This window comes from Cornus florida, unplaced genomic scaffold, assembly GCF_030987335.1.
Source record: "Cornus florida cultivar Cherokee Brave unplaced genomic scaffold, ASM3098733v1 CherokeeBrave_3.0.0_Hap2_Chr08, whole genome shotgun sequence".
NCBI classification, from domain to species: Eukaryota; Viridiplantae; Streptophyta; class Magnoliopsida; order Cornales; family Cornaceae; genus Cornus; species Cornus florida.
In genome coordinates, this window is record NW_026775578.1 from 7,722,082 (window position 1) to 7,793,661 (window position 71,580).

At 35.6% G+C, this 71,580-nt stretch overlaps 8 protein-coding genes across 8 annotated transcripts; 4 read left to right on the plus strand and 4 right to left on the minus strand.

Annotated features, from left to right (window-relative positions):
• Positions 1-10,016: 10,016 nt before the first annotated feature.
• Positions 10,017-12,550, minus strand: LOC132269181 (uncharacterized). The gene is made up of 2 exons (XM_059770271.1): positions 11,216-12,550; positions 10,017-11,113 (listed from the first exon to the last, which is right to left on the minus strand). The coding sequence occupies exons 1-2, from the start codon at positions 12,548-12,550 to the stop codon at positions 10,298-10,300; spliced, it is 2,151 nt and encodes a 716-aa protein (XP_059626254.1). The 3' UTR covers positions 10,017-10,297.
• A 1,511-nt stretch (positions 12,551-14,061) lies between these two features.
• LOC132269182 (serine/threonine-protein kinase OXI1-like) lies at positions 14,062-15,772 on the plus strand. Its single transcript, XM_059770272.1, has 2 exons — positions 14,062-14,731; positions 14,837-15,772. The coding sequence occupies exons 1-2, from the start codon at positions 14,346-14,348 to the stop codon at positions 15,711-15,713; spliced, it is 1,263 nt and encodes a 420-aa protein (XP_059626255.1). The 5' UTR covers positions 14,062-14,345; the 3' UTR covers positions 15,714-15,772.
• Positions 15,773-20,837: 5,065 nt separating this feature from the next.
• On the plus strand, positions 20,838-21,693 carry LOC132269183 (auxin-induced in root cultures protein 12). The gene has a single exon (XM_059770273.1). The coding sequence runs from the start codon at positions 20,896-20,898 to the stop codon at positions 21,613-21,615; it is 720 nt and encodes a 239-aa protein (XP_059626256.1). The 5' UTR covers positions 20,838-20,895; the 3' UTR covers positions 21,616-21,693.
• A 5,764-nt stretch (positions 21,694-27,457) lies between these two features.
• Positions 27,458-29,978, minus strand: LOC132269184 (cytochrome b561 and DOMON domain-containing protein At3g25290-like). Its single transcript, XM_059770274.1, has 3 exons — positions 29,169-29,978; positions 28,374-28,628; positions 27,458-27,972 (listed from the first exon to the last, which is right to left on the minus strand). Exons 1-3 carry the CDS (start codon positions 29,787-29,789, stop codon positions 27,661-27,663), a joined length of 1,188 nt encoding a protein of 395 aa, XP_059626257.1. The 5' UTR covers positions 29,790-29,978; the 3' UTR covers positions 27,458-27,660.
• A 2,840-nt stretch (positions 29,979-32,818) lies between these two features.
• LOC132269187 (ras-related protein RABA5c-like) lies at positions 32,819-35,969 on the minus strand. Its single transcript, XM_059770277.1, has 2 exons — positions 35,512-35,969; positions 32,819-33,366 (listed from the first exon to the last, which is right to left on the minus strand). The coding sequence occupies exons 1-2, from the start codon at positions 35,840-35,842 to the stop codon at positions 33,050-33,052; spliced, it is 648 nt and encodes a 215-aa protein (XP_059626260.1). The 5' UTR covers positions 35,843-35,969; the 3' UTR covers positions 32,819-33,049.
• A 3,178-nt stretch (positions 35,970-39,147) lies between these two features.
• Positions 39,148-40,100, plus strand: LOC132269186 (cysteine-rich repeat secretory protein 55). Its single transcript, XM_059770276.1, has one exon. The coding sequence runs from the start codon at positions 39,191-39,193 to the stop codon at positions 40,022-40,024; it is 834 nt and encodes a 277-aa protein (XP_059626259.1). The 5' UTR covers positions 39,148-39,190; the 3' UTR covers positions 40,025-40,100.
• A 77-nt stretch (positions 40,101-40,177) lies between these two features.
• LOC132269185 (asparagine--tRNA ligase, cytoplasmic 2-like) lies at positions 40,178-44,085 on the minus strand. Its single transcript, XM_059770275.1, has 8 exons — positions 43,186-44,085; positions 42,803-43,039; positions 41,792-42,379; positions 41,225-41,410; positions 41,058-41,122; positions 40,852-40,981; positions 40,660-40,718; positions 40,178-40,415 (listed from the first exon to the last, which is right to left on the minus strand). Exons 1-8 carry the CDS (start codon positions 43,621-43,623, stop codon positions 40,232-40,234), a joined length of 1,887 nt encoding a protein of 628 aa, XP_059626258.1. The 5' UTR covers positions 43,624-44,085; the 3' UTR covers positions 40,178-40,231.
• Positions 44,086-46,086: 2,001 nt separating this feature from the next.
• Positions 46,087-47,371, plus strand: LOC132268376 (EPIDERMAL PATTERNING FACTOR-like protein 9). Its single transcript, XM_059769231.1, has 3 exons — positions 46,087-46,271; positions 46,725-46,813; positions 46,930-47,371. Exons 1-3 carry the CDS (start codon positions 46,196-46,198, stop codon positions 47,110-47,112), a joined length of 348 nt encoding a protein of 115 aa, XP_059625214.1. The 5' UTR covers positions 46,087-46,195; the 3' UTR covers positions 47,113-47,371.
• The last annotated feature ends 24,209 nt before the right edge of the window (positions 47,372-71,580 follow it).

A 71,580-nucleotide genomic window follows, 5' to 3' on the forward strand; every position in this document is an offset into this window, starting at 1 on the left:
CTTTTTGTCTGCCTTGAATTTTACTGGTAAGATTTTCCCTTTCATTTTATCCTCGGCTAATGGCTCTGCATTTTAGTATTCTACAGATTCTAATATTACAGATATTTCTAGGTATACTACAATTTGGCTCAGGTTCTTTGTACCTGCAACAAGTAAAGCCTAATATCTTTGCAATTCAAGAGAAGGGTTTGAAATGCAACAGGTATACTGCGCCATAAGTTTGGTACCTTGATACCTTTAGTTATGGTCCACCTAAGTACTGCTCACCCTTTCGTGGAAGAATTTTATTTTGGACCGGTCGTCATTAACTTTTGTCCCCTCATCACAAAGGTACTTGTTTTTTTGTACTTGATGTGGTCATGGGCATATCATGTCCTGCAAGTGTTACTTCAGTAATGCATTAATATTTACAGCTCATTATGTTTCTCTTGTTCAAATATTAGAAAAAAAAAAACCTTAACCTTTGATACATACGTATACAAACTTATGTGTATGGTCTGATTTAATCCTTATAATTGATATTGATGGCAGGTAGTATGAAATGAAGGATGGGTCTTTTACAACTGGAGGGATGGAGAGGTAGATATTTGATATTTCAAAAAATCAGGTAGTTTTCCTGATTTTTTATCGACCTTATAATATAGATACATACATACATGTATGCAATATGGATATTTCTTTTCTTCCTAGAAGAGTTGTGTTTGCAAGGTATATTGTTATTTCATTAGTGTAAAATATTTGCTGGCTAGCACACAGGCACACGTATTGGTTGCAAAAGTTTTTTGCTTGACAATGCATTGGCACCGCCAAAGAGGGCATAACTTTCGTATCAGTGAATTCATTTTTCAGATCATGGTATACAAATAAATTTGAGCGTGAAATGATGAGCTGATTGGCTTGAACCGTAACAGAGTATTTGGGATTGTTGTCAAAATAAAATTATTCAGATTAAGACATTCATGTCAATGTGGGTTGTTTTCTGTTAAGTTGGTAGCAATTAGGGGCAATGATATTATGTCAATAATTTGCATGCTTTTCATCTTTAACGTGATTTTTGAATAGATGTGACTGCAGATCTTAAGTTTATATTTTGAAAAGCTTCTGTGGCTCATTAAAATTGCTTCTTATTTTATTTTTATCGTATCGGCTCACCCTCTTATTTAAAAGGTGAGAAAGTATTGTTAGGCTATGCCATTTTTTTTTCACGACAATTGCTTCCAGGGATATAATCCATAGTTTTCTTTTCACATCATGTATACCTGTCAAATAAGATTTTAGACAAATACTTCAGAAGATATATATATATATATATATATATATATATATATATATATATCTTCTGAAGTATTTGTCTAAAATCTTATTTGACAGGTATACATGATGTGAAAAGAAAACTATGGATTAGTTGAACTCCATTGTGTTGGTTCTGCAATCTTCTCTCTCTTCACAAAACAGTCGTTGAATTCTCTCTATGGAATGGCATAACTGGACAACCACAATTACCTCCACCGCCAATGCCCTTTGGCCACATGTACTTGCTAACCAACCTCCTTGATTTAAAGGACAAGGACAAACACTATATCTACAGTTGTTTCAAGTACATTGAATTGTTACCACAACCAGAATTATTCTACTGCAAACCAACCCCATGCCAACCAACCCAAATCGAACATGATCCAACGCCCGTCAAAACATTGTCTACCATTCGATTGCTTCTCCTTTTGTCTTGGCATCATTTTCATATTATACACACACAGTGTGTGTGTGGGTGGGTGAAGTTACAAGTGTGACCATCAAACCAGTCGAAAGATGCAAATGGATTTCTAGTGATAATTGAACGATTTGGCTTAATTCAAGGTGGAAAACTCAATCTACGTGATCAAAGATCACAGTGAAATAAAAATAAATTTTTTTAGCAGAATGCTTAACAGTAATAATTTTAAAGAACAATAAAATTAGAACAGATATACCACCGCTCTCAACGGCTTGAATGAGGACTTCAAAAGCTTTCTTTTGGATTTTTTTTCGTTTATTTTATTTTATTTTTTCTTGTCTACTTCTACATACTTGTGTTTGATTTTGATGGGAGTTTTCATTAAATTGGTCAAGATGGGTGGAATATATTCGTCATTGGGTTGGGGGTTTCAAAAGACTAGTTGGGCCTCAAGTTTGTCTTTTTGCACAGTACCAGCCAAGCACACGTGAAATGTTATATCTTTACAATTTGAGTGTGAATGTGTCACATAATTAGACCTAGTCTAACTTGGACAAATATGATTTTTTTTTTTTTTTTTGTAGAAGTTGAAATTTTATTACTATGATATAGTGATATTTTTTAAACTTTCAAAATAAAAAATTCAAAGATTTTATCAAAGAACGAGCACATGTAGCATGTAGTGGTATATATTGGAGGAATAAACTAGTGCAAAGGCGTCTGGAATCAGCCCACTATTGCGGTGACTATTTATTTGTGTAGGTGTTGATGATATGATATGTCAACCTCATTGTTACCTGATTTTTGCAAAACCCCAAATATGATTTTAATTTCATATTATACCCAACTATTATGTGTACCTCCCCGTTGCTGCCATTGCTTTCTTCCTAAATTAGTACTATCATTGCTTACATTTTCATGCATTTGAGTCCCAATTTTTATTATTATGTTGGGTTGGCTGTTGGGGACTTTATTGATAGCCATTAAGCTTGTTTTTTTATTTTTTATTTTATTTTATTTTATTTTTATTTTTATTATTATTATTTTTTTTTATAAAAAAAGAACTGTCATCAAGGTAAATTTGTGTAAGAGCTTATGGGCCTTTATTTTTAGGTAGGCACTTTATGTATTGTGATTTATGATTTAACATGCCTATCATTTTTATATTAAGATAACTCTTGACAACATTCCTAAAATCACAAATTATAATTATCCAAAAGGAAAAAAATGATGCAATGGATCAAATAGACACACACAGATACTTCAATTCTGTTTCAATTGATGGACGACAAAAAATCCAACTTCTAACCCTATTCATATCTCATGATTATAAATAATATACTATTACTAAAAATTAGATATTTCAAGTAAGATTTTAACCTTGACAATGACAATCAGATTATGTAAAATTCATTTACGGTTCTGTAACCATTAACTTAAAAAGATCAAAAAAATTTCACAGGCAGGAAAATGTGATAGATAAGCTGAAAAACAGCATAAAATAGTTGAGGAGGCCCCGGATGACATGGGCCAGGTCCGACTCGCAAAACACAACCTTCAGTCCGAACAGCTGGGTCAGCCCATAGAAAGACACTGCCATATGGGCCGAGCGGGAGTAAGCCCATCAAGGGTGACTAGGGCTTACAGAGGAATAGGCCCAGGTCCAGCAATCAGAAAATATCTTGCAAATATCTTGTAAATATCTTGTAAGGATCTATAAATAGGAGTTGGAATGAAGAGGAGAGGGATCTTTTCGGGTTGAGGTGTAAGAATTCTAGAGAGAGAAAGAATAGTAGGAGTTTCTTGTATCTTCAATTGGCGCTGTCTGTGGGAATCGCATGAAAGTTTGGTTGATCAATGAGGAGTATCGAATGGATTCAAACCAATTCGGTTGATCGAGACTCGATCTTGGGGATTTGAATCCAGATCTGAGCGATTGTGACCTACTCTGGAGGAATTACAATTCTTGAAGCTTTGGCAGGAGTGGCTTCGGATCTACGCAACCACGAGTTGTTCGATTGTGGCAGGATCTGACGGATTAAGAGTTCAGACAATTCAGATCTCGTAAACAGTGAGCATAATTCGGAGAATTAGAAGCCAGATCTAAAAATTCCTACTCACGAAGCTCAGATCTACTCGCGAACTTGAGATTAATGCCTTTACTCCGTTCGGGAATATTGATAGGTGAAAGCTCCAATCCGATGGAGGCTGTCCAGCAAACAAAGCTTGAAGAGTTGATGAACTTGATTGAAGCTCTCAGAAAAGAAAATGCAGAATTGAAAGCTGGACTGCAGCATCGGCAGATACCTGCGGTTTCGCATCCACTTCCGGTCGGAGAAGGAGGTGTTCCATCTAATATCGCGCATCAAGGCGATCAGGACGAGAACAATCAGTCAGCTCACCACCGTGATGAAAGGATGATGGACAATTTGCCGCCAAATGTTTGTCGAGTTGAAGATCACGAAGGATCGACTCACGTTGATCCGCAGCGGGAAAGGTTTGACCGAGAGGAAGTGATGGAGGTTGATCGCCGTCGGGTAGCGTCGCCTTGGCAAAGAGAGTTCATAGAGGAACGGTCGTTCGATCCGTCTTACCGGCCCTCCATGGTTACTGTCACTCATCACGGTTCGGAGGGCAGAACCGTAACTCACAGAGCTACCGCTGGACTCCAGAGAGAGAATGAAGCTCTCCGATCCGCAGCTCGGACGGTGGATTCACCATTCACCGACGTGATCTTGAATGCGCCGCATCCAAGGAAGTTTGCTATGCCAGTCTTTATTCTGTTTGACGGAACGACCGATCCGATCGATCATGTGTATCATATCCAGTTGAAAATGGCCCTGAATACGGAAAACGACTCTTTAATGTGCAAATGTTTCCCTACAAGCCTGGCCGGACCGGCGCTCAGCTGGTTTAAAAACTTGCCTAGGAGCTCCATTGGCAGTTTCAGAGACCTGTGCGATCGGTTCATAAGCCAGTATTATGGGAACAAACGCCCGCCGAAGGACATCTCGAGCCTATTCACGATGCGGCAGCACAAGGATGAACGTCTCCAGGCCTTTCTTACCAGGTTTAATCTCACTAAGAGTATGGTGATCGAATGCCACCCTTCTACGGCAGTTCAAGCCTTCAAGTTAGCCATGACACGCGGAACTCCCTTTCACACCAGTCTGGTAGTGAACACACCGGCTACCATGGATGAACTCAATGAGAGAGCCGATGGCTTTGTGCGCCTAGAAGAAGAGGAGGCAGCTAATGCTCGGACAACGTCGCTTGTGTCAACCGAGGAAAAGTCCAAGGCAAAGATCAGGCATAAGCAGGCTCAGCCGCAGCGTCAGACCACCTGGAAGGCCGAAAAAAGGTCCAGGGAGGAAGAGTTGATTACTCCGCTGAAGGTCACTCTGGCGAGGCTGTATCAGGAGAACAAAGACAAGTTTCATCCACCACTGCCAATTAGACAACCCCTCGAACAGAGGGATCAAACTAAACATTGTGCTTTTCATTCTGATTTCGGACATCAAACTAACGAATGCAGGAACTTGAGGAGGCAAGTGGAGATGTTGATAGCTAGAGGGGAGTTTGCGAGTTATGTTCAAGGCTCGGCGATGGAGCAGAATCGACCAGTGGAACAAATAAAAAGGAGTCATAAACAAAGCTCCCACAATTCGCAGCCAGTTCGTATAATCAATGCTATCCATGGTCGACCCGAGCCTAGTGAAGAGTCAGATGAGCTGCTACGGGTGCGCCTGCGGCAGGCGCAGATGAAGAAAAGGGTCGGCAATGTGACCACTCTACACCAGCAGAGCCCATCAATGCAGATAAAGTTCGACTGGACAGACCTGCAGCGTGTTCAACTGCCTCATGACGACCCGTTGGTAGTCAGTTTGACAGTGGCAGACTGCTTGGTGCGCAGAGTTCTGATCGATCCTGGGAGCAGTGCGAATGTTATGCCGAGGGACACATTTGACAGGCTCGACATTAAACCAGAGAGGCTCAAGCCCACCGGAAATCCCTTATTAGGGTTCGATGGGAAGAGGGTGGAACCCGTCGGGATGGTGGAAGTAGAGGTTCAAGCTGCAGAACGAGCTCTTATGGAAACTTTTGTGGTTGTGGAAATTCACCCCTCGTATAATCTCCTGATGGGAAGAGGGTGGATTCACAGAGTCCGAGGTGTACCCTCAACTCTGCATCAGGTCATGAGGTGCCTCGGGCCCGATGGAGATAAAGTAATAGACATTCGGGGGGATCAGGTCGCAGCCAAAGAGTGTTATTCCGTCACACTAAAGCATGCTGGGAAAGGAAAGGCGCCCGTCCGGTCGACAAGCCCCAGATAGCAATTACAGGAACCTCCACTCGAGCAGAATAGGGTGGAGGAGTCAGCAGACTTGACCGAGGAGCCCCTTCTGGATGTGCAGATCGATCAGTCCAGGCCAGAACGAACTACCAGAGTGGGTATAAGACTGACCAGAGAAGAGCAGCAAGAGCTAGTGGATTTCTTGTCCCACAATGTCGACGTATTTGCATGGAGTCACCTCGACATGCCTGGAATTAGTCCTTCCGTATCCTGTCATTCCCTGAATGTCAATCCTAATTTCAAACCAGTGAAACAGAAGCAGCGAAGATTTGCTCCAGAACGTAATCAGATCATAGCGGAAGAAGTCGATAGGCTGCTTGATGCGGGATTTATCAGAGAGGTGCACTACCCTGAGTGGTTGTCCAACGTCGTTGTGGTGCAGAAGAAAAATGGGAAATGGCGAGTATGCATTGATTTCACCAATTTGAACAAAGCCTGTCCGAAGGACAGCTTCCCGTTGCCTAAGATTGATCAAATGGTGGATGCCACCACTGGGTATGAGCGTTTAACCTTTCTGGACGCATATTCAGGTTATAATCAGATTCCTATGGACCCCGCAGATGAAGAAAAAACTTCTTTTGTCACCGAGCGAGGAACATACTGCTACAAAGTTATGCCTTTTGGATTAAAGAATGCGGGAGCAACTTATCAACGACTTGTTAGCAAAGTTTTTAAGAATCAAATGGGTAAGACTGTCGAAGCCTATATTGATGATATGGTGGTAAAGAGTAGGAAAAAGGATGATCATCTGAAGCATCTGCAAGAGGTATTTGATGTACTAAAGCGATATGGGATGAGGCTCAATCCGACCAAGTGCTCGTTCGGTGTGAGTTCCGGGCAGTTTCTGGGACACGTGGTCAACCGCAGGGGCATCGAAGTTAGCCCCGCTCAAGCAGAGGCTTTGATTAAGAATGCCGAGCCAAAGACGATCAGAGAGGTGCAAGCCCTAACAGGACGAATAGCTGCATTAAGTCGATTTATTTCAAAGTTGTCAGACCACTGCAAACCATTCTTTGACACGATTCGGAGCCATGGAAGGCAGGTCTGGGGGGATGAGCAACGACAGGCATTGACTCATTTGAAGCAATATATGCAGAATCCACCAGTCCTGTCAGCCCCAGAACCGGAAGAAAAGTTATTTCTATATCTTGGAGTATCTGGTGTCGCGACGAGTGCCGTTCTGATTCGTTGCAAGGAAGGGGTGCAATACCCGGTATTTTATGTAAGCAAAACACTGATGGAGGCAGAAAAAAGATACTCAAAGGCCGAACGGGTGGTACTTGCACTTGTAAATGCAAAAAGAAAGTTAAGGCATTATTTTGAATCCCACCCCATAGCTGTTCTAACAACTTTCCCAATCAGAACGCTCATGCACAAGCCAGAGCTCTCGGGCAGAATGACAAAGTGGGCCATAGAGTTGAGTTCATTTGACATAACGTACGAGCCGAGAACAGCTATTAAAGGGCAAGCGGTGGCCGATTTCCTACTAGAATGTGATGCCGAAGATACGGAAGAGGACCTTAGAAGCGGCTCTTGGAAACTTTTTGTGGATGGCTCCTCTAACCAGATGGGGGCTGGGATTGGGATCAAACTGCAAACCCCAGAGGGTACTTCCTTGAGCCAAGCACTCAGACTTGAGTTCCGAGCCACCAATAATGAAGCGGAATACGAGGCGTTGCTAAATGGATTAAAGTTGGCCAGAGAGCTACAGATCAAAAGTTTGACAGTGTATAGTGACTCGCAGCTGATTGTTCGGCAGGTAAATGGTGAGTACGCAACCAAGGATGACATGATGGGGGCATATCGTTCTGCCGTTCTGCGTAGAGCCAAGGACTTTGCAAAGATTGAATTCATACAGTTGCCGAGGGAACAGAATGCAGATGCAGACCGTTTAGCATGCAGTGCTTCGAGTTGCGGTGAAACATTGGCGAGGGTGATTCCAGTGGGAATAGTGACCCAGCCGTCCATTTTCGAAGAACCGATGGACTCGGACCCTTGGCAAGTCAACGTCATACCGTATGAACCGAGTTGGATTGACCCAATCATTACCTATATTCGAGATGGCGTTTTGCCTATGCAAAGGGATGAAGCTAGGAAACTCAAAAAGAATGCTGCCAAGTACGCCATCGTGCGGAACCAGCTGTACAGAAGGTCCTATTCTGGCCCGTACTTGAAATGTGTCACCCCCGCGGAGTCGCAGCAGGTATTGCGAGCTATTCATGAGGGTGTGTGTGGCAATCATTCTGGGGGAAGATCGTTAGCGCATAAAGCAATGACACAAGGGTATTTCTGGCCAAACATGTCAAGAGATGCGGAGGAGTTCTCTCGAAGGTGCGATAAGTGCCAACGATATGGACCAATGATCCACCAACCACCTGAGGAATTGCACGTAATGGCCTCGCCGTGGCCTTTCGCGCAATGGGGGATGGATGTGGTCGGTCCTCTGCCAACTGCAAGAGCTCAGAACAAGTATGTGTTACTGGCCACGGATTATTTCACTAAATGGGTGGAGGCAGAACCGTATCCTAGCGTGACTCAGACTCAGGTGAGACGATTTATCTGGAACAACATTATCTGCCGCTTCGGTGTTCCCAGAACAATAGTCATGGACAATGGCACAAACCTCGACAGCAGGCAAGTAAGAAAGCTGCTGGAGGAGTATGGAATCAACCAGAAGTTGGCTGCAGTAAGTCATCCTCAGGCTAACGGACAAGCAGAAATCACAAACAGAACCATTTTCGCCTGCATTAAGAAGAAGCTGGAAGATCATAAGGGGAAGTGGTTGGATGAACTCCCGAACGTTCTATGGGCTTACAGAACCACCCCAAGGCGGCCGACTGGGGAGAGCCCGTTCGCAATGGCGTATGGTACCGAAGCAGTTATACCGGTTGAGCATTTAGTCCCCACTATCAGAAGCTTAGCATGGAGTCGAGATCAGAACGACAAGATGTTAAGATTGAACCTCGACATGATAGACGAAAGGAGGGACGCAGCGGCTATAAGGCTAGCATCGTATCAGCAAGTGCTGGCGAATAGTCACAATAAGAGAGTAAAACACAGGGATTTTGCCCCGGGCGATCTGGTTCTGAAAAGAAAGGTGGGGATGGTCAAAAAAATGATGCCACCCTGGGAAGGCCCATACAGAATTGCAGAAGTCATTGGCAAAGGGGCATATACGTTGGAAACCATGGCGGGAAAGTTGGTCAGCAAGCCCTGGAACGCCACGTCTCTGAAGAGGTACTACCAATAGAAGCTAAGTTCTGGCTTTAATTGGATGTTATTTGTTGTCAATCAAATACGTATGAATGAGCAAGTTACTGGAATTTACAAAAAAAGAATTTTCTTTTCCAATGGTCTACTATAAAAATTTAAAACCAAGTGGCAAGTGGCATTCTAGCCGAGCGCCAGGCACTTAAGCAAGATAAGTGGCAGCTGGCACTATAAGCCGAATGCCAGACACTTGCTAAAAATTTAAAGCCAAGTGGCAAGTGGCATTCTAGCCGAGCGCCAGGCACTTAAGCAAGATAAGTGGCAGCTGGCACTATAAGCCGAACGCCAGACACTTGCTAAAAATTTAAAGCCAAGTGGCAAGTGGCATTCTAGCCGAGCGCCAGGCACTTAAGCAAGATAAGTGGCAGCTGGCACTATAAGCCGAACGCCAGACACTTGCTAAAAATTTAAAGCCAAGTGGCAAGTGGCATTCTAGCCGAGCGCCAGGCACTTAAGCAAGATAAGTGGCAGCTGGCACTATAAGCCGAACGCCAGACACTTGCTAAAAATTTAAAGCCAAGTGGCAAGTGGCATTCTAGCCGAGCGCCAGGCACTTAAGCAAGATAAGTGGCAGCTGGCACTATAAGCCGAACGCCAGACACTTGCTAAAAATTTAAAGCCAAGTGGCAAGTGGCATTCTAGCCGAGCGCCAGGCACTTAAGCAAGATAAGTGGCAGCTGGCACTATAAGCCGAACGCCAGACACTTGCTAAAAATTTAAAGCCAAGTGGCAAGTGGCATTCTAGCCGAGCGCCAGGCACTTGCCGTACAAACACACGGCGAAGCTAATATAAAAAGAAAAAGAGAGAAAAGATATGTATGTACTGAAGATAAGTTGAATAAAGCACAACACATAGGGAAAAAGAGTTCTGTCATTTCATTAATATTGAATATTGAGTTTACAAAAGAGAGATGTCCATCATTACAAGAAGATATGAACTAGAAGAATTCGAAGGAGCCCTAGCTAGACGCCTCAGTACCAACAGCATCCTGGTCTTGCCGACTCGCCTCCTCGGCCCCATCAGCCGCCTCACCCTCGTGAGGTGGGGAATCCAGGTGAATGACTGAATCGTTCGGCTGGGGTTCAGCGTCAGCAGTGGCTATAGAAGGAGCCACGGTTGACGATTGGGGAGCAGTCAGTGGCAGAGCAGTAGGAGGAGCGGTGATGATCCTTGAGGATGCGATGTCCTGGCACTCATCAAATATACGTTCAGCTTCGGTGGGTTCTGGGTCGACATAGACCCCCAGAGGCTCGATCCCCAGATCCTTGTCTACCTCATCCGGAGTGGAGCTGGTCTGTCCCTCATCCGGAACCCGGTCGGCGAAACCTTCCCGGAATCCTTGAGCATACCGAAGAGCACCGACCCTGGAAAACCGAGCGTGAAGGGCCAGCATCCCACCACCCACTCTGCTGATCGCGTCGATCAGAGCGGTACGCTCGTCGAGAGCTCTTTTTTCAAAAGCCATCCGAGCAGACTGTTCATCAGCTAGAAGGCGCTGGAGTTCTGCCTTCTCTTCTCTGATTGATTCCCGCTCAGTCTGCCAGACGCTCTTCTCAAGCTGGAGGGCGTCCTTCTCATCCTGAAGGGAATCATTCTCCTTCTTCAGGACATCTCTCTCTTGCTCGGCTTTGTCAAGCCGAACCAGCACCTCGGTATTCTTCATGGCAAGGAGGTCGTTTTCTTTATTAGCCACCTCCAGGCTGTCAGAATACTTTCGGGCCCTGGCGTTCCCCATCTCCACCTGCTTCTGCATGGCCATCATCCCGAACAATGTCTGCATAGGTGCACATTAAAAACGGTTAAACCAATAGTCAGAACGGGCGAAGGCAGGACCAAGTAATATGAGAGAATTCATGAGTTAGAAAATAAAAGTCACCTCCATAGCAGATTGGGGAAAGCGACTGAACACGTCCTTCTGGGAAAGACCCTTTGCCGCCTCAAGGTCCTTCGGAGTCCACATGCTCCTGTAGTAGGCCATAGCGGTCTGGCCATCCTTCAGCATGGTCTCGTTCGGTTTCACGAACGTCCCATCCGTTCGGGTGTACCGAGGGGCCCATGGCGGTAAGCTGGGGATAGAAGGGGGGCCCGAAGCAGAAGCAGAGCCACCAGCTGCGGGAGGCCCAGAGGGAGAAGGAGCTCTGATCGCTCGGTGCAGGAGAGTACCCGGCCCAGAGACCCGGGTCCTTCTAATGAGAGGCTCCTCCTCCGGATCGATTTCACTGTCAGGATGAGGCCTTTTGCCTCGCTCTTTGTCCCGACCACCCCCCGCAGCAGCAGGAGCTATGGTAGCTGGGGAGGGCGCGTTCTGGTTGGCAGCAGGGGCGCTGGCAACAGGGTTAGTAGCCACTGCGCTCGGGACAGTGTCAGATATGGTGGCTGAAGAAGAAGCCGACGCTGGAGAGGAGGTCGCCCCAGCAGCAGGAGTGGCTGGGGGAGTATTTTTCCTCCTGCCAAAAGAGGGAATCTGCAGTCTGCTCATGTTGTAGCCGAGTGATGAGAGCGCAAAGAGGTTGTCTGAAGTGAGGAGATCTGAGCAGGAAGGAATATCGTTCAGAACGTATCTCTTCAAGTAGTTACTCCTATCCCTGCAAACACTATAGCTCAAGTCATCACAAGGTATTCCCAAGGAGCGGCATAAGTAAGTGCAAAAACGAGGAACGCATGTTTCACAGGGGCAGTCATGTTTATGGGATTTGAATTTTTTATAGGAGGAGACAGAGCAGACACCAAAGGCGCTCGGGATTGGGTAATCCTCTGCAGCCGGCGAAGACCAAGCCCCACTAATGCCCACTATGCTATCCCTCCAACCCTTTTCAGATTTTATTGTGTCAGTGCATATGGACATCTTCTCGAACGGGTAGAGGTGGTAGAAGGGCTCGTTAGTACGGATCTTACTGACCTTATAGCACAGAAGGAGGTCTATGAGGTCGAGATCCAGATTTCTGTCACGCATCAATAAGAGCATAACAGATATGATCCTAAAGAAGTTGGGGTTGACCTGCAGAGGGGATATCCCCAATCTATTGAAAACATAACTAAAGAAAGGGTGCAGAGGGAACCTAACAACATTCAATTGAAGGTTCGTGAATAAGACTTCGCCGGGCAGGAGGCCGGCGCCGGTCGTAATGTTAACGTCTTGGGGGCAAACCCTAACTTCGATGTTGTCAGGAAGTCTAAGTCTCATACGAAGAACATCCAGATCTACAACCATGGTGGAGATGCTAGAAGAATCTAAAGAGGGAAAATGGAAGCCTGCCGAAAGTAAAAAGAACGAAACTAACCTCGGAGGACTGCAAGATCGCTGGAAGAATGACTCTCGAAGGATTTCACCGGAAAAGGCTTAGCACTGTTCTAGAAAGAGAGAGACTTGGCTGATGATGGAGACGGTAAAGAGAAGTGAAGTGGAATTCTAGAGCATTATAAAGGCGAGGGGGCCCGAGGGCCGAAGCGTCGGGAAGGCAAGAAATCCCTCGAGCCCCGGAACATTGATTCTGGATCTGACCGTCCGCTCCCCCACGTGGTTATCTCGAGCCGTCAGCGTCATGATGAGACGCCATCAATAATTACCCCTTATTAAATAAGGGGCAATTATGGGGGCAGTTGAGGAGGCCCCGGATGACATGGGCCAGGTCCGACTCGCAAAACACAACCTTCAGTCCGAACAGCTGGGTCAGCCCATAGAAAGACACTGCCATATGGGCCGAGCGGGAGTAAGCCCATCAAGGGTGACTAGGGCTTACAGAGGAATAGGCCCAGGTCCAGCAATCAGAAAATATCTTGCAAATATCTTGTAAATATCTTGTAAGGATCTATAAATAGGAGTTGGAATGAAGAGGAGAGGGATCTTTTCGGGTTGAGGTGTAAGAATTCTAGAGAGAGAAAGAATAGTAGGAGTTTCTTGCATCTTCAATAGTGCTTCTTTGTTTGTACAAGAAGTGTGATCTTATATTACGGATGGTTCCTTTACGATTCGAATGTGGGATAAGATTTTCCTTATAACAGATTTTCTAAGTTAATTATTCTAATGTTATCATCGGTGGAAAGTATAATGTCGCAATATAAAAAGTAATATTTGAATAATGTTAAGCATCATAAAAAATAAAAAAAAATAAAAAAAAAGAAAAAAAAAAAAAAACGAAAAAGTACAGAGCATATCTGTCCCCTAACATTGGACTTGTGAAAACAAAAATAAATTCAACTTAAGGATGAGATCCATGTTGATATCCTAATTCCAATGATTCAATAAAAATGCCTATGTTATATCATCAAACATATCACTGAGAAGAATCTGGCAACTGACTGAGAAGGATCATCAAACATATCACATAAGTAAAATGCATATATTTTAATGATTCTTATTTATTTTTCTCTTTTAAATCACTCGGTTCTATAATACGTATAATTTTAATTAGAAATACAATTTAAAAGTGAGACTTTAAAGATTTACCTACCAAATCTAGTGAAGGCCGCTTATGAAGACTAATGATTATTATCTTTACTTGTCAGCTCTTAATTAGTCATAATTCCAGATGATCAATTTAGGAGTAACATTAAAGTATTTCTACTCAAGTGCAAAAACTACAAGTCATTGGTTGTTTTATTTTTTTTAATATTTTTTTTTAACAAAAAGTCATTCGTTGTTGGAGAGTCAATTATTTTACGGGTTCTACCTTCTAGAAGCACACCGCGCTCTATCTATTTATACTGCAACTTCGTTTGCGCCATCTCGTATTACTACGTATGCAAATACCTCACACACACACACACAGTAATATGAATACATTCAACTTCCTATCTCTCTCTCTCACATTTTGAATCCTTCCTCACCAAGAAAATGACGAGAATTTTCTGCGTAGTCTAGTCTACTCTGATAGACTCTCAACAACACATCATAAAAGCGTGTATGTGTATATAGTTGCACTCATTCTTTGGAGCCCTAAATCAATTAAACTACTTATAATTTCCGCACAATTGATATATATCTACAACACCTGCAATCCACCGCCATGGACGGCGGAGACAATCACATACTAGAGCTCGGTCGTCTGAAAGTCATCGCGGCTCTGGGGCGCGGAGCCAAAGGCGTTGTGTTTTTGGTTCGAGGCGAATCGAGGGACAGCGAATTCCTGGCTTTGAAAGCAATCTCCAAGGCTTCAATCGAGAAGAAGAAGAAGATGAACCAAACTACTACTACTTGTGATAGCGAATACAAGCGGATTTGCTTTGAACAACAAGTTTTAAGCCGTTTTCAACATCCACTATTACCGAGACTTCGAGGAGTTCTCGCCACCGATCACATCATCGGTTACGCAATTGATTACTGTCCTGGACGTGATCTCAATTATCTCAGAAAAAAACAGACTGAGAAAACCTTTTCTGATGACACCATCAGGTTAGTTTACTATCTATCTCTACACTACCAAACCAAACAACTTTTTCATTTCCATTTATTAATGAGTTTCTCTCTCTAAACTCGATCTCTACTTACTGATTTTAGGTTTTATGCTGCCGAATTGGTACTGGCATTGGAGTATTTGCACGGATTAGGGATTGTTTACAGAGATTTGAAGCCAGAAAACGTAATGATTCAAGAAAACGGACATCTAATGCTCGTGGATTTTGATCTCTCAACAAAACTCTCACCAAAATCTCCCGAAAATATTGTTCCGGTCGTTACGTCGGTCGACAAACCTGCGCCGATGAACAAGAGGCCATTCAAACCCTTCTACAGGTGTTGCAACTCTGGCATATTGCCGGAGGACTCGGTGTCTCCGCCGAAATCCGTTACTCACACGGTGAGTTCCGGGTCGGACTCGGCGGCTAAGTCGAACTCGTTCGTGGGGACGGAGGAGTACGTGGCACCCGAGATCATATTAGGTAACGGTCACGATTTCGGGGTGGACTGGTGGTGCTTAGGGGTTGTGCTGTACGAGATGCTGTATGGAATGACGCCGTTTCGGGGGTCAAATAGGAAGGAGACGTTTTACCGGATTCTGACGAAGTCGCCGGAACTAGTCGGAGATCCGACGCCGTTGAGAGAACTGATTGCAAAATTGCTGGAAAAGGATCCAAAGCAGAGAATATCACTGGAGGGAATAAAAGGCCATGATTTCTTCTGCGGGGTTGATTGGGATCTGATCCTGCAAATAGGGAGGCCACCATTTATACCTGTACGGGTTGAGGATGAGGACACAGAAGGAAATAAGGAGATTGATGTGGAGTCCTTTGTCCAAGGAATATTTGAACCTGGGAGGGTGGAAGCTAATAGCAGTAGAAGTTTGGAAAACAAAAATAATGAGAAGAACACAGATAATGGGGTGTGGATCGAAGGATTAGATCACCCTTGTAAAACTGACAAATTTTTTGTTTTTTGATCATTTATGTAACTATTTACATATTTATATAGAACAATAGATTACTCCTATATACTAAATGGTGATTTGTAGTTGCAATTATATTTTATATTGCATACATATATTGTTTATATTTTCTTTGTACTGACATTATTATACTCTATCATATTTAGGGGCCTTTTGGGCAATGATACCTTCTGGTTATCCTTATGGAAGGAACTTATGCTCTTTATGTTCTGTATAACTTCTCCAAGCCATCATATGCTTTATTCTTGCTACTTTGAAGATAACTGCAACAATTCATTTCAAATCTTAGATTTAAAGCTTTCCCCATGTCAAAAATCTATAATTTTTTATCACTTCCATTATATAAATTTTAGTTCCAGGTTTCTAGTTTTTATTTTTTATTTTTATTTTTGGCCGTAAGGTTTTTAAGGTTCAAAGTTAATCTACTCCCATCTGTAACATATTTTCACTCATCATTTCATATTTGAAATCAAATAACATGAGAATGACTATTTCGTTTTATTCTTATTTCTATTTTATTTTTACTTGCATTTCATTTATCTACTCCCAAATGTAATGCAAATTTTTCTCTTCTTTACCAAGAGACAACTGAATTAGGTGAGCCTTAATCCAAAACTATATATATATATATTTTTCTCAGGTGAGTCATTAAAAGGCTAGCTCACACAATTTAAAACATGGACAATGATAGTTACCTTATTTTGACTTTGATTTCCGATGAGGTTTGGAAAATAAGAAAAAGAGTAATGATACTCCTACTACAACTTTAACACATTTTCTCCCTATCACACAATCGGCGTCGGAGAGTTGTGGCTTAAGATTTTTGCAAGAAAACGATTCCACCGATTTTTCCTAGGATAAAATAAGTCACATTTTTCATTCAAAGGTAGGTGTCACAGCCCGTAACAGTAGGCCTCAACCAATAAATAGAGTTGGAAAAATCCGAAATTGGGTGGTGAACACTCCCCATCCAAAGTCCAATTTACATCATGTCTATCAAGAACATCCCACTCCACTAATGGTTGGTGGTCTTAGGATATTAGACCGTTACCTTTTAAAAAGAGATCAACTGTTCAAATTTCAGTAGAGGCATGTGTGTGTGAGAAAAGCAATTATAAAAAAAGAGAGGGCAACCAACTCCCCAATTTAATTAGTTTAGACACTAAATTGTTGTTCGATAGAATTTAATAATGTAATGGGTGAGCGTTTGTCCATTTACCCAATTCAATGTGAGACAAATATCCCCTTGTAACATTTTTCCCCATCTGGACTCGCAACGTTCTCATTCATCCGAACGCCTTCCGGGTTGGACACTTGGTGTGATACTAGATCAAGAACTGAGTCTGACTCTGATACCAATTATAATGTGTGAGTGCTTACCCATTTATTCAAAAATTCAAATTGTTAGATAGTACTGTATATCGACCCATTTATACATAATCACTCTTCTATCCAAATCTAATATGAGACAAATATCCTTGTAATAAATAGTTGCCACATTTATGACCGTCCAAAACAATAAAAGTGTTTAATTAAAAGGTAAAAAAATATTATGATGAGAGTGTAGTCGTAACAAGCTGATGCCCTTATTCATTGAATGATATGGATAAATGAAGTACAGTACTTGGTAACAAATGTAGTTTCAATAAAATTCTTGGGAGTACTAAATAAACTCCTAGTGAATAATCTTGTGCACGTTGTACTTGTGAAATAATTGAAGCACCTCGTAGTCACATCCAATAAGCATTAGAGTTGCAACTGTTAGTTACAACAGCATTTAAACTCCAACGCTCCAATAAATTTAAATCTACTTTGCTTATTCCAATGCCACATCATTTTTCCTTTTCTTCTCAACTTTATGTCTCTCCACTCTCTTTTAATCAACCCAATCTTCTTTTTGCTCTTCCGTAACAGAATATCCACAATAAGATGCTTCATTAATCACATTTTCCTTTTATTTTATTTATTATTTTATCATAAATATTTGGATTTATTGATAATAAACAATAGTGTATCCATGCCGAACAGACTCAAAAGATTTAAAATTTTAATAGGTCAATGGTTAAATTATACCGACACCAACAGTGTCTTTTCCCCACAAGACAAACAGTCTTCCTTCTAGACCTACACTTTTTTACTCAAACTTTATTTTATTATTTATTTATTTTTAATTTTTTTTTTGGGGGTAATTAACATGTTCCCATACATCTTAAGCCTATAATTACGCTTTGACTTTAAAGCCTACTTTAATAAAGTAGAAATGCGTCACATTCCACTATATTAAAAATGTCACTCCCAACAAACTTTTTTAAGCTTTCCAACATTTCACGTCCAACTATTTCAGGGACACGTGTGATGTTTTCTTCCTACATATATATTAGGTTTTGAATTTCAGAACGCACTTATAAATGCTATGGTACAACTATAGAAACCGACTTTACATTAATTTTTTTTTGCAATGCCCATTATAAACGACACTATTATTATTTTTTTAATAGTGTTTTTGTTTTGGTTCTCACCTCCAACTGTTTAGGACAGTGACTGGTTTCAAGAAAAATTCACATGCTTTCTAGTTACATTTATCTAGTAATTAATAAAGGACTGTTGTTATACAATCCAAAACAAATTAACTATGGCCACTAAATCCTCCAAATCATCTTAAAAATAAATTACAAAGAGAATATTTTATAGAAAAAAATGAATTTTATTTATTAATCAATAACCAAATACCAGCAGCACTAGCCTATATAGAGAGAAACGGATCCAATTTTATGTACTCATTTTTGCAATATATTTTTGGTGAGTTTAAAACAACTTTAATTTATTTGGACCAAAAAAAAGGTTTAAATGAGTTCGATTTCTATAAAACGATTTGCTACCAGACTACTTGTTTCACTGGGGACGTAGAGGCCTGTATATTTTTGGGCCTCGATATGGCAACTTTGGCCCATACTCTCTATTCTTCAAAAGCCCACTGGAATGCTTTTGTAATTTTGTATGAACCATTCATTGGATTGGGCCGAGAAGAAGGCAAGGAGGTGGATATTCACTTGCCCAACATCATGATTTAAACAGGGGAGGAGACATGTCAAAGTTGGAGAAAAGTGAGAATTAAAAATATATAATATCTATACAAAACACGGATTACATGTTTATAATATTAACCTACTCAATTTTGAAAAAATAATAATATTAACTCACTCAGTTACTTACCATTAGCCGAAAAATATTAATTCATTAAATTAGTGAAATAATATGCTAAGATTAAATTAAAGCTATATAGTTGATAATGGTTAGCAAATGTTAAATATACAAAATTTTGACTAATAGGTCTGTGGCGTAGCGGTACCAGGCCCTTACTTTCTAAAGGGAGGTCAATCGATATCATAGATTTTATTTTTATATAACATTAAAATTTCATAGAAACTAATGAAACTAGGAAAATATATATCTGAAGTGAAAACATAGTTATATATAAATATTAGTAGTAGTAATATATAAAAATTATATGTTGTATACACAAATAGTACTTGAGCCCACCAAAATAATCCAAGTAAATCATCATATATAATCTTATGTTTGAAAGTGTGTTAAGAAATTAATTGCGGTCACTAATTATATTTGATTTAAACCAAACACACTTAGTGCGGGAGAAAATTCCTTTTGGTAACCAAACATTAGTAATGGAAATACTTGATTTCTTGGCATTCAATTCTATGGACATCTCAGTTGTAGTTCCATTATGGCCTTCTATCTATATCCAGGCCTACATTTATTGGACTAATTGTGTGTTTGGTGTTTTTGGATGCACACTACTTTACTTTGTCCAAGGCACATTATCATATTATACACAATACAATGTGAACCGTATCCTTTTGTGTGTAATATTGACCAAAACATCTATCTAACCTTGTCACTATCAACCAGAAAATTGAACCTAGTAGTTGGGGAGGATGGCATGGAATGAAATGGAATAGAATGAATTATAAAGTCTATTGAGCAAATCATATTTTATGTTCAACTAACTTTAAAATCCGTTTTATAAAACTATATTTTCACAACCGTGGTTTGTGAAGAAGTTTATAGTATTTATATATGTGGATGTCTTTCAATTTTGTAAACATTTATTAAAAATTGTAAACAAAAAAATGTGCAAAACAAACTCCCAATGCCATTATCAAGGGTTCGAGATTGGTAGTTGAAAAGTAAAGAGAAAAGACAATGTCTACCTGAACAATCATCGTGGCAAACACAATTGGAAAATTAATAAATTTCATTGTTTTGGACAATGGTGGGATATGTTGAAAGCCCCCAAACACACTTTTATTTTTTGAGCTGAGAATTTCAGTGTGGAAAATGAATGCGATTGGAGAATCTTAACCACTTTAATTTGACTCAACTTTTTTCTAGTTCACACTTGGAGATGTCACTAACTCAATTTTTGTCAATGGTTTGCTTAACACATTGGTGAATGTGAGGTTAGACTTTTTGATAGACTAGATTTGATTTCTAAATATGGTGGCCTTACTACGGCATGCAATTTTTTAAGAGTAGAAAGTCTCATTCATGTATCTCTCCCTTGAGCGGATTCAATGAAATATTAAATAAATATTTTCATTCAGTTTTTAAATATTTTTCACAGTTAAACTTAAAAACTCATCCATAATTAAAAATAGTAGTAGAAATTAACCATCTCTGTCCCACATTGTCATTTTTACGTTTTTATTCTTCCTATAAAATTATAATGATATTTGTATACATAGTTGTGACACTCACATGCATTAATATTATAATTTCTAATATTAAAGAAATGATGAACAACAGTAATTAAATGAAAATGAAAGTTAAAACTGACCTTAATTCATTGTCGCCATGAGTGACTCAATCATTGCTCCTCCTATCCGCTGCAAATCAGGCAAGTAGCTTTTCATTCACCCCTTGTGCGTGACCCTCGCTCTTTCAAATCCCAAAAATCAGGACGACACGTCATACTCTGAAATCCCGTTTCCACGTGTCATCCCTTCGTTGGCTTAGCATATCACAGGTCCACACAGTCACACCTACCCTAGTTCGCTCGCTCACCTTCCATTTCCAAGCTCTCTTCCTATAAATATAACTCCAGACGAGACGCGTTTATGTCACACCCCTGCTCATTTTAGCCAAATCCTGCCCTAAAATGTCCCCTCTTCCATCCTCGCTTCTGATTCTAGGGTTTGCATTCCTCTTTTTGCTCATCTCTCCCTCACATTCACTCAACTGTACTTCACAGAATTTTACAAACAACATTGTCTACGCAAACTGTACAGATCTGCCGTATCTCAGCTCGTATCTCCACTGGACCTACAACTCCTCCAAATCCTCTCTTTCCATTGCATTCGTCGCACCTCCGGCCAAATCCACCGGCTGGATCGCATGGGCGATTAACCCCACCGGCACCGGAATGATTGGAGCGCAGGCACTGGTGGCGCTCAAGGAATCGAACGGCTCGATGGTGGTGAAGACCTACAACATCAGCTCCTACCAACCGATCGTCGAGTCGAATATTTCGTTCCACGTAGCCAACAAAACCGCCGAGTACTCCGGCGGCCTCATGAAGATCTTCGCGGTACTGACGGTGGCGAATAACGCGACTGTGAACCAGGTGTGGCAGGTCGGCAGTTCGGTCACCGGCGGCATTCCGGACAAGCACGCGTTCACGCCGGCAAATCTGATGGCAAAGGGAACCCTAGTATTGATGGCGGCGCAGACCAATTCAACCACTAACAGTACTACTCCTACTCCTGCTCCTCCAAGTGGTAGTCCTGCTGCTCCAAGTGAGAATGTTAGTGCAAGGATTAGATATAGCAATGTTGCTTTTTATATATTTTTATTATTTGTTGGAGTTTTTTGTTTTTAGAGCATTGCTATGAATTTTCATGACTCGCCACTGTAATAATCATTAATTTAAAGGATTAGAGTGAGAATTTTATCTAAATTGCTGTGATTTGAATATTATATATATATATAATTGTGGTGTGTGTAACTCTATTGTCTATATATCGCATCTACTTTATAGGTTTTAAGAGAAAATTTTAACAAATTTTAAAAATATATTATTCTACTTTTTCTGGTTTCATCCACATTTTGAGGCTGAGTAAAAATCAACATTTTTGGAGTTTATCATATATTTTGGTCCTAATAGATAACAATGAAAAGTCTAGAAATTATCTTTTATTATTTTCAATTTTTATTGTATGGTACAATAAGATTGTTTTATTATAACTGGGATATCATGAATTTGAAATCAGAAGGAAACAATGAACATACTATATTCTCTAAATTCGCAATGATAGAACTACATACATTGAACTTGGATTAATTTTCGGTCAACAATTTTTGATACGGTAAACATAACATTAGATGTTGGCGTGTCGGTTTTGTGTTTGGAATTTAGGTTTTAGACGTGGCATGTTTGTATAATTATTTTTGTGATGGGAATTAGTAAAAATTTGTAAGAGATATGTAATTATTGTATTATCTCCTTAAAAAATTACAAAATTTTTTCAAATTTAAATATATATATATAATCAATTTTAAAATTTTAAAAATATTTTATGAAAAGATAAAAAATATATTATTTAAACGTGATAAGTAACAAGTATTTTGAAATAATAAAAATAAATAACAATTATTATGGAACTTTGTAATGCTTTGATTGTTTTTGAAATATACCTAATGTTTGTTCTTCCGATGCAACTTTTGAGCTGGATAAATTTCAACCACTTAAGTTTTTATAGCATGTGTAGTAAAAGATAGTGTAGAAGATATGGGCCATGAGGTTCCTACTTTTTGTGAGCGTAGGACATTCATATTGATGTCATGTCTGTGTCTATGCTTCTTCCTTTTTCATATTCCTCACAATGCTAACTTTCTCATCAATTATGCTTTACATGCCCACGTGCAATGTGTTTTAATCTTTAAACCAATCCTGTGCTATGCTCTACTATCACAAATAAATATATAAGAGATGTCCAAAGTGACCGTGCTCAGCATTGTCGCGTCTATATATATATATATATATATATATATAATAAAGCGAGCAAAATCGAAATGAGAGCGCATCTTGTTTAAAGAAAGTTTTTTCTAAACATCTACAAGTATTAATCTTATAACTATTAAATGTTATTAAAAAGTCTACTTAAAATGTTGTCATAATAAAATTATTATAATATTATCCCTTGTATCCACTTACACGAAATAATCCACTAGGTTCAGATTTTTGAATGCTATATTTATTATTTCATTACACATATACATATATGGAAATTAATTGAATCCATGTGCTCTTCGCTTATTTGGGTGTATTCACATGCTATTGGATACCTTCCAGGGTTTCATCATGTAAGGGTCCAATAAATCTGAGCTTCAATTTTATGTATATTGAAATCATAAATGAAGTTGACCTACTAAAACACGTATTCCCATAAATATGATAGTGAATCTTATGGAAATTAAAATATTAAAGTATTTTAGATCAATAATTCTCTAATTAATGTATATTTCCTCAGATACAATCTTCTCATTCTAGGATGCTGAAAACAATAGATTAGATACTAAATTATATATATATATATATATTTAATACCAGTCAATGTCACTGCACTCGAGGTCTCCTTCAAGAGTAAAAAAACATAAAAGAAAATGGAGGTCTCTCTTTAATGTATTATTGATTATCAATTTGAAGTTTATATTGAATCAAATAATGACGGGCAGCACCCGGTAATAACTTATATGAGTATTGAGTAGGTTAAATATGTGAAGTTTTAGTTTAACAGAACCTGGGCTAAACAACAATTCATGCTTTTGGACCCAGATTGCCGATGAATGGATGATAAATAGTTTAGTTATTTGTAATGAAATAGGGCTGGTCTAATATGTCTACTGATATTTACCATTTTTTGCAAAACTATTGTCCTTAAAACTTGAGCTTTTGCATTTTTAAGTTTGAGATTGAATTTCAAAATAAGTCATGAATAAATATTTATGGAAAAATGATCAAGAATACTTGGTGACGGAGTAGAATGAGCCTAGGGTATTGAAAAATTAAAGAATCACGTATCTATAATTAAAGAAACTCCGTTCTAAAGGCAACAATTATAAATCAAGGGTTGGACAGAATTATTTTGACCTAATAGTCCGTCGAATTTGGTCAAATTAACAAGGAAAAAAAACAAACGTAGAAACTTTAGTAATATTGTACGACGGAACATTAAACTGTTTATATTTATCCAATCATCACCATCACACACCATTTGTTTTGGTAGATACTGCATAAGTTTGGTTGACACAAAAGCATGATATCAATATAGAGGTTCAAAAATCTCATTGTCTCAAAAAACAATAACAAGTTGCTCTCCCACAATTATATTCTCAACAAACCGTCGCATGCCGTTGTCACAAAAATATAATTGTTTCCTTATATATGTGGCCATTATGAAAATGTCAAAAAAACAGCCAGTTAGCCGACACTCAAATGCATGCCACTGCCACACGAACATAATTGTTTCCTTATATATGTGGCCATTATAAAAAATAAAAAAAAAAAAGAAAAAGAAAAAAGAGTTTACAATATTTCTGGGTGATAAAGCAATGGAGTGTCATTATTTATTTATTTATTATGTAGTCAAATAAAAAGTTTTCATAACTGTTCATTGAGGTGACAAGAGCAACAATAGGACATGGATCATTTTTTCGGGCCTTCTTACCTTCCAAATTTTCTTTGGACCATCATCAAATGGCATTATCTAACTATGTGACAACATATGTGTCGTTCAATTGAGACTACACAATTATGTGCATCTTTGTGGGTCCAAAAACTTAAAACAACTGCCCTCACGGGACACTCCACAAGTTAGATCGGAGTGGGCTCAGAGTTCTTAACTGTAACATCATTTTTAAATTTTTTTATTGTTTTTAACCTGGCAAAATAATCAACATCTATATGGACAAAAACAAAGAACCATTAAAAAATCAAAGAAAACACAAGTATGCGCTAAAAGACCTAAAACTCTCCAAAACAAGACTAATACTCAGTACGGTCAATAAAAGTCTACAGCTTTAAAAGGTATCAGTGATAGAGAGAGCGCTATCACTCACAAGATTCACCTTATTGTGATTACAATGCAGCAAAGTTGGGCTAAAACATGGGATCTGATCAAGCCCATTTGACAGCCCCATCCACACAACCAGAATAGCCGGATCCCGAAGCTTACGTCTCTTCAAAGTTCTTTAAAATCTTGTAACTCAGTTAATCAAAGAAGTTACGACCTTAAGATTGAATACCTTTTTTTTTTTTGGCAAACCCAAATAGTAACATAAATATCACTAGTTTAATTAAAAACACAATTTAAGTCGGGTGGTGGAGCTAGGATTTGAATTCAAGGGGGCGTGGTGGGAATTTAAAAAAAAAATAAGAATAAGAAGAAGAAAAAGGAAAAGAAAAATGAATTTTAAAGAAAATAAATTAAAGCATGATTAAATAAGGAAAATTTGACATTTTTAAAAAGGTAATTACAGAAATTTAAAGAGTAAAAGAGAAAATAATTTTAAAAAATTAGGAACTAATAATTTTAGAAGGGACATAATATACAAATTTATATATATATATATATATATATATATATACATATATATGTATATAATAAAATAAAAATCATATATATACCAGACTAGGCCAGAAAGGATATGCCCTGATTTAAGTCACATTTTGTGTAGCAATTGCATTGATTATATATAACTCAAAAGTTAGGACCAGCCGCACTAACACCAACACCAGTTTCAATGAATTAGGTAAAGCCTTAAAAATAAAATTGAAAGTAAGTCTGATTATTCTTTTTCTTGTTTCACAGTGGTTCAACCAATATAATATAGAGTGTGTAATATATACATACTTGTATGTATATATGTATGGATATTTGGATGACATTAAGAGATATACTACGAGTTGCTGTCTGTGGTTGAACCATATTGCAGTGGTCCAAAGGAAAGTGTAGAGTCCAAACTTGATGGAACCATCAATGGTGATCTGGGAGTGACGTAGTTATGAGGTCAAATTAAATATAGTGGGCTAAAAGATTTATTATTTAGTCACCCTAGCATCATTGTGACATGTCTACCGTGATTGCTAGGCATGGACGTTATAGTAGCGGGACCACACGCTTAAATAAATCAACGGTGGAGGACGTACCAAATAATCACGAGGCATACATAGTTTTAAATATTTAATATGTTTCCATGTCTAGTGGAATTCACGAATTAGCCGGCTTATCTGTAAAGTTGTGGACTCTATCACACTAACACGAAGACTCGTGGGTCAACGGTCATAATCAACACTCTCTTTACAAAAAAGGAAGCACATTATCTTTATGTCATTTTTAACCCTAGGGCTACACCTTCCTAGGAGAATCCTACCTGCTTTAATCCTTCATTATATCATTAACACCGTCTAATAATTCCAAAATGGCGTGTTTTGTGTGTGTGTGTGTGGAGGGAGTGCTCAATATTTTGTTCATATTTCACACATAAAACATGTATATTGGTTTTTGGTTGTTAATTGGTGAAAAAAGAAAAAGAAAAAAAAGACTATGATAACGGGTATAAACAGATGTGTGGAGTGTTGTAGCGTTAATTTTTTTTTTTTTTATGTTACTTTATGATTTTTTTTTTGTTTTTTTGAAAGGTAACGTTACTTTATAGATTGGATTGTTATTTTTGATTTTTTGAAAGGTAAGTTGAGATTATGTTCACCTTTTCATAAAAAAATTACTAATCTTTTCATAGATGGAGAAGACTAGCTAACAACTGCCCATTTAAAGGGAAATTAGCATGATCTTGCATGTAATGAGGAAAAGATAAAAAATAATAAAATAAGACAAAGCTACAAGTTGTTGTAGCAACAAAAGCAATAATAATTAAAGTGATTTATGAATGGGTTGGAAGAACCTATTTGAGAGACAGACAAAACTCGGTTTGCGTGATTTTGGTTTGGTGAATAATAATAGTTCAGCAAAGAGAGACTTTAGGGGTAGTATTTTTTAATACATTTGAAAACAAATTTATAAACAGTTGATCAATGTTGGTGGAAAACTTTCACCAGTATGTTGACACTTTGTTTTAGAATTGACGGTGTGTGATGAAGTCCGTCAAGCTTGCTCAACAAGCACTAACACAGGTCGATTATTGATATAAACAATATGATCGATTTGTCCCACAATTAAAGTTTTTTTTGTCATGGTAAGGTTAGGTATGTTGATTTTGACAACATCCACAATCGATGCCGTTGTGTGTTGCACACGAGGCTTCGCTAATTCCAGAATCACATTTGAGTCAAGATAAAGACATCAACAAATTCATTTATTCTGTCCTCATTAAATATATATTCCATTCGGAGAATTAAATTTAACCACGGCTTTGATGTTAACCAGCACCAAACCCTACCTACCTACTTCTGAGTTGAAGGTACTCCCCTCTTCCCGTGCATGTACACTTTTAAGAGTCTCGTGCATTGAACTAATTTTATTTTATTTTTTTTTCCTCATTTTATTGAGTTAGTTAATTTGGCTTAGAGAGACTGCCTAAAAATTTATTTGCTAATGTAATAAGCTCAGCAATGTAATGTATAAACAAATACGAAAAGAGAATAGAGGAAGAAAGGGAATGGAAACGTTTACAGGAAGACAGTAGAAGAACACACTGAAGAATTTCTGATAGATCCCTATAGATGTTATATATATACTACTACTAAAGAGATGAACAGTGTGTGTAACCAAGCCATTATACAAAAAATGAACAACAAAGGAGGGAAGGAAAACAAGTCCTCTCAAATAGACAAAAGAAGTGGCATCTCAAACGCCCGAAGAAGGGGAGGGAATGATACAGAATCTGCACGAGCCAGAGACTCCTTTCACGGGGCAAGGGGCTCTTGCCTGCCTGGTCCATTGTTGAACCCGTCGTACGGCTTCGTGGACTTGCTGGACTTCCTCCTTAAAACTACAATCCAAGTGATTGCTTCCAACAACAGAGCCATCCCGCCTAACACACTGATCACAACTATGTATGCCGATTTCCATTTCTGTGCAGGATCCAAGATGCCTAGTCCTTTAAACACGTTGATGATGCCTAGGACTAAGATGGCGTATCCCATACCGTGGTGGTAGATATTCCAGTAAAATCGAAACTTGTGATCCTTCTTTGGTCTCAAGAACAACGCAAATATCTATAGAGTTATAGAGAAAAAGCATCATAAGAAAATAAATTTCAAAAACCAGTTTCGATTGCATCATTTTTTGTATGAATGAATGCAGCATCAGAGGAAACACTCACTTATAAGTAGAGATAAAAAAAAAGGAGCCCCAATAACAGGAATATGACTGGCTCACAATTTAAGCTCGACATAACTTTGAATGCGTAATAATTTTATACCAACAAACTAACTTCATTTCTTGAACAATTTGAAAATTTTAACACAAGCTAATATCAAAGTTTTGATATTTGAATTTCATTCTAGTTAAAAGACAGCAGGATACATAATAATACACAGGATCATTTGAAACTCTACAAAAGAAATTTTCTCAAATAAGATCAAGTGATAAAAACTAAATTGGCAGAGGAAATTACCTGAACAGTTGCAAGAGCGAAGAGTGCAATCCCGAGATTGCGATGATCAGTGTATTGGATCCCCTTTGATTCACTTCCGAGCTTAAGTCCAGTTCCCCAACCAGCAACACCAATTACATAGGCAGAAAACTGGCAGGAAACATGAAGATAAAACCATGCTGGATCAGCAGACGGGAAAGCTCTCACATATCTCGCGATCATGGCTCCTACCGGAAACATAATTCCCCAACTCACAGCATTCAATATTCCATGAATCTGACAAAAACAATCAGATTGAATGATTAGCAAACATATGAAAAAACCATGTGTACATCTAATACATCATTCTATTATCAATCAACCGATGAAGTAGTTTGATGATAAAACTGTACTAATCCATTTTTTAAAATCATCAATCCATAAGGAAAAAAAAAAAAACCATCAAGTCCAATTTTCAAAACTCAGCAACCCACCCATAAAGTGTCTCTGAAGATTCCTCTCAATAATTAAACAAATATATAATCTATCTTAATCTAGTTGTAATTTGAACCAGAAATGTACTCCTTGAAAAGTAAAAAAAAAAAACCAGCCAAACAGAAAGAGACGAAATTATGAATCCTCTGTAATTCAGAGATTCCCTCATTTCCAAAAACGGATATATATACACATACATATATATACATTTCAGCGAATTTTGTATAAATGTTATCGATAATAAAATAAAAAAATACTAAAAAAAAAAAAATGCTAGACGGAAAGCAAAAATGAAAAAGATCTAAAAATCGTAACTTAGCCCAACAAGTAGAAGAATCTTACATTTCTCCTCTTAATCCTTGAGTCTCCTCCTCCGGTGCCACCGGTGCTCTGTCCTCCCAACAAATCTAGGGTTCCTTTCGAATTCAGATTCGCCGGCTGAAACTCATGCCTTGCCGGAAAATTAGAGGCCACAGACGGCCCCACCTGCCACACCTGGTTCACCGGCGTCGCCGCCCCACCCGGCAACGCCACCGTCGCAAAAATCCTCATCAAGCCGTCCGAATAATCGGCACTCATGTCCGTCACATCAAACGACAGCTTGGACTCCACAATCGATTGGTACGAGCTTATATTGTAGGTAAACACCCCCATCGAACCGTTGGATTGCTTGAACGCGATGAGCGACTGAGCCCCCACCATTCCGGTGCCGGTAGGGTTTATGGCCCAGGCGATCCAGCCGTCGGATTTGGCAGGAGGCGCGACGAAGGCGATGGAAAGTGTGGACTTTTGGGAGTCGTAGGTCCAGTGGAGGTAGGAGCTGAGTTGTGGTAGGTCGTTGCAGTACTGGTAGAGCTTATTGTTAGTGAATTTCTGCGAGGTACAGGTTTGAGAATGTGAAGGTGAGATTAGAAAGAACAGCAATAGAGTTAAGGTTAGAGCTGAGAATCGCAGAGACGCCATTGAAGACGAGTTGGTTGAGCTCTTTGTGTGCCTCAGAGAAAGAGAGGAGTGAATTTAACGACGAAGATTGGCGAGCGTTTCGCTTTAGTTGGAGGACGTGTAGATATTGAGATTCCTTTATATTTGTCTAATATACATAGACTATATATATCTAGAGAGAGAGAGAGAGAAAGAGAGAGAGTGGAAAGGTAAAGATGTGGGGGAGACGACTTGGTGTGGGAGTTTTCCATTTTACTAAGGTGGGAGTGAGCAGATCAGGCCATCATTGATCGACACGTGGCACAAACAATGTGCACGCCACGTTGGCGTGGCATGCAATGACAGGGACTGGCTTGTAGTTATTGGTGTGAGGTCACGTGGCGTGTGACATGCCGAAAATCTCTCATGGGTTAACCAAATGAGCTGGTGTTGGGCTTTCGAGGCTCAGGCTGCTATCACGATCATCATAAGATAAGCTTGGATTTGGGCCTTTGGGGTTTTCATTCCTCGGCTATTTCCCGGAATAAGCATTTAATCCATTTTCTACTTTTGTTGTTATTATTATTATTATTTTCACTATTTCTACTGCTCATAAAGTAACAAAAATATATAAACAAAGGTACACAATACCTACGTTATTTTTACTGCCAAAAACAAACACCTACGCTATGTTTTTTAGGTCCTAACATTCTAAAATTTTTAAAACTATATATGTTATACTCATGGTTGGATTGTCAAATAATTACACGGTAATATAAGTACTGTTAAGCCATCTAATAACATGGACAGATAGGGATTCGCTAACCTATTAAAAAAAGAAGGTTGAAAAAAAAAAAAAAAAAAAGAACAAAGAGAAAGAAAGAACTAACATATAAGGCTTCATTTGGCTCCTTCTGAGGGTCAGAATGGGACAAGATCGGTATTTATGCGTAAATTCTAAGGGTTCCTTTGGGATGGAAACTAAAAGTGATAAGTAAAAAGTAAGTAAAGGGAATGGAACCAAAATAAAAATTTCACAATGAACATTTCTCAACAAATCAAATTTTTTCTAATTATTTTTACAAAAAAATTATGAGAAATTTAGGTGGTTATGAAAAATTTATTTTCTTAAAAAATTTTCTATTCCTGCAAATCTAAAACTGTTTATTATTATTATTATTATTATTATTATTATTATTATTTATCTAATCAAACAGAGCTAAAAGATCTTATACACGTGTTCATAATAGTCACACAAATCAAACTTCTAATTTTTTATTTCTTACAAAGTTATTTTCAAAACTAATCTTATAGAATGGTCGAAAAAGATGTTAACAAGTATGGTTGGCGAATAAAAAAGGGAATACATATAAGTAGACTTAGTACCCTTAAATAACAAAATAGTCTAATTTTAAAGTTTATTTTTCAATTTAATTGAATTAAACAAAATAATTACAAATACAACAATAAGTATTGTCAAGGTCCAAAACACCCTCCAAACTCTTGTTCTAAAATACCAAAATATCCTTAGAGTTATATAATTTCAAAATAACAAAAGTCAATTAAGAAACTTTCGAATCTTGACTGTAGATCCTGTGTTTGGAAGGAGCCTGAGTGAAGAAAATCAAATCCATTACAACAAGCATGACAAATGATTTAACGAGTATCTTACAAATCCAAATTTATTTTACACGGCATTTTCTCCCTCTTTATTTGTACTATTTACATGTTTATACATATAACTTTGAATTTCCTTTTATAGGTGGAATAATATTTTCTTGTTCTGAAGCAAGAAAGACGCTTTGTTTATAAATATAATATTTTAAGATGTATTTGTTGTATGTCTAGAGAAATTGTAGAAGGTTGCAAATGAATTGTTTGATTAAATACTCAATTGAAGAAATAAAACATTTTTTTGAAGACACAAAATACTATTCTCTGATAAATTTGAGATCAACCCTAGATGTTTAGGGATCAAGTTGTGATACTTGTTCTTAATTTTCAGATAGATTTTCACTATTCAACGAGGCTTTCTCTCTCTTTAATTAGATCCGTCTTATTTCAAATTTTTCTGAATTTTTTTATTTTTCTGAGTTATATATGTGATCATACTGGGTATAGATTAATTGACCCAAGAATCAAAATTTTTAGTTTATCCTTTATATTTTTGATAAGAAATCATTGTAGATAAAAAAAATGAATCTTTAAGTCACTATACAAGAGATCTGAGGAAGACGAGAAAGACAAGCCAATTAAAGTTTGTATAATAATCCTCTGGTCATGGCGGTCTCCCTCATCAACGTGGTTGTTCAGAAAAGTTATCAAAACCAAACGAGAGGTAAGAGAGAGAGACGATGAAGATAGAGGAATGGAACCCGATCTAATTGAAGAGAGAAAGAAACGTCGTTTTGGAAAGAAAAAAAAAAATGGTAAGAGGGATGATGTGTCCATGCCACATAAGAATTGGATTAAAATAGGCTTCAAAATTCTTATAAAATTATACGGATATTTTAGTATTTCAGAATAAGAGTTTAAAAGATATTTTGGACTTTAACAATAATTGTTGACGTATTTGTAATTATTTTGTTTAATTTAATCAAATTGAAAAATAAACTTTAAATTTAGACTATTTTGTTATTTAAGACTACCAAGTATACTTATACGTAGTTTTTTCATAAAAAAAGTCTTATTTCCAGAGCATAACTAGCTTCAAAACAAATCACACAAATCAAACTTTTAATTTTTTATTTCTTACAAAGTTATTTTCAAAACTAATCTTATAGAATGGTCGAAAAAGATGTTAACAAGTATGGTTGGGGAATAAAAAAATCTTATTTCCAGAGCAAAACTAGCTTCAGACAGATGCCTTTGGTGGGGGGGCTTGGCGTAAAGAAAAGGATAATACAAGTGTACGCCCACTATACAACAACTCAAAGACGAAAATAAACTCCTCATGCTAGCTCCAGCATAAAGAAATGTAATTCATAGAAAATTTTCCATATAATGAATGCAAAATCATGGGAAAGAGTTCAACTAACACGCATGAAATCAATTACTAGTTTAATCCCGGATGCTAAAAATATTATCATAAATTATCCAGTAATCCATGATAATCTCAATGTAACATTAATATTCATTTAAAATAATAGAAAATCTCTTGTTTTCACAGTTCAATCCCCCAATGCTAAATTTCTGAGGAAAAACAACAAAATCAACCAATTCACTTCGCCACATAATGAGGCACTGAGCTGGTGATTACCTTGAGACACAGAAGGAACAAAATCATAGATAATGCAAAGAGATCATCTGGAACAACAAGGGAGAGTGCTCTGCTTTGATGAGTCGGCTCCATTTTTAACCAGGGTTACTCGATTGACAGATAATTCGGCCTTGTAGGAATCGGAGTTAAGTATTTTCCTGCTAACATTGTTGTATATCTCACGGATAACAATCTCAAAAGCTGCATTAACATTAGTTGAATCCAGGGCAGATGTCTCCATGAAGAATAATCCTTCTGCTTCTGCAAGGCTCTTGCCTTCCTCCATGCTAACTTCTCTAATATTCTCCAAATCACACTTGTTTCCTACCAGCATTCTTGCTACTGTTGTGTCAGAATGAGCTGCACAGTTATTTTGTACAAGTATTAAACACTTACTAATGTTGAACTTTGGATACAAAGCAATAATTGCAGAATATCTAGTAGCTGCATACAAAGAATAAAATAAGCACTACTCCTGGAGAGACGGATATAAATTAGCTGCATCACAAATAATTAAAATAACCACAACTCTTGGAAGATGTCTATGCATAAAATCACTTTTAAAAATACTGTCACATTGCATTTGTTATGAAATGTTTGAGAGTTTCTGCGGATCGATCAGTGGATGACGGACGAACCTGCTGAACATTTTTGCCCAACTTGCAATAGGGTATTCATTCAACTTGACAAAACATACCAAATCAAGCAAATATGAATGAAATAAAGAACACAGGGATAAGCTTGCTTAGGGATTGTTGGTGTGCTAATGTAAAATGAACAAATAATTTAGCTAGGGATGGCAATTTCCTCCGCCCCGCCCCGCCCCTACCCCTAATGGGGTGGATTTAGTGGCCCTTAAATGGGTTTGGGACGGGTATGGTAAAATAATTAAAAACCCAAGCGGGTTTGGGGCGGGGGCAAATTTAGTGATGACCTCGCCCCGATTATATATGTATCTTTTAATTATTATTTTATATATATATATAAAATATATATTTTATATTTTGAAGACTCTTGTGTCTTTATTAGAAGTGTCTGTTAATATATTAATATTCACTACTTAGTAATTTAAAAATTGGGCCAGCTTATTTATCAGCCCAATTGGAGCACATTGGGCTAGTTTTTTTTTACTACATAATAAAAGTGCCATAACCCCAGCCCACCCTCACCGCACGCCGCAATTAAACGGAGTACATGGGGTGGAGTCAGTATTTTGTCTACCGAAATAGGGGTGGAGATGATATAACAATTACAAACTTGTACCGGAGTAGGGGCGGAGTTGGTATGATAAATTTTCTAACGGGGCGGAGTAGGACTTAACCAACTCCGCCCCGTTGCCATCCCTTACTTTAGCAACCCTGACGCTCATGTTACCAACTTGTTTGATCCCTATTTTCCCAACTAAAACTATGAAGGAAAAATAGCTAATAGTATATACCCATACATACAAACTAAAATGCCCTTCAAAAACAGGCACTTAAAGAAGATAAGTGAACTGTATGGCCCTGGTAAAGGCCTGTGCTGTAGCATCTAATATGGTGCATTTAATTCGGGTGGTTTGGGTTCTGGTATGTTTTTAAGAATTGGGATTAGCACGACCCTCATATCTTAATATCAATCACTAACTAACAAGTGGATGCCAACTAAGTGCAGGTAGTTGGACAAGAAACTCTGGCATAATTTTTATTGCAAGCAAACAAGCTCTTACTGTACAATGCAACTAAAACTGCTGCTGTATGGCATAAAGTCACAGGCAATTTAAACTTTTAGCATGTAAAGTAAGAATTTTACTGTAATTCTGAAAAACACAACACTAAATCTGTTAACCAACACATTAAAAATATGTAAACATCATCAAAATTCCTTCTATAAGTGGTAAGAGCATCAATATAAATCATCAATGAAGCCAGGTAGCGAACATCTCAAGTTCTATAGATGAATCATATTGATAACCCTGGTTTTCTAATTACACAGAACAATTCTGGTATTTACAAAGCACAATTTTGTATCAAGTCAGAATCACATAGAACTCATGATGTGCCTGTGTTGTTCTGTCCAATATCCAAGGATAACATTCCAGTAACAAAATGGTATTTTCAATACGAAGGTAATGGATACAAGAATTACAACTCACACAACTGATATGGGGCATACAATTTGTGGCAGAAGAAATAAATGTAAAATGGTGGAAAATACAAGCATTAATATTCTACTATTAGCTTCAAGAATTGACAACATCCAATAAATCCCACAAAAGAAGATTCAAAGGAACAAATCCAATTTTTTTTTTTTTTTTTTGGAATGTAGCAAATCTAAAATATTCAGCTAAAAAAAGCCTACATAAAATTTTCGTTTCCATTCTACTCTAAGGCTATATTAAATCTGGAAACACTCACTAACAATAAAACCAAACAATCAAAAACTTGGGGCTTCTAAATTATCGGAAATACAACTAATAATATCAAACTAATTGTGGCATAAAAAAATAAGAAAAAAGGCACTTACTATCGAGCTCATCGAGCCACCGTTTAATGCTGTCGAAAGTGGTCCGGCGACTGATATCGTAGACGATGAGTGCCCCAACGGCGCCTCTGTAGTAGGCGGAAGTGACGGCTCTGAAGCGCTCCTGGCCGGCGGTGTCCCAGACCTGGGCCTTGACCTCCTTGCCGTCGATTTCTATGGCCTGGGTCTGAAATTCGACTCCAATGGTGGCCTTTGAGTTCTTGTCGAACTCATCTCTGGCAAAGCGTGAGAGTAAGTTGGATTTGCCAACTGCTGAGTCCCCAATTATCACTATCTTGAACAAGTACTCCTCCCCTTCTTCTTCATTGCCCATTTCTTTTTGAGCGGTTTAGAGAGAATGAGAGAAAGTGATAAGATATGGGTTTTCCTGGTGGAAGTGTGTAATATAAATGGTAATTTAAGAGAAATTTATGGATTGACAATGGCGAAAAGTGGTTTTATTTTTTTGTTTGCAGTGTAGTGAAGTTAGCAATGTCTAATTGCGTAATTGACGGCAAGTGAGTAATAATAGAAGGTTTCCGAGATTTCTAGGGATTAAAATATTTTTTTATTTTGAGGTGCTTGTCTTGTAGTGTGACTAGTAACTTTTTCTACGGTTGTGTCTGTCGCTTTTGGTCAGTAAAGATTTTTTAAAGGGACATATGTTTTATTTTTAAAAAATTATTAATTTGTTCTTTTAAGTTTCCAATATTCAAAGACATATATAAAAATATGTAAAATATATTATTTGAAAAAGAAAAGTAACAATTATTTTGTGACCAAAAAGAAAAACACGACATTTGTTTTTTAGGACAGAAGGAGTAGCAATTTATTTGAGAGACGAGAATAGAAATATTGAAATTTCAAACCTTTTTTTTATTATATTATTTATCTATTTGCTTTTTAAATAAATATAACTATTTTTTCAAAAGAAATTTACACAGCACTTATTAAAAAAATTCACTTAATTTTCTATTTTAAAAGACTAATTTGGTCATTTTCAATGAAATAATACACTTTGTGATTGTGTAATTTTTTTGAATATTTTTTTGTAATAGATTATTTACTTCGCGCGCGTGTGTAATTTTTCAACACAATTAACCTTACTTTTAACACTAGGTTTTAATGTGTTGAGCACACCTATGGCTATAGTATGGTGCAATGGTAATGCAAATCATTTATGTGAATGAATGATTTCAGGTGAAAAAAAAAATAATAATAATTCAAGCGAAGTGAAATAGGCTACACTTAAATTATCTTGAATTGCCTAAAATGAAGGGCCTAATGGTAATTTGAAAGGCCTTCTAAAGCATCCATATTTTTTCAAGGTAGAGACTGTATAATGTTTGTATCAAATACGTTTAGACCACTAACCTGTTGGTACTTCTATGTTATATCAGTAATTTCATTTTGGTTCATAATATTTTAAAAACTCTATATGTTTATAAATTTTTATATATATAAACATATAGTAGGTTTTTTTTAGAAGGTTAAGTAAATTCACATGCATGCCTCTACCTGGAACTCCCACCAGTTGGGTTATTGTCTATTTGATAAATATAATATGTTGTTCTTTATTGCCATATCTTATGGTAGCTGTATCATGTTTCTTTGAAATTTGGTGTATCAATCTATTCATATTGTGCTGTATCGGTGCTTCCTTAGTTCAAAGAATAAGTTGACATTCTTTGCTTCTTCAACAGGTACAGCACTGACAATAAAATCTAATGCCATTACCATTTTGCACAGCGTCATTATAGCATTATCACTCTATTTCTCGGCCATTTAAATCGTAGTTCACAATTACAGTATCGGTCACGATATCACTAACAGTCAGTGTAACAGACTCGGATAAATATTATTATACTTGTCGAACCGATTCATTTATAAATATGTGTAACGATATCAAACACTTAAAAAGAATTAAAGTGGATCATAATAACTCATAATACCGAAGCGTGCTTCATCAATAATCAAGCTAGGCATTATCAATAGAATTAAATTTGTCCCATACTCTGATAGGTGTAGCCAAATCAAGCGTAGGTGCCCGTCAATAAGTTTCTTGCCAAATGTCAAAAACTATATTAATGTTCCTGAATATAATAGTACAATATCCCGATCAACCCTTTTCAAATAATAATTCAGTACCTACATGTGACATGTCAACTTGTTCAAAGCATACTATTCATTGCAACTACTTTATAAAGTTGACATTTGTTATTAAAATCTTTTTTTTCTTTATAAATATATAAATTATAACATTCATCAATTATTATTATTATTTTTTTTTCCATTCATCAGTCAACAATATCTGCTGTGATGTCTTATGTCCTCCATGTCTCCAATAGTCCAATTAAGAAGTCACAATATTGACAAGAAGAAAACTTGTGGCTTTGCTTTGTCATATTGTCTTCCTCCTTTGAAATTGTGACTTCCTTTAGGCAAGTTCTATATATATATATTTAATTAAAGAATTTACATGATTAACAAGAGTGAAGGGTTTGAGAATCTTGGCCCACATAGCCACAATCAACTTCGTGTAAATTTGCAACTTAGATGTTTTGATTGGGGTAAAAATCACCTCCAGTGAAATAGTGTATCATTTACTCCATTTTGAAATAAGTGGTCTAGAAATGGTCACGTCACCAATGTTTGGGACAGTAGGAAAATATTGAGATGCACAATAGGAAAATGTTGGGATGCACCTTACGAAAATGTTAGGATGTACTTCTACTTACAAAAATGGAGAAAATGGACTACTGTAATAACTGGAGGTGATCCTTGTCCTTGATTGGGAGTAGTGAATGACCTAATTTTTTTCTATTTCAAATCTAAACTATGGATTGGACAATTCCAAATACAACATATTAAATTTCAAACTCATGCAATTATCATTTTCAACTAATTTGAAAACTATCCATAAAAGAGTAAAAAACGAAAAGAAAAGAATAGGGCAGCTTAGAAGATTGTTATCCTATTGGTGTTCCCAACATATATATTGCTCTGCACGAACGGATTGTAGTGGTGATATTCAACATCTATAGTGGGAGTGCTTGGCTGTCTTTGCTTTCAGTCCACTTCCAACTTATCTATATATCTTCATATTATTGTTTATTTCATTCTTGTAAATTAAGTTGAGGTCAATCAGTATTGGAAATTCTTCTTTCCACTAGCAGGATAATATATCTCTGGCCCTTTTCACAACCATATTAGGTGCCGTGAAGGAAGACCACTTAATGAGATAGGCACCACACCATAAGTGAACTGACCTCAAACACTACTGAAATAATATATACTATGTGTGTGTTCTAGAGATTGATAGTATACTACCTTGAAGTATGCTTCATTGATTTGCATATATACTATGAAGGAACAGTTAATGAATTCTTGAATGAATCTAGGGCTTATTAGCTGAAATTTTGTTCTCATAACCCATCAAACTTACCCTTTCCTAGTAAGTAAATCTCAGGACTCATTGATAACTAGCAAAATCTACAAGTTATGTAAATACTTTATTGTAAACCATTGTACCAACTTTTTATGAAGAAAAGCCTTTCCTTCCAGAAACAATGCTATTTTTTTCCACTCATGACCCAACATATTGGTGGGCTGCCCAATAAGTCAAGAATGTCTGCTGTGGTTTCCCCACATACTCTTCCACCAGCACTTTAAAACTACACTCATGTCATACAACAACTTCAACTTAGCTATAGAGATAACCATGGCTCTGCTACACCATTTCCTTCTCCTACTACTCTTGCTTCCCAATATCATTGCAGAATCTGAAGATCCTTCGGGCCAGTTTTGTAATACAAATACTAAAATAAATAGCACAAGTCGAGTATCAGCAAATATTGACCGCTTGTTGCCTCAGCTTGTTTCGGGTGCTATTCTGAATGGCTTCATTGCTACCTCCTATGGTAACGGTGAAGACCAAGTCTATGGCCTAGCACAATGCAGAGGAGATGTGAGCAGCAAAGACTGCTCGACCTGCATCCAAGATGCGGCAAAGGAGATTCGCAAACGCTGTCCAAACGAGGCTGATGCTAGGATTTGGTATGAATATTGCTTCCTAAGGTATAACACAAAGGATTTCTTTGGACAAGTTGACACATCTTTTGGTATTTTCTATTACAATGTTCAGAATGTAACCGATCCTGATCCTAAAACTTTCAACAAAGAACTAGGAGCTCTGATGGACAAGATTAGTTCACAGGCTGTTGAGCCCACGAACAAAGGGCTTGGGAAAGAAAAAACTAAATTGACACCTTTTATAACACTATATGCTTTGGTACAATGCACAAGGGACCTCTCAAAGCTATCTTGTGCTCAGTGCCTGGCCATAGCAGTTGGCAACATCCCAACTTTCTGTGATAACAAAAAGGGCTGTCGGGTTCTATATAGTAGTTGTTATCTCCGTTATGAACTCTATCCTTTTTACTTTCCTCTTGATTCACAAAACACATTGACAGATGCTTCAAAGGTTTATCATGTATCTGTTGTTTCCAAACCTTAGTTAGTTGGTCACATGTCAAAGAAGCACAAACTTCTGTGTAACATCATTTCAATTTGTATTTATAAGCTTTTGAATATCTTTACATGTACATGTGTAGCAATTTTGCATTCAGATCCACAAATATTAATCATCGCAGCACATAAAATAAAGCGTGTTATGTACACAACTCCAATATGTTATAGATGGATCATTTTGCCATAAAATTAGTTAATTGTTCGCCTTGCCTCGACTTCTAGGGAAAGGGACAGCATCCTTAATATCAATGAGGCCAGTGGCATAGAGAACCATTAGGTCAAATACAAGACTGAAGCCAGAGTGTTGGACAGTTCCTTGCCTTCGAAGATCCAAGTACCATTCATACTGCTCTCTGGGTAAGCCCAATTCCTTAATCCTGCAAGCATATACAACAGAAAACTTGTAAAACTTTTACTAAACCATTTCCATTAGAAATATGGAAAGAATTAGAAAACTAATGCCCCAAACAACTGCAACTGTTATCACCATCGAACTAGGACAAGATGACCCAAGATCAAGGAATAGAAAGAAATGGTGATCATCTCTAAAGTGACATCAGCATAATGTTTGGTAAAAGTGAACCTTCATCGTTCAATCAAAGATCAAAAATAGATCCTTACCTTGAACTTAATTTCTCAAAGCGTTCCTCATTTTGGCTACCTCTGATCAGTGTTCCACCCTGCAAACAGGTGTCCTCCAGCTTAGTGAGCATAATTTAATCTAGATAATAGTTGGAACTATAATAGGATTAAAGAATCCAGCACTAGTTGCTTAACAGGCCCTTTATTGCTCACAGAAACACTTCAGCTTACCTTTGGTGCAATCACATCAAATGCTGCAACTGTTTTTCCATCATCGTTCAGGCGAACATAGAATGGTTTCAGTTCTTTTGGGTAATTGTATATAATCACTGGACTTTGATATATCTCCTCTGCCAAATAACTGTCAACGACAAAGAAGCTAAGTCTACCCATTCCTCTCTGTTACAAAAGTTTACATTTATAAAACACTTGCGTACCTTTCATGTTCTTCAGTCAAAGATGCACCAAATTCAATTTTTGCTTCAAATTTCTTATTAGTTACCTAATCAGAAAACATCAATAATACATTTGAAATAAGAACAGCAATTGTGGATATATCAGTAAGAATAATATATCCAAGGAACATGCAGCACAATATTGTTACCTGTTTTAAAACCTCCACTGCTTCTGCATAGGAGATCTTTTTAAATGAACTTGATGTCATTGATTGAAGGCGATCCACAATGGTTTTGTCAATCCGTTTAGTGACAAATGTTAAATCTTCTGAACAATTTTCCAATGTCCATTTGCACAGAAACTTTAAAAGGTCATTCGCACAGTTCATGGCGTCCTAGACATGCACAAAGAATAATATAATTTTAGGAAAATTTATTTCACATGTAGAATATGAGGAACAAAGCAATGAGATTGTAGTTTTTAAGGCAAGGCACTTCAGAATATTACAAGTATGTTGGATATTTATGCCACTCCAAAGGAATTAAGGGTATTCCCACAATCAGAAAGTAGTGGCAAAAAGATGCCTCCAACTAGAAAATTATGCTGAAAACAGATTTCATGAAATTGAAAGGAACAACAGAGCATATAACATAAAAGAGCATAATGTGACAAAAAGAATCAGCTTCATTTGAAATTAGTATAAGTAAAGTTGGTTTATTGTATTACTGAGGAATTTTAAGAAAGCATTAGTACTGAACAAAGAAAAAGCTTCTACCTCTAACTCTGAGAAAGCCATTTCGAGTTCAATCATCCACATCTCTGCCAAACTTTTTTTGGATTCTGACATTTCTGCTCTAAATCTGGGCCCAAACGAGTACACATTTCCAAGGGCACATGCATAACTCTCAAGATGAAGGCGACCAGAAGCTGTTAAATAAGTCTGGCGAGAAAAGAAATCTTTAGAAAAGTCAACCTTTTCAGTTTTAAGTGAAGTTCCAGGCTTTGATTTTTCTCTTGCTTCCAACTGTGATGCTAGCTCGTTTGTTTTACGGAGATCCTGAATTGCAGCAGCTAGTGCTTCCTTATTGCTATCAGTTCTCTTGAGTTCTTCAACCAGTTTACTTTTCTCCTTGATAGAAGCCTTGACAACTTCAAGGTTGACAACTTCAGTTTCATTCATGACACTTTGCTCACTTTTTTTTATTTCTTTGGATAAAAGAGTGGTAACTTGGAACTTCTCACTAAACCCTTCAGAATCTGTTGTTGTGATGATGGGCACTTGCACATAAAGGAACCCATTGTTCTGGAAGAAAGCGTGAGTTGCTTGAGTCAGGGCATTGCGGATTCGCAGAACAGATGCCACCTGCAAATTTTAAAACACCTCAACGAAAGAGTAAAGTAACACAATAAGGGACCTAAGTAACATAATTAGAATCATTCTAGAACGTCAAACTTATACAAAAAGAAGTGAAAGTGCGTGATAGAATCATGTTAGTCCTAAGCTTTTATTGTTATTCTTCGTTATGATTGCAGGCTTGCAGCACAAAGTTGGACAGAACCCTGAAAATGATTAATGCAAGGATGATCTTTGTTAATGATTTGGTCATCTTGAAAAGCGAAAGTGATGGATTTTTGAAAACCAAAAAACTACAGCAAAAATGAAAATTTATCTCCCTTGGGGAAAGGGACATGTAAAAAAGTTTGTTGTCAAATATAAAAATGGGGGTATTGAAACTAATATGTAGAGCCTTGATGTAGAAAATAAAAATGGAGGTATTGAAATTACCGTCGTAGTTCTTGGACGAAAGTGAGAGAAATCCCTTAACATATCCAATGGTAATCTTTTCTTTGATAACGGATACTTATCCGGATCAACTATTCCAAGATGCAGAATTTTGTCTGCTTTGAGCTCAATAACATGTTTTCCCACTCCTGATGGTTGTTGCAAGGCACCTTCAACTAATATACAAGTTCCAGTAGGCATGATTTGGCTAGGAGGGACTATCGATGATTCAACAAGAACCTAAAAGAGTACAAATTATAAAACCAATCAACAAAAAAAATGACATATACAAGTAGGTCTGATTTTCATTAGGTGGCTTTAAAATTGAACATGAATTTATGATAAAATTCAAGATTTCTGATAGAAAAAGAGAGAATTGGATGTACCTGAAGACTTGAAACACAAGAACCATCACTAATTTGCAAGAAAGCATTAGAGGGTGTTGGGGGTCTATTAATCAGAGAATCCAACTTCTCACGGATCTGGACATGGCCTCCCCCAAAAACCTTCAATATGGAGCGAAGAAAGGGTATTCGAGATTGAAGAACTTCCACACAGGTCACATCATGTGGTTCGGCCATACCAACTTTTACATCCGAGGTCTGCACAGGTTGTTCTTTCTTCACCTCTTTGGAGGACTTAACCCATCCTCCAACCAAAATTGTCTCACCAACCAATCCGAATCCTCCATCGCTGCGACCCACTACAGTTTTCAAGATTACCCTTTTCGAGTACTTGAAAACGGTAACCGGCGATTCAGCAACTTGGGTTTGCTCTGAGGCCAATTTGGGGTAAGAAGAAACTTGGGTTTGCTCTGAAGCCATTTTGGGGTAAAAAGAGAGAGAGAAAGAGAAGTGAAAGTAAGGAGAAATTGCGGAAGAGTTTTGGAAGGTTTGTGGGAGGATTTGGGTTTTTATTTGGATGGATGGACATGGTGATGTATATAGCAGAGGAAGGATGCTTTACTTGGGAAGGTGATTGGGAGGATTGAGAGGAGGAAGATGAAAGAAGAGGGTGTGCAGAAGTTTGAGGGTGAAGGAAAGGGATTAGAGACGCAGAAATGGAGGCTAGGGTTTGGTATTCTTGTAGGTTGGGCTTTCGCGGGAATTCCACACTCCCAACTGTTTTCCAAATTTTGATTTTTTTTTTTCCTTAAAAAACAAATAATAATAATAATTAATCAATTAAGAATTGGATTGGTACAGAGAATAGGGTTTGGTATTTTTGGGATTGTTCGTAATATATCCAGGCTGGTGTTTGGGTCTCCTCAGTATCCTTATGATTTATCTTCTAGAGATGAGGCCTAGAAGCCCCAGTTCCACTGTTAAAAAAATAAAATAAAATAATAATAATAATAATAAAAAGACTATAATGGAGCCATTCGTCTTGCACATCATTTTCGTTTCACCCTCTCGTAGAAAAGGTGAGAAGGTAATACTACCTCTATTATATATTATTTTATTTTTAAATGTTTTAATTAGTTGTTTGTTTTGAAAAGTCAAAGCAAATAAATTTTTATCTTTTTATCATTATCATTTATATTTTTTAAAATTTTAAAACTTAATAATTAAACATATCTAAACTAAAAAGGACAAATTAATAATTTTAAAAAAGATAATACATTAATTGTATATTCTTTTGAAAATTTTAATTTCAAAACATGAATATCTAATACGAGACCGAGGAAGTTATACTTCTCCTTTCACAATTTTCATTTCCAACAAAGCATGTACGAATTTTAACTGACTAACTGTCCATTCTAATAAAGTAGATGGTATTTGTACGCAAAGAAATGATAGAATCAAGCTGTACCTCGTACCTTATTTTTCATTTTCTTCTCTGACAATTACACAAAAAAAGGGGGGAGACAGTTTTTCTTTTTCCTTGCAGATACTTTTTTTTTATAATTATCTATCCCACCTTTTTAAAATTTTGCAATATTAGTAAACCATAAGAAATTATAAACGTGTTTTTTTGACGACAGGCATTGAATTTCAGACTACTTCAAAACAATCTTGCTATAATTTTATCCTAGCCAACCTTATTTGCTAAGGAATTTGCAATTTCTTTGATTTTTTTCCTTAAAAATTATAAAGTTAGATTACTTCAGATTCTTAAAGGGGTCACTTACCAAAGACCTTTTATATTAATTGTAACTTCATTTATATTTATCCTTTTTTATGTTTTTTTGCATTATTGGATAGGAATCTTTCCAGCAATATACAATTTAATAGGGTTAAGTGCAAATAACTCTCATTTAAATATGATATAATACAAAAAAGTTCCTGTGTGATATAAAATACCTCCTCAAATGCTTCTGTCTGTATAAAAAGACTATAATACCCTCTTGCCAGTAAAATAAAATAATATTTAAAAAATAAAGTAAGGTACAATTACCATTTTAGATAAAGACACCCGGTTAAGTAGTCCAATAGAAAAAAAAAATTGTGTACAAAAATTTATATAATATTAAAAAAATAAAAAAATGAAGAAGACCCATTGTCAAACGGGTGAAACTCAACTGATAAAAAAAAGGCAAAATAGGAAGAGAAATGGGTAAATTAGGATTTTTAAATTTACTTTATGTCAATTTTGACCAAAAAGTAGTTAGAGGTACTTATGAACTTACAAATTTTTTAAATTTACACATTTTTTTAAATTTTATGAACTTAAATGCACATTCTCAAAAATGAGAAATTATTTGTGCACAAACCCTATATTGCTAGAGAGTTTTCTGCCGTTAACGTTATTTAATACTCACTAGTTACTACTAATTATGTTAAACTAAGACACTATTTCAATTGATTTTGCGTTTGGTTAGTACATTTATTATAACCAAAATTTGTACCATCCTTAATATTTTCCAAATATAAAGTAAATTTCTACAATCATCACACTTGTTTTATACCCCACGATGACAATAATGCAAGGTCCATTTATCAATTTATTTATATAAGAATCTAAAAGCGGTGAAAAAAAGATAAAAAAATACTACTATAAGAATCTGCAAGGCAATAATTAACCTTTTTTCTCTTTTTTGTGAAAAGACCAGGTGAAAAAACTCTGCACACGGAGAAGCATACGAATGATTCTTAGGCAGAAACCCTATTTTAACCTAGAAAAATATCAAAAATAAAACCACGTTGCTATGTAAAATGCAGACAACTTGGTGGTATTTTTGTAATTCTAAGAAAAATCCAAAAATACCATGAGTTGCTCAAATATGAAATTTGTCAGTTGGTGTGTTCTACTCAGCACGGGACATTTTGGCAGTCCAATTGTCCTTATTTGACCACAATCTCTCTCTCTCTCTCTCTCTCTCTCATCCTGACAATATATATAATATAATGAAACTATCATAATTTATCTCTTGCTTATCCCAATACTAAGCAAACAATGGCCAACATTAAAAACCCCAACTCACTACTCTTGCTACCCTTCACCCTAGTTTGTGCAGCATATGTTATTCAAGGTCATCATCACCATAACTACTTCATCATACAAATCATATATTTCTATCGTGTGTATATATATATACTTCTTGCTTCGTGTTTCGATTAATGTATAATCTTTGCTACTTTTTACAATGTATATCATTTTATTTTTCTACATTAAGCTAGAAATGGGTTGTTGTACTTGAATGAATTGAAAGTTCAGCTTGATATGGTTGTGTTGTATCAACTATTCTAGCCATGGACCTAGCTAGTATACCTAAATTCCATTTGGTTGCTGAGAAAACAGAGGTAATGAACAACTTGGATTTCACATTGGCCAAACATGGTGTTTGTGAGATTCCCAAGTTCTTTTTTTCCTCTCTCTCTCTCTCTATGTTCTCAACCACCAAATTCAGCTTTTATTTTATTCTTCATGCTACACTTAGATATTGAACTAATTCTATGCGCGCTCATATTCAACATAATTTCAGGTGTTGCAGGGTCTAAAAGTGTAGTAGTAGTTCCTCTTGATCAAATGGTCTATGACTCCTCTCTACCAGGGGGACAACTACATTTGCAGGTGAGAAACAAGAAGCATTTCTGTAAAGAATATTGGTCGATTTTTTTATTTTTATTTCATATGGTATTTTAACATTTTTCGTAACTTCATTTTCCAATCTTTATGGGGGCATATAGGGCAGTGGCAAAGATTGGATGAAGAGGAGTTCAAGAAGATCAATGATTGGATCAACAGCGCCAACGTGCACTTACAATGAATGCAGAGGGTGTAAGTATAAATGCAGAGCTGAGCAAGTTCCAGTGGAGGGGAACGACCTCATCAATAGCCCATACCACTACAAATGTGTTTGCCATAGGTAATTTTTCAGAGCTAGGGAAGTACAAGTTTGAGATAAGTGAATTTTGGTTCGGATTATGAAATTTTGGTGCAGAATCATAAACAACTCTATAGCTCTCTTCCTTCTGTTTTCCACATTATTTTGTTAGTACTAGTAGTAGCTAAATGAGTGTCCAAATTTGCTGTTTTAGTATCTTTCTGGTTTGAGAATGCTGGACTGTGTATTTGGGATATTTTCAGTTTTTTGTTAGTATTTGTTTCTGTATTTTGCTGCACAGATTCTTTTGACAAGCACAAGGCATTGTTTGTGGACACGTACTGTGTGTGTGGCCATTGAAACGCTACATGATTTTTTTTTTTTTTTTTTATTATTATTTTTTTTGAAAGTGTAGCACTGCAAGTGGCACATGGAAATGGTCCCCAACACTAAGCATATGCCATCATCAATTGGTCATATAGGGTAGCTTGTTTGAATTTATTCATTTGCACCGAGGGATACATGAATTTAGTTGGCACAAAAAGATATATAGAGAGATACAAGTAGGTAGGACCCATTTTCAGTGTACAAAAAGCAAAGCAAACCACTCCATACTCATGCTCAATTGATGCACATTTTTTTATTTTTTTATTTTTTCATAATTGATGCACTTCACCATCCACAAGTGTCTTCTTCTTTTTCTTTTTTTCTTTTTCCCTTTTTTTCTTTTTTCTTTTTTCTTGAGAATATTCTAATGTCTACATAAGGATCTAGGGCATACACACCCTTTTATGCCCATAAGTTGATGACACATTTGCCTTGTTCAATCATGGTCTGGACCTTCCTCCACTCAGCACTTGTTATAAAAGACGACTTTTTTCCCGATGATGTGACCCTATCCTCAACCTCCACAGATCAATAAAGTAAAAAGGCACATTTGGAAGTGCCATAAAATTCATATATTTCCCAACTTCTAACGTTACAAACATAAAAAGGAAAAAAAAAAAATTTGGGAATAGGAAAACAATGAAGTTGACTGGTTGCCAGAAATGCCACTATAATGGTGTAGGTCCATTCTGTGATGTAATAATAACAAGAGAATCAAACAAATTCAAAACAATTCAGGTTCATTTGAGTGTAAGAATATATATATATATATATATATATATATATATAGCCGCCCACTTAGTGACACTGACCTCGGCTCCTGTTATGAACATATTTAACCATATATAAATTAACTTACTAATTAATATATATAATGATTCAGGATATATAAAAGCATATATAAATTAACTTACTAATTAATATATATAATGATTCAGGAAATATATTAATCATATATAAATTAACTTACTAAATTACTGAATCATTATATATATTAATTAGTAAGTTAATTTATATATGCTTAAATATGTTCATAACAGGAGCCGAGGTCAGTGTGACTAAGTGGGCAGCCAGCCTTATTCCTCAAAGCATTCCTTAGCCATGCATAGGGTGATGAAATCATATTCCAGCTGAAGAGGCCAAATCATATGTCCAAAACTTTAATCTGAACCTCATTTACTTACCTTAAAAAAACCCGTAACCACATTTGATGGTTTATCTTGATCTCTTTGACAAAGAAATTGGATGAAAGATATTCTTTTTTAATTAATTAATTTAAGATATCCTCTACTTAAAATAAGATTAGCTGTAGATCTATTTCTATAAATTAAGAAAGATTTCAGATATATCCCATTAGATAAACCTAATCTTTGGACATCATTTTCTACATTATTAATTGTTGTTTTAATAATTAATGTTGGGGTACAGAAGCTTGCGTGTCTTGTTTCCAATTAATTGTTGTGATAGGTTGTCTTTAATACATTGGGCCACTTGTAGTGTCAAGTCTGTGTGTGTGTGTGTGTATATATATATATAGTTACAAAGCAAAGCATTTTATCAAACACTTTAGAGATGGAAGAGATTGTATAGAGATAGTGGCTCTGTACTCTGCAGTGGTCCCAATTTATGGATCGCAAAGAGAGAAGGTCAATTGGCTTTCATTACTTTATTTACATGCTTATACAAATTGTGTAAGTTGATCTCAAGGATTAAATATAAACATCATATCTTGTTGTTTGATTCAAACATCATATATAAATATAAACATCATATCTTGTTTGTTTGATTCAAACATCATATATATATGATGTTTATATATGATGTCAAACAAAAAAATATGATGTTTATATTTAATCCTTATATATATATATATAAACTCATATATATATATATGATGTTTGAATCAAACAACAAGATATGATGTTTATATTTATATATAAGATGTTTGAATCAAACAACAAGATATGATGTTTATATTTAATCCTTATATATATATATAAACTCACACACACAAGAAATTTATTTATGAAAGGAGTATATTCAATAATTAAAAGAGCTTCAGATTTTGTATCATCATAAACATCCACTACTTGTTAAAAGCTATGCATCAAGAAGCACTTCTTTAGGAGCTATAATGGTGCCAAACATGTTATTATTACTAAACTTTGACTTCCTTTAAATTAAGATATTACGTGTTGTCATAACCGTATCTTAATTTAATTCTTTTAACCTCGGCTTGTGAATGATCTCATCTTCACTCTTTTTTATTATAATTAATTGTTCACATTAAGGCTCGAATTTAGGGGGCAGAGTCAGAAAATTTAGGTTGGGGTCGGATTAATACTACATAACCAAAGTTATAAAATTTTATAAATCAATTATAATAAAATTTTGTTTAAATACTAATCATAGTAGACGAAAAACTGATATTAGAAAGAAGAATATAGAGAAAAAACGATGAGTTACAATTAAAAATAAAAGAGGTAAAGAAATAAGCATTATTAGAGAATTAATTTTCCTTCATCAATTTTTTAGTTTTTCAAAAATCAAATTTTTCAAAAAATTTGAGTACTTGATTCCACTTGGGAAAGCTATACCTAGATGAAAGATTAGAACAAAATAATGAATTTTAACTAAACCAAATAATTTTAATTTAAACAAGATACCAATAATGATTGTTATATAATTCTAGATATTTTTCTTGTAAATACCATTTTGCAAAAAAGTTTTTAAAAAAATGATTCATGCATTTTTATTAAATATGAGCGAAAATTAATGATTTTTATCCCTTTTTTTTTCTCTTGAATGAATATTTTAGATATTATAAATGTGTATATGTAAATAAAATAACAATGTATTTCAAAAACGACTACAATAATAATGTACTTAAATTTTTGTTTCTCAATATTGAACTTTTCCAATTTAAATTTTTTATGAAATTTAGGGATAATATTTACAAATTAATTAATATTTAATGAATATTAATAACATTTTCAAAAAGTTTAGGGAGGCTGCTCATAATGTCATGTTTGATGTGAGTGAATGAAATCAAATGAAGTGGGAATCGAATACTTTTGTTTTCATTCTTTAATTTGGTAATTAACTTTAAAGTTGGAATGATAATTCTTATCCATTCTCCAAGAATGGTGATTCCCACTCATTAATTCTACTTTCCAATTAAAGGAATGATCATTCCATTACCACTTTAAAAAAAAATAGATAAATAAAACATTCCATGAAACGTAAGCTACATATATACACACGCGCGTGTGTGTCTATATATTACAAAAATAAGATGTTTTTTTGTACAATCAAACATGTTCCATTCTCATTTTATTCTCTTATTCATTCAATTCTTACTTTATTTCGTTCAATCACACCAAATTAACTCTTCCTATTAACAATCACTAAGCCGCCATTAATATAGTATGGCGGCCATTGTTAATACTATATATAGTATTAAATTAACGGCGGTTTAGTGAATGTTTACCATTTTTTTTTGTATTATTTTATGATATTATTGTTCGCAGTGATTTTACAACGATATCCTAGACGTATGCTTGTAACACAAATAGTATGTGTTGAAACCAATGTAAAACTTTTTCATAAAAAGTACAGGGTGTGAAATAAATCCTAAAACGTTGAATTCTGTAATAACGCAACAAATAATATGTTTAATCAAGAATAATACGTACAATTACAAATATAAATAAATGAATTGAAGAATAGAATATGACTATATATATACACATATATGTCCCATTCCAATTGCCATTTATAATCCCTACCACTATGGATGGATAGCTAGCTGTCTTACCAACTGTAGACAGTTGTGTAAATGCCCCATCACTTTTGGACCCCACACAGTTTCATGCAACTATCTTCCCCTTTCAGTGTCAATATAAAGTTTTATGTCTGTCTGTCCACCGAAAGAAACTTCTCTCATCCATCCAACGGTCAAGATTAACTTCATTTTCAAAGATTCCTTATTCTTTTGGCTTAATCATTTTCATTCTTTTTACTAGGTTATGTGTTTGGACATAATATATTTTTTTAAAAATATTTTTGGTATTTTTTAATATTTGGTTGTCATAAAATATTTATAAAGAAAAAATATATTAAAATTTAACAAAAATAATTTATCTATCAATTTTTGACAAATTATTTTGCATGTCTCGTCCGATGGACTCGACTTCAACCTTGACGTAAATCTTTGTCCCACACCAATAAAGAAAAAATAAAAAAATATTTTACTTGAAAAAAAAAAATATCGTTGAAACAAACGGAACCTTAGTAGCTTAGACAAATTGAGAGATCTTAGACTTAGCTCACATGATCTTACAAAGATAGCGTTAAAAAATAAACACATTTCATAAAAATAAATGTGTTTCTCGATCTTAATAACGATCATAATTTGAGACTAAAATGTGTTGCCTAACATAAGAAAAAAATTGTTGAAGAGTTAGTTACAATTTTACTTAATTAATTCAATGATTATTATTATTTTGAAAAGTGATTATACTACCAATTATTTGGAATGGAATAAAATATACTAAATAATTTGATATTTATGATATCATGATTTTTGAGTACCTAATTCTATTTTATCTCAATATGCATGATATGACTTGTGAGGAATTTGTTTGATTCTCAATCGGACCAATTAACTAGTTGAACATATATTAAATCTATGTCCATTCTAGATAATCAGCTTATTTTATTAGCACCACGCGTTTAACATTAATGTATTTTCTTGATAAATAAGGCGTCAATTTTTAAGTAGGTAATGATGATGTCACACAATTTTATTTTATTTTTTCGGTTAAAGATGATGATGTCACACATATTACATCTTAGTTACACATATATTACAACACACACCTCGTCTAACATGATGATCATATTTTGATCCAACGACGGTGAGATCTCAAAGTTTAGAAGAAGAGGAAGAAGTAGACCCTACAAAAATAAACACGAGGATGGAGACGGGAATCCATGGATAAGGACACGTGTCGGTCACCCAGTGCAGAAAACCATTGCATCGCCAACCGGCAATAGTCCGTAGGCCTTAGACAAATCGTGTTTTTAAAGTTGGGATTCGGAGGAGGAGGAAGGCGTAGCCAAATTTTCCGCCTACGACTCCTTTTTCCACATTGGACACCTTCTTTTCCGGTCCCCCTCCTCTTTCTCTCCCTAGAAATAAATTCTGAACCCCCGCTTCCTCCGTTTATATTCACTATATGCAAACCACCATTCTGGTTTAATATATTCATACATATATATATATATATATATATAGCTATAAGTAATTGTGGTGGTGGTGGGTGTGAGAGGAGAGATGACAGCAGTTTCAGAAGAAACGAGTGTTACCCTTGAAGACCTCAAGAATAAAATGGCCGACTTTGCAAAGGAAAGAGACTGGGACAAGTTTCACAGTCCCAGAAACCTCCTCTTGGCTCTGGTAATTATATATATACATCAACCCTATAATTATATGTACAAATGCAATTTTTATTGTTGAGCTTTGACCGAATTTTCCAAATACATGGATTTTGTGTGGGTTTGAGAGACCCGTACGTCCTTTTCTTTTCCTTTGCATAGTTTTAATGGCTCTGAGACCCATCAGTACTAGTGTGTAAGATTAATTATCTATGAAACATAATATGATATATAAATTGGTATCCTATATATAGAATTTCTAGGTCTTGCAGGGTTTAGATTTTAGACATATGTTGGAAAAGTATGGCTTGTTTACTACTCTACTATGTTTGTCAGAGATTTTTTTACTGGATTTGGTACAGATCTCGTATGTATTTCATATTTTAACTTTACGTCTTTTTTCATTTTTTCTTTATTTATCTAAATGTATTAAAATTTGATAAATTTGAATTATTCTTAATTATTTATGCTCTTCTTAGTTTTCTCCTATAGTTTAATAGAGTTCGCCATGGTTATCAAAATCGTGATTCTGAGTCGTAGAATCGCACGATTCTACGACTCAGAACTCAAAATCGAGTCAAATCGCAGCAGAATCGTTCAATTGGTAGAATCGGGGGTAGAATCGGAAGTAGAATCGTAGAATCGGAGGTAGAATCGTACGAGTCTATAAAATTGGTTGTTTGGGCCTTCAATTTTGGGCTTTTTTTATTTTTTGGTTGGTTTGGCTACAAAATAAAAGAGGTCTGGCCCAAGTATAGTATACAAAGTTAAATATTTATTCTATAAAATATAAATTATTTTTCATTAGTGGCAAAAAAAGATATATATATATATATATATATATATATATATATATATATCAATTATTTTTACCATGCATGTGGATGTTCCATAATATATTTTTGTGTTTAATTATAAAAAATTAAAATGATCAATTATACCTCAAGGATGCATACTCGTGACTAACAGGTTTAGGCAAATTTTAGTTTCATGATCAATATTTTCATTTGACTATTTTTTTTTTTTTTTTTTGAAGGCTTATCATATATATTAAAAATTAAAAATAATTTAAAAACTTAAAAGACTTGCCGGATATGTCAGCCAAGGTATAATCTTGTAGTCTAAACTGATAATATAATGAGATCGAGTTAACACGTGGTTCATTAATTTTGTTGTGCTAACTCTTGATTAATTTCATACTTGTGACTAATAAGGTCACAAATATCGTAACACTTGGATTGGTGGACAAAAAGGTCTTTTTATTTCTTCACTTTTTTAAGGAAAAAAAAAAAAGTTAGTCACTTTTTGGAGATGGATGAGTAAAGATTTGAGATTTGTAAACTCATATTATTTTGAACTACATTCTCTTTTATTTATATTCGGACTTTAAAATATTGTTAGGATTTGAGATTTGTGAACTCATGGATATATAATATTATGTGTTTTGGCCTCATTTTTGTTATATTTTATGGATCTTATTGTTTAAGAAGTTAGTTTCAATTATTTTTTCACAATTTGGTAGAATCTTACGATTCACGATCCGATTCTACGATTCCGATTCTACGGAGCCCAAAACGATTCTGTGTAGAATCCCAATTTTAACAACCTTGGAGTTCGCTTGAATTATCTAACTTTTATATGTGCACTGAATTGACGTCTTTTTTTTTCTTTTTTTGGTTAAATGATAAGCTTGTATATAAGATTAAAAGAATGTACATGAGGCCCCAGTTAAGGGAAGACAGCAAACAAGGAACAACAACAACTAGAGGCCACTCCAAACAAAGACATCTACAACAACTAGAGGCCACAAAATGAACAAACAAACATAATAATTCTCCACCAGAGTAGCAGTATGAGCATTCCAAAATTGCACAAGCTCAATACCATGATTCAGGGTGATAGTAGGAGCTGTCGACCCACAAGGCACACATCCTTGTTGAAACAGCAACTGCATTTCTTGGATAGATAAGATTTTCTTCAAATCAGAACTGGTTGTGAGTTTGGTTGTTGCAAACCTCGCTCTCACACAACTTTTCACCTGAGCTATGATACTAAAGGATGAGGTTGATTTGTTGTTAAAAGCTCTAGCATTTCTTTGAATCCAAATGAAATACACAGCTGCAGCCCAAAGCAATTTGTGAACTAAGAATTCTAAGGAGCTCTAGTGAGAAGAACACCAATTCAGCAGTTGGGTCCAATTATCAGGCTTGATGTAGAATCCTGCTACTTCTTACACAAACCTCCAAATGTGAGAGGTGTAGGCGCATTTAAAAAAGAGATGGTCAATGGACTCCTAATCAGAATTGCACAGATAGCAGTTGTTAGTGTAGTGTTTGTGAAGAATAGGTTTGGCATGCATCCAGAGTATATAATCTTCTCCTCACTGCCATCCATCGTATGAGACTATGCTTAGGTATATGGTTTTTGAACCAAACTATTTTGTGCCAATGGAAAACTTGAGAGCGTGGGGTGAAGTGTGACGGCCCAAGTTTTATAAACCTGGTGCGTCAGTGATGACCTAAAGATGACCCAATAACGGATCCGAAATGCGAAAGCGAAAATAAAAAACAAGTCTCTAGAGATATAACATGTCTCTGAGACACTAATGTGACCCTCAATGCGGTCATAGAACCCAAAGAAAATAAATGCGGAAGCGACGTCTCAAGAAAGGACAAGAATGAACGTAGGGACAAAATGGTCATTTCCAAAATGAAAGTGGGTACTACCGAGCACACCATTGAAAAGACAACGAAATAATAATAAACTTAGACTCAAGGATCACTTGATTCGGCGTCTTCAGACTAAGAGGTACCACAACCTTATCTAACTAAAACCATCATATCTTTCACTACGGTTGGAATTTCAGTGTGTGGTTAGTACCACTGGAAAGCTGACTTCAAGCTCTTGAATTTAGACTTAAGAATGACCTAATTTGGATCTAAAATAAGCAAGTTATGACCATTTGAAGACAGGTCATCATGGCAGCCAGACTGAGTCGGCTCCTTTAGATTGAGAGCACCAAAAATGAATAAAATGAAGCGTGAATGAACCCAGTTGACTCCTTTGAGAACTAAGCCGGCTCCTTTGGACTGAAAGCACGAAAAATGAAGGAAATGATGCCTGAATGAACTAAGTTTACTCTTTTGAGAACCGAGTCGGCTCGATTGAAGAAAGAGTTGGCTCTTTTGGGCCGAGAGCATGCAAAATGAAGTAAATGATGCCCAGATGAACTAAGTCGACTCTTTTGGGAATTAAGTCGGCTCAGTTGAAGAAAGAGTCGACTCCTTTAGGAACCAAGTCAGCATTTTTAGGCTGAGAGCCTGCTGCAATAGATTTTTTGGAAAAAAAATGCAGAAATAGAAAACTGAAATGGATTCAGGATTTTCGAGGCCAAAGCGACATTTTCTGGAAAAATGCCGTGAAGAAATTACCCCTAAAATCACATTTTTCATGTGACAGAGTCAAGATCGGAATTTATTTCCCGAAGGAAAACTCCAAAATGCCCTTAAACTAGAATATGCAAGAATAATGTAAAATGAGTTTATAGGAGGGTCATTTCACCAAGGAAGGGATTTTCTGGAAAATGATTATGCACGCAGACATAACTTACCTATTAGAAGGCGTTACAATAATCCATGGCTTTAAAATACAGCCGATGCAAAATTTGACCTATCCAAACCCCAATGCGTGAAACATGCCCTTCAAAGGTAAAAGATGCAAGAATCGAACCTAATTGCAATCAAAAGACCATTTGGCCATTAGCCACACTTCATACATATTAAATGAGTCCTAATAGAGGTACTCGTGCATACTTTGCACCACCCGATTTGAAAATGACCTTAAAGGTTCGGATTTTCCTATTTTAGCCCAAAATGCAATATATAAAACTATAATGCAAGACCTAAAACAAAATAATGTTTGGCATTTGGCCATACCTCATACATGGCAAATGAATGTCAAAGAATGAATTTTATACCCAATGTACACTCCGATGCAAAAATGACATGTTAGAATGCATGGTTTTCATAATATTCTCATTAAAGGCAAAATTCAACATTCATGACATATATGTGATTCCAACAGAAGTTTGACTCTTGGCCACATATCATATACATAAAATGAGTGTCAAAAAGTGTGCTTAGGCACACATTGCAAGTTTCAAGGCAAAATCGACATTTTGGCCTAACTATATAATACAACTTAAAAAGTAAAACCCAAACATGCTAACACTTGCATGTGAATAAGAATACACTTAAAAGAACTTCAATCCATTGAAACAACCTAGGAATATTGTGCATCCCTAACCAAGGTATCCATACCTAAAAATAACCCGATAACTTTGGGGTGAGTAAATAAGTTACTCGTAGGGAATGAGCATGCATAGACCTAACTTTTTACAAGTTTGTATAAATTAATACTTATGGTTCATTCCACCTAACGTCTATGTCAAAAGTGAGACCCAAGGAGCATCCTAATCTACCTTAAATCATTTATAGCATGAACCACATTTTTATATAATTAAATAGTATGGGAGCATACGGTACAACACAACAATATATAAATTATCAAGGTTATCAACTTGAAACCTAAAATACGAAAAGAACTAAAGTGGATCATGCCACCTAACGTCTATGTTCCAAATGAATCTATAGGATCATTCCTAAACTACATTTGAACATTATAACATAAATGTACTTAACAACATCAAAGTTGTAATGATTCATTAAAAATCACAATGCATAAATATACTTAACAACATTAAAACTGCGATGATTCATTAAAAATCATAATGCATAAATGTACTTAACAATATTAAATCGCCAATAACCAAAATCAGAAGTCACAATTAAACATTGGTTGTCAACTTGAAATTAAACGCGAAATCAAATAGTAAAAGACTTGGACATCAAATCTCGGAGTAAAATCAAGACTTAAAAGTTTATTCCAGGCACTAACCCGTTGGGAATACCACCCTAGTGCGCACTATAAAATGGGGAGAACTCGTATACCTCCCGCACTAGAGCCAAACTCTAGCCATGTCTTTGTAACAATGTCCCAAGTGACTCCAAAATCAATAAATAAGTTCACAATTTATACGCAATAAAGAATGCATGAAACCACCTTCCATGCACAAGTAGGTTGAAACCACACAATCCATGCTTTAGAGTTTCAGTTTTAAAATGGTATATATAATGTTAAGTCTTTACAATGATATAATGTACAATACAATATCATCTACTTAACAATCTAAATCATGCTTCCATGGTGGACTTTAAACAGTAATTCTACAACATTGTAGCAATAAGTTTATAAGATTAATAATATCGATAATTTACAAGAATCTCATATTACTACTACATAGTAACAAGTTAGCAATTTAACTTCCAATAGTGCACACAATAAGCATTCATATTCATAATATTATGAAACCACAAGAATCTAGTAATCTACTAAATTAAATAACTTCTCTACACAAGTTATATCTACTCAAATACTTGATTATCTCAAAGGAACCATTAAATAGATTTTAATTAATTCATCTAATTAAAATCTCTAAATTTCAAAACAATTTCAAATATTCCCAATTTAATATATATCAAAGAACATGCCAAGGCCATCAACAATATCAAGATAAAAATTCAATTAAGTGACTAAAACATTTAGAATAAATTTAATTAAACAAATTAATTAATTTTCTCTAGATTTTAAAACAATTTCAAATATTCTCAAGTTAACATAGGTTAAAGAACATACGAAGGCCTATTTTAATATCATATAACAAGTTGATTTCATGCTAGTTATAACCATGTAAATTAAATTTTCATAAAAGAAAATAATTAAATAAAAGTCTCAATACATATTCAAATGTCCTCAAATTAATATATGTTAATAAACATATCAAGACCTAATTTAATAGCATGCCACAATTTGATTCCATTACATATACAACCATGTGAATTAAATCTTACACAAAGAAAATAATTAAATTAAATTCTAGATTATAAACAAAAGTATGTATACAAGTTGTATAAGTATCAATAGCATGCAAGATAACAAAAATATAAACCTATAACATCCCCTACCTCCATTTGAGATGAAGTCTCAAATCCCTACCGAAAGGAAACTGCTCCAAATCCGACGATACTTCTAGGTTATGTCGGGGACTACGAGGAAAGTAACTTTAACCTTTGAGGTACTATGAAAATCCAAACCCGAACTCAAAAATAGTCGAAATCGACTTCTAATAAGGGGGAAAAGATCACATCGCCAAAGCCTATGATAAACGCTAAGGCACTACGACATTTACCACGAAGGAAGAGGCCGGAAAAAGAAGTAGAAGGGTAGCAGCCCAAGGCTGCCATGGATGGCCGACCAAGGAGGGAGGAAGAAGAAGAAGAAAAATCTGACTTCATTTCATAACCCTCTATTTATAGAAAAACCCTAAAAGTGTCCCGAACTGGTCCCACCGGGTCCGGAAAAGTGGAATTTGAGCAGACACGCTCAAACGATAAAATACTATAAATGAAAAAGAACCGAAATGAGATAAAATGAATTACGGAATAAACAGTATCAAAAATCGAGTCTCATGCAAAGAAATATAGCCCGAACAAGTTCGGCGGTAACCGGGGTCAGAAACCCTAAAACTGGGGGAAAACGACTAGAAGATAATTCTAAGAGTACGTAACTCGACGAAAAGTGAAAATGAATCCCGTACGAAGATTCAGTCTCAAAATAAGGCATTTCGCAATAACTTTCATTAATTGCACAATGGCCCCTACAAAAAGGGTTTACTGCACTAATGACCCAAAATAAAAATATCTTTCAAAAATATGTTCTTAAAAACCCCCGAAATAAAATATCTCTAAAAGATATTTATGAAAAATACCCCAAGAAAAGAAAATGTTTCCGAATAACTATGCATCCATGCCCCTATGGACACGGGAAGCAACCAGAGTATTTTTCTACAAAAGTAAAGATACGTATTTCGTGGAAACCACTTAGAATGAAGGTACGTGAAGTCAAAAATTAACTCCGAACACAAAAAGTGAGGTTGTGCCAAAAAGTGACAAATGGGAAAAATGACGAAAAGTGAATAGTGTCGAAAAAATGAAAATTTGGAAATAACGCGGTCCTTTAAGAAAGTTGTCAATCCAAAGGAAAGAGTCTCGAAAACCATCCCTGAGCTCTCAAGACGACACTAACTGACGAGAAACCTAACTCAGAAAAGAAAAGATCAACGGAAAAAAAATATCCGTAAAATCTGAGAAAAAGGAAAGGAAGGAAAATGACCAGGTCATTACATGAAATATTTGTATGTGTGTGACAAACACTCCTTTGTGGGATAAGGTAACCATTCAACAAAATCAGGAGTTGGGGTAGGGTGAAGTAGTTCTTGTAACTGAGATAAGAAGTTTCTGATTTGAAAGAAATGGTGCAACTACAAGGTTTTAGGGTTGACCCAATAATTGTTAGAAATTAGGCTATCAACTAGCAAGCTATTATATAGTTGAAGAATTTCTACTTCATTGAGCCCCAGCTGCAGTGAAATTGGACCATTAGATAGCCAGTAATCCAACCACAATCTTGTATCTTTCCCTTCCCCCACTTTATATCTCATAAGTCCCCTTGCCATTGACCTTAACCCTAAGAGCTTTATCCAAAAACTTGAACTCACACTTGTTGATTTAACTGACCAAAAGCACCTTGATTTTAAGAGATAAGCTTTGGACCATTCCACCCACAAGCTCTCCTTTTGTTTGCAAATTTTCCAAATGTGCTTCAAGCTAGCTACACTATTAGGTAACTCCAAATCTTGAAAACCAAGCCTTCCATTAGACTTAGGCCTACTTACATCCTCCCAAGCAACCTTGGCTCCTCTATTATTGAGATTTACCCTAGACCAGAAGAAACTTCTAAGCAATTGGTTGATCTGCTCTAGCACTTTCTTTGGAAGGATAAATGTTTATGACCAATAAGCCTATATGGAAGAAAGAATAGCCTTGACTAGCACTGCCCTTCATGCATATGAAAGAAACCTAGCAGTCCAACAACCCACTCTTGGAGTAATTCTTTCAATGAGAGTCTGACAGTCTCGAGCATTGATTGAAGATGAGGATAAGGGAAGGCCCAAATACATTACAGGTAGTGACCCTTCTTCAAATTGGAGCAATGATAAAATAACAGCCTTCAAGACATTGTCCACCCCTAATAAGAACACTTTGGACTTTGGTCTATTGAGTTACATACCAGATAAGTTGCAGAATTGGTTAAGTGCTTCCATTAACACTTGGACCGATGCCAAGCTAGCATGAGAAAACATCAAAATATCATCTGCAAAGGTTAAGTGAGTGATTGATAGCTTCTTGCATCTCCAATGATAGGTGAATCCAGCATTGTTCTCAATTTGTCTATTAACACACTGGGATAACACCTCCATTGCTAAGATAAACAACATAGGAGACAATGGATCTCCTTACCTAATACCTCTTCTACTCTTGAAGTCGCCAAATAATTCCCCATTGAGTGAAATTGAAAAAGATGGGGTGATAATACATTGGGCAATCCAGTTAATGAAAAGAGGGGGAAACCCAAATAGTAGCAGTGAGTCCAGTATAAATTGCCAGTGAATGGAGTCAAAAGCTTTCCTAGGGTCTATTTTAAAGGCACATTTGGGAGAGTGGTGTCTTCTATGGTAACCATTCAACTAATAGTACAGCGGACTCCATCAAGAATGCAATAACATTGCAACTCTCATTATCATATTTACATCCAAAATACAGAAATAATACATTAAAATCAAATCATTTAACCCATTTATGTAAGTATTCATTATTAATTTAAAATTATTATATTATCCATTTAAATTTGTTACATAACTTTTGTGTTGTCTATTTAAATGTATTGAATTGTACTGCCCTTAAAATATACTGGGTAAAAACTATTTTCCTAAAAACCAAGCAGCAAAATTTATATAGAAAAATAATAAGTCCTACTTGGTTTGTAACTTTGAAAATTGTTATAAAAAATTCAAAGAATAGGAAATTGTTTTCATATAACTATAAAAGATAGTCCTCTAAACTAAGACATTTTTATAACTGAGTTTTTAGAAAACTGAATCAAACAAAGTTTTTATACAGATTTCTGTTTTCAGTTTTTTGAAAATAGAAAACTATTCTCAAAGTTACAAACCTTGCAAACTCAATATTTGATACTTCAGGCCCGTTTGGCATACGAAATGTTTTAGGCATTATATCTTAGGAAAGTTAGAAATTTGCGCGCTAACTATGATTAATGTTGCAATTAATCTTCAAAACTAAACACTGACAATTGGAGGCTTAATTCTTTCACATACACGTACACAATGTATATATTACATTGAATGAATCAAAATATCATAAAGAAATTGAATTTTATATGACTGAACCAAAATTCACTATAAGAGTATCCCATTAATTATATATAAGAGCAGAGTAACCATGATTGCACTTGGAATATTTTGTTCTTAATATTAGGTTACAGGGCTCCTACTCCTGTAGAGGATGGAAACAAGTATTTCCACCACCCCCTCCTGCAGAGAGTGGAAACAAGTATATCCAACACCTAGAAAACAAAAAATGATGAGTGGAAGTCGAGAAGGAATACGGCTGGAAAGAGAGCCCTGAAGACACTCAAGAAGAAGTAGAACAAGTCCCGCATGGCCGAAAACGGTTGGCGTTCCCATGGAATGTCTATATCTAGCAACCAACTCAGCACACACCAGACCGGTGCCAAGGCCTGAATGTGCATGTATTCAAACGAAATCAGCAGGACTTGATAGTCAAAATATTACAGCACATCCTCAGCAATTTGTACACAATCCGCGAGCTCATGCTGGGCCGAGGGAGAGGAGGTATAAATGTTAAGACTTAGATATTTTGACTATTATTATTGGTTAGCAGCCTGGGGGTTTGGGAATTGAATGGCCGAGAGTAGTAGTGGTAACTTCTTAGTAGAGGTATTGACTCTTCTAGTTTGAAACCCTGTTATAGGTTTCAGATTTGATAGATATTCTTTTCCTTGATTGAAAGGGGTAATTTAGACTACTAATACTACATGGAAAACTTTACCAAAATAAACATTAAATAAATAAAAAAGGAATAAAAGAAATAATATCATTAAGAATTAATTTTAAAAAATTGAGTGTGTGCAAGAATTATATATATATATATATATATATATATATATATAGGATAATACTTAGCTACTCACCGGTGAGTAGCTTCAGGCTACTCTCCCCTCCTGTGTTCCAATAACAATATACCATATTAGCTTTAATAACCAAATAATCCACGTTCTTTATATTTTCTCAGATCAACCATTGAATAATTTTTTTTTATTAAAGTTGGTATATATATATATAGGATAATACTTAGCTACTCACCGGTGAGTAGCTTCACGCTACTCTCCCCTCCTGTGTTCCAATAACAATATACCATATCAGCTTTAATAACCAAATAATCCACGTTCTTTATATTTTCTCAGATCAACCATTGAATAATTTTTTTTTATTAAAGTTGATGTGGTATGTTGTTATTGGAACACATGAGGGGTGAGTGGGGTGAAGCTACTCACTGATAAGTAGCTAAGCATTATCCATATATATATATAACACACACACACACTTGTTCTGCCTCTTGCTCTCAGTGAAACAATAAAATTAATCCACACTTTCTATGTTAGATTTACAATTTCTAAACCCACATGTTCCTTACCTTTTAACACACAATCACTCTTACCAAATTTTTAATTTCCATATTTAATTTTACTATTACCAATTACTATAATAATAAAAAAATAATTTTCACTTACAGAATTTAAAGATTTGAAGGGAGAGCAAATTTATTTTTTCAAAACAAAATAAATAAAGAAGAGGAAACATAAAAAAAAATAAATAAATAATGTACTACTTCAGCAATCACCGCCTAATTCCTATCGATGCCTATCAAAATTCCGTTAGACAGTATGGATACTGACCATTAGATTCGGGCCCTGATACCCTCCTGTTGAGAATATATATGCATATATGGAACGTTTGTTTCTATAAATTGAATGGCAAATTATACGCAAACTAGAAGATTCTCTACATATATTCTTTATTTATCAAGCTAGCTAGCTTTCTTTAATATCTACTAATTCTTCGTCGAAGGATTGCTTGAATTAGGTATCTACCATTGTTATCAAACTTGGAAATTTTTGCGTACATATTGTTCAATTCGTTCAGACTGTTCAGTTCCTCTACTGTTTGGTGTCCGTTTCAAAAATTAATAAAGTGTGATTATGGTGGTTTTGTAACAAATGATCATCTTACTTTTTTGGGTCGGTGCTACAAAAATTTTTGGGTTATGGGCATCAATGTTTGTCCATGTTTAATCTAAATTAAATTAGAGAAAAATTGTTTGTCCATGTTACATAAATACAGGTCGGGAAAAAGTATACTGAATCGACGAAACTCACTAATATCAAAGTACGATGACTCCACGGAATTCATCAATAACAAAGGTGGAAAAGGAACAAGTTGTAGAGTTGAATTGTAAGTTTCCTAATTATTTCTATCTTAAAAGAAGTATGGTTGGTATTTCCTATTTTCATTTAAGTCACATATTCTAAATGGAATTTTTTTTTTTTTTTTCTTTTTTTTTTTCTCTAATTTTTGAAGTTAAAGCATACTTAGACTTATTCGAGACCTCTTTTGAAAGAAGAAAAATCATACCATTAAACTATTTTTTTTTTTTAATTATTTGAAAGATATATTAATCATTAAAGAGTGTATTTTCATTTTAAATACATTCGAAACTTAATATCTTAAATTTCAAGGAAATTTTTTTTTTTAAAGTGAAAACTTTTATTGGTAAATAACACGAAATTTAAATTTGTCATTTTTATGTTGGTGGGTGTCGATCAAATTGTATAGATAAGTAACGACAACGGGAAGGCTAGAACAGCAAGGCCAGACACGCACAAATGAGTAATTGGGCTGGCCCAAAGTCAATTCAAAGCTAAACCAGCCCAATGTCAACAAATCAAAACTAGGCCTAACAAGCCCAAACACTTCAAAAGATCACTAATAACAAATTAGATGAGTAATCTTACTAAAAAGAATAAACAAAGAGAATTATAATATATGTAGAAGTGATGAGAATATTCTTAATCACACCATGAATACAAGTGAAATATTATAAAGTAGAAAATTTCCACAGGGGTATTTTTTGTCAATGAAAAAAAAAACTCTATTTTTCTAACTTTTTCAAATAGCAAATCTATTACTTCCAGATTCTATAAAATCCTGTTGTACTTATTTAAGGATAAAATATATTTTCCTAAAAAATAAAAAACCCAAGAAAAATAATTTTATTTTTTGTTTGAAAAAAAGAAAGAATATTTAACACATCAAATTTTATTGAAAATAGTCAGACCCCTTGCTGTGTCTACTATAATTAAGGATTATTCATGCTCTCAACAATAAAATTAATCCACACTTTCTATGTTAGATTTATAGTTTCTAAACCCACTATGTCCTTTCTTTTTAAGACAAAATCACTCTCATCCTATTTTTAGTTTCCATATTTAATTTTACCATTACCATATACTGTAACAATAAAAGATAATTACCAAAATAAAAAAAATATTGAACGAAGAAGAGGAAATTTAACTTTAAGATTTGAAGGGAGAGCAAATTTAATTTTTCAAAACAAAATAAATAAAGAGAAGGAAACGAAAAAATATATATAGTACTTCAACTTGCAATTACAGCTTAATTCCTATCAATGCCTATCAAAATTTCATTCACTTTATATATAAGTTCACGACAACCCCTTTAATTCCAAATTCACACTAAAACCGCTAACCAACTTAATTTAATTTAATTTATCAAGACAAAGTTAACCAACTATCCCTAGTCTCTCATAGAGGACCTTCCTTTTATAAAAAGTTTTTCTTAAAACTGTCCACCATATGATATAATATTGTTCACTTTTGGACCTTCCAAAAAAAACTCGAAAAATAAAATAAATAAATAAATAAATAAAAATAATCCGGGGCAATTAATCTTCAAAACTAAAAACTGAACAGTGGAGGCTTAATTCTTTCACATACATGTGCCCAATGTATACTCCATTCAATGACTCAAAATATAGAAAGAAATACAATTTTATATGACTGAACCAAAATTCATATTATATATAAGAGCAGAGCAACCATGATTGCACTTGGAACATTTTGTTCTTAATGTTAGGTTACAGGGCTCCAACTCTTGTAGAGAATGAAAAAAAAGTATTTCCACTATTCCATCGCCCCCTCCTGTAGAGAATGTAAACAATTATATTCAACAGCTCGAAAACCATAATTGATAAGCGGGAATCGAAAAAGAGAGCCCCGAAGACACTCAAGAAGAAGTAGAACAAGTTCCGCATGGCCGATAACGGTTGACTTTTCCATGTCTCGCAACCAACTCAGCACACGCCAGACCGGCCAGACCGGAGCCGGGACCCGAATGGGCATGTATTCAAACGAAATCAGCACACACTTGAGGCTCAAAATATGACAGTACAACCTCAGCAATGCGTACACAATCCGCGAGCTCATGCTGGGCCAAGGAAGAGGAGGTATAAACGCTAGACCTAGATATTTTGACTATTATTATTGGTCAGCAGCATGTGGTGAGGGAAGAGATACAAAACTAGGGTTTGGGATTTGAAGGGCCGAGAGTGGTTGAAACTTCGTAGTAGAGGTATTGACGCTTGTGCTCCCTTTTTTAGGTTTCAGATTTGATAGATATTCTTTTCCTTGATTGAAAGGGATAATTTAGAATACTTATAATATACTACAAGGAAAACTTCACCAAAATAAACATTAAATAAATAAAAAGGTAATTTTCCTTAAAAAAAAAAAAAAAAAAAAATTATTCCTAACTCTTACCCTCAACAATAAAATTAATTCACACTTTCTATGTTTGATTTATAGTTTCCAAACTCACATATGTCCTTTCATTTTAACATAAAATCACTTCACCCTAGTTTTAATTTTCATATTTAATTTTACCATTACTATATAATATAACAATAAAAAGTAATTACCAAAATAAAAAATATTGAATAAAGAAGAGTAAATTTACAGAACTAACGATTTGAAGGGAGAGCAAATTTATTTTTTCAAAATAAAATAAATAAAGAAGAGGAAACATAAAAATATATATATAGTACTTCAACCTGCAATTACCGCCTAATTCCTGTAAATGCCTATCAAAATTCCATTAGATTAAGGCTTTGATACCCTCCTGTTGAGAATATATATGCATATTTGTTTCAATAAATTGAATGCTTTGGCAAATTATACGTACAGTTGAAGATTCTCTACATATATTCTTTATTTGTCAAGCTAGCTATCATTAATATCTGCTAATTCTCCTATTTAGTGCCTCAAAATATAATTTCTCGATCTCGCTTACCACCGTTGAAGGATTGCTTGAATTAGGTCTCAACCTTAACAAACTTGGAAATTTCTATGAACATATATGATCACTTCGTTCAGTTCCTCTACGTTTGGTGTCCGTTTCAAAAATTCATAAAGTGTGATTATGGTGGTTTTGTAACAAATGATCATCTTACTTTTTGGACAAATTTTGGGTCGTGCTACAAAAATTTTTGGGTTATGGGCATCAATGTTTGTCCATATTTAGGTTCGGTTTGTTTTGATGTAAAATATTTTTTAAGAAATATTTTTTTATTTTCTGGTGTTTGGCTCTCTTAAAATATTTAGAAACGTAGATTTTTTCTAAACACCGACAAAGTAAAAATATATATATATTTTACCCGGAAAAAAATATATTTTACGGGCATCTTAAATTAGAGGAAAATTGTTTGTCCATGTTACATAAAAACAAGTTGGAAAAAAGTACCATGACTGAACTCCACGGAATTCATCCAATTGTAAGTTTGTTTATTATTTCTATCTTAAAAGAAGTATGGTTGATATTTTGTATTTTCACTTTACCTTTTTATCTGAATGTATTAAAATTTGATAATTCTGTAGTCACATTTTCTGGATGGATTTTTTTTTTTTTTTTTTTTTTTTTTTGAAGTTAAAGCATACCAGGCTTATCCTTTGAAAGAAAAAAATTATACCATTAAACTAAAAACCTTTTAATTGTTTGAGATATGTATTAATCATTAAAATAGTGTATTGTCATTTTTAATACATTCGGAACTTAATATTTTAAATTTCAAGCAATTTTTTGTTTTAAGTGAAAACAAATCAAAACAAGGCTTAAAAAGCCCAAACACTTGAAAGATCACTCCCTAATAACTAGGGGTGAACAAATAATTCGTCAATTCGGTCCGAATCAATCCGATCCGTGTGGTTCAGTTCGGTTCGATTTTCAGATCTAATGGTTCGGTGATGGTTTGAAAAATTTACAATCCGGTATTCGCAGTTCGGTTAACGGATTGGCCCCTGAAAAAATCGATCCGAACCGTTAACCGATCTGAACCGATCCGTTGCCAATCCGAACCGTTAGTCAATCCGAACCGAACCGTGAATACTATTTTATATATATATATATATATATATATATATATATATATAGACACACACACACACACAATATTAAATATATAGTATACTTATTACCGTATTTGTATTTCTTTTTTCTTTTCTTTTTTTATTCATTATTCGAACCCTAGCTCCCTAACTCATTACTCTCGCATCTCATTAGTCATTACAGCCTTTACAGGCTTTACAGCCGCGTCTCACTCTCACCTCTTCTCTCTTCACCCTCTTCTCTAGACTTTAGTTATCTTCGCCTCTGTGATTCACTCTTCACTCTTCACCTCTATTTTTGTTCACTCTTCGCCTCCCGATCTCTCGCCTCTTAATCCATTGTTCACCAGATTCGAAGCAACGGCGACCTCTTCGAGTGGATCTACCTCTTTTCCGGTGAGTACATAAATTTTTTGCATAGATCTTCTTATTCTCCTCTTCTCTGAACATTTTTTGTAAATAACATCAATATTTTATGTTAATCATCATAACATAGTGATGGATCTTCTTATTCTGGAAGACGACGCCGCCGACGGCCATCCCGTGGCTAAACTGTAACTATGTGGCTTCGGGTTCCACTGTGTACGCCATCACGGAGGGTTCGGTTAACACTGCCGATCTCTCAGGTCGCTGGAGTACAATTCAGGCCAGTGCTAGTAGACCTTTAGTTTATTTTCCTTTGTCAAGACAGGAAATTCATTGCCCTAACCCTTCCCAAGATGTAAATTTAAAGTTTTTCATTGGAAAATAGACCCATATGAAACTCTATCTCGGATTGAGGAGGTGTTTTGCTTTCTGAAATTTTGATTTGTGTTTTTTTTTTTTTTTTTTTTTTTTTTTTTTTTGAAGTTAAAGCATACCAGGCTTATCCTTTGAAAGAAAAAAATTATACCATTAAACTAAAAACCTTTTAATTGTTTGAGATATGTATTAATCATTAAAATAGTGTATTGTCATTTTTAATACATTCGGAACTTAATATTTTAAATTTCAAGCAATTTTTTGTTTTAAGTGAAAACTTTTACTGGTAAATAACACAAAATTTGTATGGGATTGAGACAAGTGCATTGTCGCATTTATGTCGGTGACTTGACGGGTGTGAGGATTTTCAAGAAATTCTCCAGTTTCTTCTTTAAGCAAATTGTATTAATAAGTAACTACGACAGGAAGGCTATAGGCCAGACACACACGAATGAGAAATTGGACTGGCTCAAAGTCAAAATCAAACCTAAACCAGCCCAATGTCAACAAATCAAAACAAGGCTTAAAAAGCCCAAACACTTGAAAGATCACTCCCTAATAACTAGGGGTGAACAAATAATTCGTCAATTCGGTCCGAATCAATCCGATCCGTGTGGTTCAGTTCGGTTCGGTTTTCAAATCTAATGGTTCGGTGATGGTTTGAAAAATTTACAATCCGGTATTCGCGGTTCGGTTAACGGATTGGCCCCTGAAAAAATCGATCCGAACCGTTAACCGATCCGAACCGATCCGTTGCCAATCCGAACCGTTAGTCAATCCGAACCGAACCGTGAATACTATTTTTTTTATATATATATATAGACACACACACACACACAATATTAAATATATAGTATACTTATTACCGTATTTGTATTTCTTTTTTCTTTTCTTTTTTATTCATTATTCGAACCTTAGCTCCCTAACTCATTACTCTCGCATCTCATTAGTCATTACAGCCTTTACAGGCTTTACAGCCGCGTCTCACTCTCACCTCTTCTCTCTTCACCCTCTTCTCTAGACTTTAGTTATCTTCGCCTCTGTGATTCACTCTTCACTCTTCACCTCTATTTTTGTTCACTCTTCGCCTCCCGATCTCTCGCCTCTTAATCCATTGTTCACCAGATTCGAAGCAACGGCGACCTCTTCGAGTGGATCTACCTCTTTTCCGGTGAGTACATAAATTTTTTGCATAGATCTTCTTATTCTCCTCTTCTCTGAACATTTTTTGTAAATAACATCAATATTTTATGTTAATCATCATAACATAGTGATGGATCTTCTTATTCTGGAAGACGACGCCGCCGACGGCCATCCCGTGGCTAAACTGTAACTATGTGGCTTCGGGTTCCACTGTGTACGCCATCACGGAGGGTTCGGTTAACACCGCCGATCTCTCAGGTCGCTGGAGTACAATTCAGGCCAGTGCTAGTAGACCTTTAGTTTATTTTCCTTTGTCAAGACAGGAAATCCATTGCCCTAACCCTTCCCAAGATGTAAATTTAAAGTTTTTCATTGGAAAATAGACCCATATGAAACTCTATCTCGGATTGAGGAGGTGTTTTGCTTTCTGAAATTTTGATTTGTGTTTTTTTTTCTTTTAGGGTTTCCTTGCTGCCTTCTTTTTCCCTGTAAATATCATTGATTTTGTATTCATATTTTTTTTAAAGAAATGAACAAGATTGACAAAGCCTAATTAGCCCAATCCGCATAAACCGAACCGATCCGATCCGTTACTTCACAGATCGGTTTGGTTCGGATTAAAAGCCCCCACGGATCAATTCGGTTTCAATTTTTGCCAATCCGTGGGGACCGGTTAGGCTTGATCTTTATCCCCAAACCGAACCGATCCGAACCGTGATCAGGCCTACTAATAACAAAATAGATGAGTAATCTTACTAAGAATCGTGACCGAATAAACAAAGAGAATTATAATATATGTACACAATGAATAGAAGTGAAATATTATAAAGTAGAAAATCATTCGAATTTCCACAGTTGTATTTCTTTTTTTTCTTTTTTTAGTTAAAAAGTAAGCTTGTATATAGAAATAAAGTATAGAATGTACATGAAGTGCTACACTGAGCACCAAGACAAGAGCCACACTGGGCAACAAAAACATTGTAATACCCCTAGTTTTCAAAAGGATAAAATGGAAATATTTTGGTTTGTTTTTCATTTTTATTTAAATTATTGGACTTATTTTTTATTTGGTTAAATTAGTTGTTTTATTATTATTTGTGTGTATTTAATTTAATTGTTATATAGTGAATTGGTTTGTTTAATTGATTAAGTGTGAATTATTTGTTTTAGATTAATTGATTAAATTTAATTGAATTGGTATTTTAAATTAATTATTTATTTATTTTAATTT

What these genes read in the sequence shown, in the direction of transcription:
- LOC132269184 (XM_059770274.1), bottom strand. Translation starts at nt 29,789, where the DNA reads ATGGCGTCTCTGCGATTCTCAGCTCTAACCTTAACTCTATTGCTGTTC. An exon ending in CAAGGATTAAGAGGAGAAAT is followed by an intron (nt 28,629 to 29,168) that starts GTAAGATTCTTC and finishes TGTTTTTGTCAG; the next exon opens with ATTCATGGAATATTGAATGC. An exon ending in TCGCTCTTGCAACTGTTCAG is followed by an intron (nt 27,973 to 28,373) that starts GTAATTTCCTCT and finishes ATAACTCTATAG; the next exon opens with ATATTTGCGTTGTTCTTGAG.
- LOC132269186 (XM_059770276.1), top strand. Translation starts at nt 39,191, where the DNA reads ATGTCATACAACAACTTCAACTTAGCTATAGAGATAACCATGGCTCTG.
- LOC132269183 (XM_059770273.1), top strand. Translation starts at nt 20,896, where the DNA reads ATGTCCCCTCTTCCATCCTCGCTTCTGATTCTAGGGTTTGCATTCCTC.
- LOC132269185 (XM_059770275.1), bottom strand. Translation starts at nt 43,623, where the DNA reads ATGGCTTCAGAGCAAACCCAAGTTTCTTCTTACCCCAAATTGGCCTCA. An exon ending in CAGTGGAGGTTTTAAAACAG is followed by an intron (nt 41,123 to 41,224) that starts GTAACAATATTG and finishes TTTTCTGATTAG; the next exon opens with GTAACTAATAAGAAATTTGA. An exon ending in TTTGAGAAATTAAGTTCAAG is followed by an intron (nt 40,416 to 40,659) that starts GTAAGGATCTAT and finishes ATATGCTTGCAG; the next exon opens with GATTAAGGAATTGGGCTTAC.
- LOC132268376 (XM_059769231.1), top strand. Translation starts at nt 46,196, where the DNA reads ATGGCCAACATTAAAAACCCCAACTCACTACTCTTGCTACCCTTCACC. An exon ending in TGCAGCATATGTTATTCAAG is followed by an intron (nt 46,272 to 46,724) that starts GTCATCATCACC and finishes ACATAATTTCAG; the next exon opens with GTGTTGCAGGGTCTAAAAGT. An exon ending in GGGGACAACTACATTTGCAG is followed by an intron (nt 46,814 to 46,929) that starts GTGAGAAACAAG and finishes GGGGGCATATAG; the next exon opens with GGCAGTGGCAAAGATTGGAT.
- LOC132269187 (XM_059770277.1), bottom strand. Translation starts at nt 35,842, where the DNA reads ATGGGCAATGAAGAAGAAGGGGAGGAGTACTTGTTCAAGATAGTGATA. An exon ending in GTGGCTCGATGAGCTCGATA is followed by an intron (nt 33,367 to 35,511) that starts GTAAGTGCCTTT and finishes ATAACTGTGCAG; the next exon opens with CTCATTCTGACACAACAGTA.
- LOC132269181 (XM_059770271.1), bottom strand. Translation starts at nt 12,550, where the DNA reads ATGGTTGTAGATCTGGATGTTCTTCGTATGAGACTTAGACTTCCTGAC. An exon ending in TTCCCCAATCTGCTATGGAG is followed by an intron (nt 11,114 to 11,215) that starts GTGACTTTTATT and finishes GCACCTATGCAG; the next exon opens with ACATTGTTCGGGATGATGGC.
- LOC132269182 (XM_059770272.1), top strand. Translation starts at nt 14,346, where the DNA reads ATGGACGGCGGAGACAATCACATACTAGAGCTCGGTCGTCTGAAAGTC. An exon ending in TTTTCTGATGACACCATCAG is followed by an intron (nt 14,732 to 14,836) that starts GTTAGTTTACTA and finishes TACTGATTTTAG; the next exon opens with GTTTTATGCTGCCGAATTGG.